This window comes from Notechis scutatus, unplaced genomic scaffold, assembly GCF_049901735.1.
Source record: "Notechis scutatus isolate UNSWTSFEM ecotype Mainland unplaced genomic scaffold, rNotScu1.2 NSCUCTG74, whole genome shotgun sequence".
Lineage (NCBI taxonomy): Eukaryota > Metazoa > Chordata > Lepidosauria > Squamata > Elapidae > Notechis > Notechis scutatus.
In genome coordinates this window covers 44,941-113,117 of record NW_028263123.1, presented here as the reverse complement: position 1 = coordinate 113,117, position 68,177 = coordinate 44,941, and the positions used below count along the sequence as shown (strand labels likewise).

General features: G+C 41.0%; 2 protein-coding genes across 2 annotated transcripts; both read left to right on the top strand.

Annotated features, from left to right (window-relative positions):
* Positions 1-10,949: 10,949 nt before the first annotated feature.
* LOC148128629 (vomeronasal type-2 receptor 26-like) lies at positions 10,950-12,730 on the top strand (the record flags this gene model as incomplete). The annotated part of the gene is made up of 2 exons (XM_087948693.1): positions 10,950-11,001; positions 11,683-12,730. Coding segments are annotated over 2 exons (957 nt in total), but the record flags the coding sequence as incomplete, so codon positions are not given.
* A 25,812-nt stretch (positions 12,731-38,542) lies between these two features.
* LOC148128628 (vomeronasal type-2 receptor 26-like) lies at positions 38,543-46,221 on the top strand. Its single transcript, XM_087948692.1, has 6 exons — positions 38,543-38,572; positions 38,677-38,687; positions 40,017-40,308; positions 43,828-44,046; positions 44,134-44,263; positions 45,317-46,221. Exons 1-6 carry the CDS (start codon positions 38,543-38,545, stop codon positions 46,219-46,221), a joined length of 1,587 nt encoding a protein of 528 aa, XP_087804818.1.
* Positions 46,222-68,177: the final 21,956 nt, after the last annotated feature.

Genomic DNA, 68,177 nt, shown 5'->3' with positions numbered 1-68,177 from the left:
GTGTGGATGTTTTGTTCCTTTGACTTATGATCTATCACAGCCAGGCAAAATAGGTCACCGATGTCTCTTCCTTAGAAGGGAGGAAGATGAAGCTTTTCACTCACAATGAGTAAATCTGACTGGTGGGGCAAGAAATCACACAATGGGGGCCCTTAAAGTCACCATTAAAGTGTACATTGTGTCAGGGTTCTGACCAATTCCATAATAAAATTAGCAGTCTCAAGCCAATTAGAAAGAAAAATCCAGTGGTTTATTAGGAGCACCATGTTGGCTCTACCTATGGGAAGCCAGCTCTCACTTCACTCAATTTGCACCTTGGCTCTGACCCTCTTTCCCCTCCCCCCAAAGTGTGTTACCAGTCACATTATCCAATGAAGCAATGTTGTGGGTCGTATAAGTCACTCCCTCCAGCCATTGTGGGTCTCCATGGAGATGGCTTTGACTTTGGCTGGCAAGGCTGTGTCCTGTTTTGACTGAGGTGCGAATTCCTTGGTGCAGCTGCAAGGCCCATCCCCCAGCCTATGGAAACTCGGGAGCAGGTCAGGGAAGCTTTGCAAGTCAACACTTTGTCTCTAAAAGAGGATTTTCATTTTCTCCAGCTTGGTGTTGGCTTTGAGTTTTCTGAGGGAGAGAGAAGAGTTCATCCTTCCTTCTTCCGGATCAATCCCAAGGAATTTGCTCAGTATGTGGGTTTAGTCCAGCTGCTCCTGTATTTCCAGTGGAACTGGGTTGGGCTGGTGGCCCCTGAAAATGATGATGGAGAACTTTTCACCTCATCTCTGGTGCCAATGCTCAAGGAGAAGGAGATCTGCCTTGTTTTTGCTGAAGTGATGAAATCTGACTTTTCTGCTACTTCAGATTCAAAATTACAACATATTTTCAACACTTGGTCTAAAGGGGAAGTGATTATTCTGTTTGGAGACTCTAATACTATTGCAAATGTACACGCAGTTGTGTATGCTTATGGCATACTTAGAAAAGCATCATTTCTGAAAGTTTGGATCTTTACATCCAAATGGAAACTTAATGTGCTGAAATCTCAATATCTGTTGAAAAATATAAAGCCCTTCCATGGGGCTTTGAATTTTAGGCACCACACTGGGGATGTCTCAGAATTCAGCCGTTTTCTCCTGTCTTTAGACCCTTTGAACGCACAAGAAGATGTCTTTCTCCCACTATGGTGGGAATGGGTCTTTGACTGCAACATCCACAAGCCTGGAAAGACCCCTCCAAAGGGGAAAAAACCATGTACAGGAAAGGAGAATGTACAGAATCTGTCATCCTATCTGTTTGAAACAAGCATGACTGGAGAAAGCTACAATATCTACAATGCCATTTATGCTCTGGCACACGCATTACATGCAATGCATGGATCCAGAGGGCGACCAGCCATGCTGAGACTTGGAGAGAGGATCTCAAATGTCCAGTCCTGGCAGGTAATCTCTGGGTGTCAGATCTGCCACCTCACTTCTTCTTTTGTGTTACTTGAGTGCCAGCCTGCCATAGATGCTGGAGTGGAGGGAAGCTTTTTGGGAAGGGGAATGGAGCACCTCTGATGTACTTTGGGCCAGCAGGAGAAAACATCTGAAGGACAACCAGCCAGAGAGAAAAGTGCAGCTGTTTTCCAAGAACTGCCAAAAACTTCCCTTTTGATTATAATTGGGCATGAGGGGCCAATGGGAGGACAAGCCTGGGAAAAAGAGGGAGCTTATGAGGGAATTGACATGGGATTCTCAAACTTGGCTTTGCCTTACTGTACTTCCTTTGACTTTGGCAAAACTATACCTTGCCCTCAAAACTGAAGTCAATGGACTGTTTCTGCCTTCTTAGTTGATGTGGTGATTATCCGACAGCAGGTGCAGATGGCTGAGGAGAGCGAGGACTCAGATGAGGGGCCAGGACCATTAGGAAGTGGACTGCTGCCTTCAGAGATTGTGGGCGCTGGCAGGAGCAATGAGGAGGTTCCCGAGGAGCCTGTGCCAAGTGCACGCATGAACGCAGGGTTGCTCGCAGGAAAGAGCAGCTACAACAGCACGGGCGACTCGGGAATAAGGCTGCAAGGTAATGGCCCCTCCTTCAAGAAGATAAAAGGCAGCTGTGCAGAGAACATTATTTGTAGGAAGCAAAGACATTTTGAAACTCAGCCTTGTGGACATTACAGTTGGTATTTTAAGACTGTTGTACTGATAAGAAACTATTTCTTATCTGTTGTTTTTTGGCAGCGTTGCAAAAATTTGGCAAGGCTCTTTCTTGTCAGAGCTGATTAGTTGGAAGCAGCCTTTTATCTGTGAAGAAATAGAATTCTTAGCTGAACCAATAAAAGGTTGTGCTGCTGCCTTTGTCTTGTGTTTGCTCTCTTGGAACTAGGTTGGGTCAGGACAGTTCAAGTCAAGACAGATCTTATTCAGGCCACAGATCTTTAGAGAGGAAGCTCCCTGTCAGTCTCAAGATATCTTCTACATCTTTTCTGCATCTTCTCTGCTGCTATGCTCACTGCTTTCTTTAGGCTGTCATTAGCAACGGGGAGGGGGAACTTGGAGGGAAGAGAGCTGGAGGTGTCACATTCTTGTGCTGTGGGTAGAAAGAGGAGGGGTGTATAAATTCTTGTCTTTAACTTTCTATTTCCTTGCTAGCTTTCTTTCCCTTTGTGCAGCTGCGAGGTTTTATCAAAATATGTCAAGGTCAGCGGACAGAGGCCTCATCACCACCTGAAGATGCCCACATGATCATATTCAGAACTTTTAATTGGAAGAGTCATTTGGACTTTGGGGGTGGGAACAATTCCATTCCTTTGTATGTGTGACCTGCGCGCCAAATCCTTTAGATTCAGAATTCAATCTGTAGCTTCCACTTTGATTTCCAGTAAAAGGAGAACTTTGCTCTAATTCATGGAGTCTGAGTATTTCTTTCTTGGATCTCGAAGGGAGCACACACTGACACTCCCCATGTCAATTTCTTGAGTTAAATATCTTTATGGCATCATATCCCTGCATCAAATCTGCATAAAACCAGTGTCAGGGTTCTAGAGATTGCCCTAATTAAATCATGAGCCTCGAGCCAAGCTTCAAAAGGATCCAAAAGATTTATTAGGAGCAACATGTTGGCATTGACCATTATGAAGCCCATTCTGCCAGGGATGGGATTCAAATTTTTTAACAACTGGTTCTGTGGGCATGGCTTAGGTGCTTTTAACCAAAGATCCATATACAAATACCCGCGAAAACCTCAGAAAACAAATATGTATGTATGTATGTATGTATGTATGTATGTATGTATGTTGTGGCTCCGGGTCTGGATTCTGCTCCTGTGGCTGATATGAGTTCAAGTGAGGAGGACATGGCAGAAAAATATGAGCCGGCATGGCTCAGTGATTTGAATAGTAACCAGGATGAGGAGAAGGATGTAACAAAGGAAGACAGACCTGAAGTATTAGAATTGTCAGGACCTTTGACCTCCTCTGGTTCTTTATCTGATCAGCAGCCGGGAATGGCTGACAGGGAAGGCATGAGAGAATCTTCTAGTGGAGATGAGAATTTGGAAAACTTGTGGTTAAACGTAAGGAACAGAAGGAGACTAAGGAGACAAATCCAGTTAGAAAGAAGGAGGAGAGCAAGCCAATAATTAGGGAAATTAGCACGTTGCCTAAGGGAATAAAAGGACACAGCTGGGCTGGTAGAATTCACCAGAAGCAAAGTGACTAATTGAGTGTGAAGACGTTACAGCAGAAACTCTGAGGCTTGAGATTTATTGCCACGACAGGTTTGCCGGACAGAGTAAAGATTTATGCTGTGGATTGGGATTTATGCCAGCCGTTATCTTGTGGGACTTTGTTTTGGTTTGAATTACTCTGAAACGGCTGCTTTTTGTTTTGCTTGCTTGAATTTGAAGGGGAGTCATAACATATATATATATTTGATTTTAGTCATTTAAATCCAATAGCCAAAAATCCAAAAATCACCAACTAATCCAAATAATCCAAAACTGTTTCTTCTTTTTCCACTTTCTCTTCCTGGGGTTCTATTATTTTGTTGCAAAGTTTCAGTTAGAATGTATCTTTTAGGAATGTTGTTAAGGTTTCACTATAAGTTCCTTTTAGTTCCAGGCAGTCTCCTCCATTTTTCCTTTCCTGCTTTTAAAGGTTTTTGAGTATCCAAAAGTCTTTATTATCCCTTGGACATTTTGTCTTGTGTTTGCTTTCTTGGAACTAGGTTGGGTCAGGACAGTTCAGGTCAAGACAGATCTTATTCAGGCCACAGATCTTTAGAGAGGAAGCTCCCCATGTCAATTTCTTGAGTTAAATATCTTTATGGCATCATATCCCTGCATCAAATCTGCATAAAACCAGTGTTGGGGTTCCAGAGATTGCCCTAATTAAATCATGAGCCTTGAGCCAAGCTTCAAAAGGATCCAAAAGATTTATTAGGAGCAACATGTTGGCATTGACCCATATGAAGCCCACTCTGCCAGGGATGGGATTCAAATTTTTTAACAACCAGTTCTGTGGGCATGGCTTAGGTGCTTTTAATATATATATATATATGGCATACAGCTTTGTTCGGGTATTTTCCCACGTCATTGTAGTTGTGCTTTTAAAGTTGTACTTTAAAAGCACAACTTTAAAAGCACAACTACAATAACGTGGGAAAATACCCAAACAAACCTGAATGCCATACATGTAAGTACCCGCAAAAACTTAAGAAAACATATATATGTATGTATGTATGTATGTATGTATGTATGTATGTATGTATGTTGTGGCTCCGGGTTTGGATTCTGCTCCTGTGGCAGATATGAGTTCAAGTGATGAGGATATGGCAGCAAAATATGAGCCGGCATTGCTTAGTGATTTGGATAGTAACCAGGATGAGGAGATGGATGTAACAAGGGAAGATAGACCTGAATTAATAGAGTTGTCAGGACCTTCAACCTCCTCTGGTTCTTTATCTGTTCAGCAGCCGGGAATGGCTGACAGGGAAGTCATGAGAGAGTTTTCCAGTGGAGATGAAAATTTGGAGAACTTATGGCTAGACGTCAGAAACAGAAGGAGGCTGAGACGACAAACTCAGTTAGAAAGGAAGCGTCGAGCTAGTAATTAATTAGGGAAATTAGCACGCTCCATAAGTGAATAAAAGGACACGGCTGGGCTGGTGGAATTTGCCAGAAGCAAAGTGACTAATTGGGAGTGAAGACATGCAGCAAACTCTCTGAGGCTTGTGATTTACTGCCACGCCAGGATTGCCGGACAGAGTGTGGATTTATTGCTGTGTATTGGAATTTACTCCAGCCGTTCTCTTGTGAGGGTTTGTTTTAGATTTGAATTAATTCTGAAACGGCTGCTTTTTGTTTTGCTCACCTGCAATTAAAGGGGAGACATGACATATATATATATATATATATATATATATATATATATATATATATATATATATATATATATATATATATATATATATATGGTGTTCGGCTTGGTTCGGGTATTTTCCCGTCATTGTAGTTCTTTTAAAGTTGTAGCAACGTTTCAGCAGAATCTCATCTGCCATCATCAGGCTTCTGTATTGTGTCCGTCTGTGAGTCAGACTTTTACAGTGGTTTCAGATTTGAATTTGGGGCAGCCTATTGCTGTGCCAGAATGGTTTTTCTTCATCCTGATTGGTTGGGAGTCTTGGTCTGTGTTTATTGGTCTCGGAGTTTGCTGTGTTCTGCTTGATTGGTGTCTCTAATATCTTCTGTCTGTTTTTTGGCTCTTTTTGTATCTTGATTGGCTGGCAGCATTGTGTTACTTTAATGGAGGTCTTTAGTGCAGCTTGGCTTCGGGTAAATGGGCGGCTATCATTAGTTAGGAAGCTGGGTTTCATCTGGGTGCCTGGTTGGGATGTGTTTGAGCTGGAGGTATCAGGGGGATCTGTTTGTGCCCAGGTGTTTGCCTGGCTTGTGGTGTGGAGATTTTTTTGTTTGTGAGTGCAGGCTTCCAAATGATTGACAGCCTGGTGGAATCATCTCTTCTATTCATGCTTTCTGGTCTTTTTTCAATCTCTATGGCTTCTCTGATGATTCTGTGATTCGGGTTTTCTATAGTGGCCAGGGTTTTGGTGCCATTGAAGTTGATGCTATGACCTGTGGCTTCCATGTGTTGGACTAGTGAGGAAGTGTGTTCCAGCTTTTTGACTGCATTTTTGTGTTCATCCAGGCGGGTGCTTATTCTTCTATTGGTCTGTCCAATGTATGTGGCCGGGCATGATGCACAGGGGACTTCGTATATGCCTTGGTTTTCCAGGTCAATTTTATCTTTGGGGTTGCTAAGGATGGCTGCTATTTTTTTGTCTGTTTTGAAGGCAGTCCTGATGTCTAAGGTACTACACAGACATCACATCAGGACTGCCTTCAAAACAGACAAAAAAATAGCAGACAGGCTGTCAATCATTTGGAAGCCTGCACTCACAAACAAAAAATCTCCACACCACAAGCCAGGCAAACACCTGGGCACAAACAGATCCCCCTGATACCTCCAGCTCAAACACATCCCAACCAGGCACCCAGATGAAACCCAGCTTCCTAACTAATGATAGCCGTCCATTTACCCGAAGCCAAGCTGCACTAAAGACCTCCATTAAAGTAACACAATGCTGCCAGCCAATCAAGATACAAAAGAGCCAAAAAACAGACAGAAGATATTAGAGACACCAATCAAGCAGAACACAGCAAACTCCGAGACCAATAAACACAGACCAAGACTCCCAACCAATCAGGATGAAGAAAAACCATTCTGGCACAGCAATAGGCTGCCCCAAATTCAAATCTGAAACCACTGTAAAAGTCTGACTCACAGACGGACACAATACAGAAGCCTGATGATGGCAGATGAGATTCTGCTGAAACGTTGCTACAACTTTAAAAGAACTACAATGACGTGGGAAAATACCGAACCAAGCCGAACACCATACATGTAAGTACCATGAAAACTTAAGAAAACATATATATATATATATATATATATATATATATATATATATATATATATATATATATATATATATATATATATATATATATATATATTTCTGAGGTTCTCATGGTATTTGTATGTGATCTTTGGTTATTCGGGTTCTCTCTCGCGTAGATTCAAAGTATCTAGGCAGCGTTTGGCGAGGTCCCACTCGCCATCTTCAGGCTGGTGCTTTCGGCTGAAAGCACCAGCCTGAAGATGGCAGTGGGACCTCGCCAAACGCTGCCTGAGATACTTTGAATCTTACGCGGGAGAGAACCCAATAACCAAAGATCCATATATATATATATATATATATATATATATATATATATATATATGCAGCAAACTCTCTGAGGCTTGTGATTTACTGCCACGCCAGGATTGCCGGACAGAGTGTGGATTTATTGCTGTGTAGTGGAATTTACTCCAGCCGTTCTCTTGTGAGGGTTTGTTTTAGATTTGAATTAATTCTGAAACGGCTGCTTTTTGTTTATATATATATATATATATAATCTTAGTCATTTAAACCCAGTAGCCAAAAATCCAAAAATCACCAAGTAATCCAAATAATCCAAAAGTGTTTCTTCTTGCTTCTTTTTTCCACTTTCTCTTCCTGGGGTTCTATTATTTTGTTGCAAAGTTTCAGTTAGAATGTATCTTTTAGGAATGTTGTTAAGGTTTCACTATAAGTTCATTTTAGTTCCAGGCAGTCTCCTCCATTTTTACCAGATCCTGCCCTTTTATGCTTTCCGTTTCTCTCCTTTCCTGCTTTTAAAGTTTTTTGAGTATCAAAAAGTCTTTATTACCCCTTTGACATTTTATTTTCAGCTTAAATGCCTATTGATGTCAAAGTGGATATTTGTCAATTTCTTACTTAAATCTCTTAGCTGTCAGTATAAGGAAGGGAAGAAAAAAAAGCCAAATCCTTTCCCTTCCCTCTCTCCTTTGCTGCCTCAAAGTCTTCTTTGGGAACAATGTTATTTTTTACAGTTCAAATTCCAGGGTAACTTAAGTTGTTGTTTTTTCAGTTGAACTCAGTCAACCAAAACTATCTCTTCTTATCTCCCTCCTGCACATTCTTTTCCGGTCGAGTTCTTCTTTGAGGTGGCCATTTCTGACCACCGCTGCAATTGCCTTTGGGAAAGGGAGTAATGGCCAGCTGAGGAGGAGAGATGCGGCTCTCCTCGACCCTGCTGGTGGTCTCCCCCCTCTTCACCACCTCTATGGGATGGCTTAGCCCCAAATCCAGCCAGCTTGGGGCACTCCGGTGGCGAGCACGGATCGAAACCGTGCATGATCGTGGATTTTGGTTTGTCGCCGAAGAAGCTCAAACTGGAAGTCCATGCTTACTTAGATTGTTACATGTGTATGAATTAAAATATCATTTTCTCCTCTTTTCTGAAATGCATAAATATAATAAGTTCATCCTTTTTTCTGCAGGCGTACCTCCCATTATTTCTGGAGAAAATTCCTCCAAGGTGCATCTTAAAGACAAATTAAGTAGTGAGCCTTGATTATTTGTTCGGGTCCTGCATTTTGGTCCCACAACAATTTCTAAATGAGTTATCAGTTGCTCTTTCATTCTAGTTTCTATTTTTTTTTTTTGGCCAGGAAGGCAGCATAACCTCCTTTCCTTGGCAGCTTTCACTTTTAAGGATTGGGAATTCTGGTCCATTTTCCAGGGTTTAACTCCCCTTTACCCAACACTTCACCCTATAGCGTCCTCTCCCTTCCAGCCTTGATTCTTGTGTTATAACCATGCAATTTTCCATTTGACTGAGTTTCTTCTCCATCACACATTCCTTGGGAGGAAAGAATTTCTTGTGGCCAGATTTCTATAACTGGTCTGCATCTTAGGAAGGCTCATAAGGCTGAAAGGCTCAGCTCCACTTTGCTCAGCCGTGGCAGTTTCAGAGCCCCCTTGCTCACTCCACCAAATACCCCTCCTTCTTTTAATTCTCCACCTCAATGTCCTTCCACTCTTACACCCATCTCCTATGCCCCTCAGTGCTTCCTTGCTGTGGAGTTTGGTTTTCATGGTTTTGTAAGTTGCAAGAACTAGGTACCTGATGAATTAGTAAGATTAGGGGTGACATGATGGCTGTCTTCCAACATCTGAGGGGCTGTCACAGAGAAGAAGGGGTTGACTTCTAATCCAAAGCACTTTAGGGCAGGACAAGAAGTAAGAGATGAAAGATTAAGAGAGAATTAAAGAAACGTTTTCTGACATTCTTAATTAGAAACAAAGAAACTGTCAACTCTGAAGCTGGCCTGTCTGAGGCCATTTTGAGACTTTTATGCTGACACACCGAAGGAGAGCGACAGGGAGGGGAGAATGGAGATAATTGGGGTGTTGTAACCTAAACAAAATACTTTCTCTTGGGAACCAAGGACATTCCTGCATATGCTCGGAAGGAGGGGAGAGGAGTTACCCAGCAACTGGATAGTAACATGATTGGACCATGTGACTAATTGTTTTGGGAAAGTGAAAAACATTTACTTTTAATTAGGTGGAAACTTCAGGAATAGTCAGAGTCGGTTTTCACCAGCCTGTGCCAATATGATATATCCAAAAAAATTGTTCTTTGAGGAAATTGCCTTCCTTGGAGTTTTGTTTGCTGTGGGTGTGTTACTTGGAACACTGACAGAAACATAGAAAATGGACAGCAGAAAAAAACCTAATGGTCCATCAAGTCTGCCCTTTGAGTTTAACTTTTTTATTTCTCTTTAATTTATTTTTTTATTATTCTTTACAAATTATTTTTATTTCATTTTAATTTGTTGTTGGATGACGGATATGTGTTTATCTCAAGCATGTTTAAACTCAGATACTGATGATTGACCCACAACCTACACTGGGAGTTGGTTCCAAGCTTCCTCTACTCTTTCTGTGAAGGAATCCTTTCTAACATTATTTCTGAACATCCCTCCTGTCATTTTGAGGCCATGTCTCCCATGCTCCTCATTCTTGCTTAGGATCGAAAATAATGCCTTCTAGAACCCTATTCATACCCTTCATCTATTCAAAGGTTTTAATCATGTCGTTGTCCCCCTTTCCCTTCTGTCCTCCAGTTGTCCATATTCAGGAAAATCTCCTAAGACGGTGACCAGCCCAGAATGATAGCAGCCATTATGTCTCATTTGGGGCTTTCAGCCAATGACTCCAATTTCTGAAGATCTCTTTTCTTTCAGCTTCTTCCCTATTTGAGGAATGTCCAGTTCAACAACAGTGCTGGTGATGAAATCTCCTTCTCAGAAAATGGACTGGGATCTGCTGGTTATGATCTTCTGAACTGGGTTTTCCTCCCCAATTTATCGTTTGTCCCTGTGAAAGTTGGACAAATAGATCCTGGGGCTCCCCCAGGCCAGGATTTCACCATCAACTCCAATGCAATTGTCTGGTCAAGAAAGGTGAGCTGGAAGGTCAAATAAATTCAGCAAAAGACTCTTTCTCTTCTGGGGATTCAAAACTTCCTCCTTACTGGAAAACAGGTCACTGAATCACAAATTTGGCGACCATCTGTTTACAAAAACATGGTTTGCATGTAAAATATTTGACGTTCTGCTTGAAATCCAGGATGCATTTAGAGCAGCCAACACCTGTTTCCATAGACGATTCCCATTCAATTAGATTCCCATGACTGTTCGTTTTAGGAAAGCTGTAGCTCAATTCCCAAGTCTTCTTTTATGTGCCAAGTCCCAGTTCCAATCTCTAGAATCTATCGGTGGTGTGGAGTGTCACTGGCTTTAATCCCCCTATAGTATTTCCTGGGTTCCAATAGACCCTTTGTAAACATGTTGACAATGGAAACAAAAATGTACAAATGAATACATGAAACATATTAATTGCTTAGGCCACTTATAGCATTTCTCTTTTCTCTTCTAGAAGGTGCCCTTTGCCAGGTGTGGCATCAAGAGGTGCCAGGCAGGAGAGAGAAAGAGAGTTCCAGAAGGCAAGGAAGTTTGCTGCTACCAATGTGCCCCTTGTCCAGAAGGGACTATATCTAATCAGACAGGTAGAGCACACTTTCAGTGTAGATCTTCCAAGATGAAGGAAACCATTCAGTAGAAACAACTATGAAGTTTGTTTAATGGATTTGACATTTTTCAAAATATTCATCCTTTGCAGCAGAATCTTGGAGTTGATGGATCTAAATTATCCGCCTAGCCACCATTCCTGCTCCACAGCAATTTAATGCAGGATAGTTTCAGGGCAGAATTCATGGGTTCCCTTTCTAGATTTTCTAGTCCTTCTCTTGCAACCCATCAAGAAAACCAGCAATCAAACTTTCCATGAAGGAGTGGGTTGTTGAGGGTCAAGTTTTAATTTTTATTATTTAAGATGAGCATCTTCTGTCGGCGCTTTCAGTCTCCCAGGAGGTTGATAGACCTTTTGGAGAAAGGGGAGATCCACCTAACTTTGTCTTCCTGCCCTTCCCTATAGAAGCAAATAGTCAGAATGAGTCAATCCAAAATCCAACGTAGAGAACCTATTTGTCCCAAAGGTGCTTTTTCAAGAGGAAACGGGACTTTCTGGTTTTTCTTTAAACTTCTTGGATGAGAATTGAAGTCTTCAGAAAAAAACAAAAATTCTAATTGCCTCTTGAAAAATCACCTTCAATATTGAATAAATCAATATTGAAGGATGATTTGCCCCTTTTTTATATACCACCAAATGTAAAGTGAGTTTATTTCAGATGCAGCTTCCTGTGATCCCTGCCCAGAAGACCAGTATCCCAACAAGGACTACGTCCAATGCATTGCCAAGAAGCTCCACTTTCTCTCTTATCAAGACACCCTGGGATATGCTTTAGTTTCTCTCACTCTTTCTCTCTCCATGATCACATTGGGAGTCCTGGCAGTTTTCCTTAAACATCGTGACACACCAATCGTCAAGGCCAATAACAGAGATCTTACCTACCTCCTCCTGGTCTCCCTCCTGCTTTGCTTCCTCTCCTCCTTCCTCTTCATTGGTCGACCCAGGAAGCTCACCTGTCTCTTCCGACAAACTGCCTTTGCCATTCTCTTTTCTCTTGCAGTTTCCTCTGTCTTGGCAAAAACTGTCATGGTGGTTCTGGCCTTCATGGCCACCGAGCCAGGGAACAGGTCAAGGAAACTCTTAGGAAAATCACTGACAAATTCCATTGTCATAGTATGTCCCCTGATCCAAGCCGTTCTTTGTGTCACCTGGCTGGTAACCTCCCCTCCATTTCCCAACTTGGACTTCCACTCCTTGACTGGTGAGATCATTTCTGAATGTCAGGAAGGCTCAGCTTCAATGTTTTATGCTGTCCTTGCCTACCTGGGTTTCCTGGCCCTCATCAGTTTCACCGTGGCCTTTCTGGCTAGGAAATTGCCTGACAGTTTTAATGAAGCCAAGTTTATTACTTTCAACATGCTGGTCTTTTGCAGTGTTTGGATCACCTTCCTCCCCAGTTACCTGAGCACCAAAGGGAAGTCCATGGTGGCTGTGGAGATCTTCTCCATCTTGGCCTCTGGGGCTGGTCTCTTGGCTTGCATCTTTCTCCCCAAATGCTACATTATCCTACTGAGGCCTGATCTGAATCAGAGAGAAAATATAATGAGGCATAAGAATGTCTGATTTATATGGAAAGTAATAACTTTTACTTTAAAACTTTTATAATATTGAATAAGTTAACAACACCAATCTAAATTCCTTTTTCTGGGAGGGGGATAAAATTCAACATGGAAACACCCAAGTCCTTCTTTTTGTGTAGAAAAAATCAAAGGCACATATTTAGAATTGTAGAGAGCGTCCTGGGCAGCAGCACATGTGAAAAGAATATCTCTCTCTTCATGAATCACAAGCTCAACATGAGCCAACATGAGCAGCTTGTTGCTGATATTCTTTGTCTGATGCAGGTGAAAAATGCACAGAGTCTGTGCAGAATCAGCAGGCATGAAGTGTGAAAAATAAGAGGGAATCATGGTTCCTCCATATTCTACATTGGTTAGACCACATCTGAATATTGCATACAGCCTCAGAGACAGACCAGAACGTAGTGGCAGAGTGTAAGATTCAGGCAGGGACAGCATGCACTGAATGGTACCAAAAAGTAGCTGATGTTCTGTACAGGAACATATGCACAGTGTATGGACTGGACCTTCCCAAGCCCAGTTGTGATATTTCACACAAAGTTGTGGAGAACAACAGGGCTAAGATCCACTGAGACTTCCAAATCAAGGCAGACATGCAGGTCCTTGCCAATGAACCAGATAAAGAGGTCATAGAGAAGAAGACAGAGGTGGGGATAGATTCAGCCCTGTCAAATAACAGCAACAGGAATAATAGCAGATAGCCAGAAGAGTGAAGTGGAAGGAACTACTGTCATGCCCCTGGTGGAGACTGACTCTGAAGGAGAGGAGAGGGAGTGGAAGTATGGCTCCGGAGGTTGTGGAGGAGGCTGGGGAAGGGCAGAGGCTGGCTGAACAATCAGAGGAGGACCCAGACCCATCCCCTATCCATCCTAGGGCATGCAGGGAGGAGAGGAAGGGAGAGACATGGTCTACCAGGAGGAGAGGACCTTGGTCCTTTTTATGGGCTGCAGCTGTGACAACTGAATAAGAGGACGGACATGCGTATGGGCGAGTGCTGGAAACAAAGCATGGAAATATCTCTAGTTTATGGTTCCGCTCTGAGTTTGGCGTCCTTCCCAGTGTGTGTTATCTGTTGATGTCCTCCAGCCCTTATCTTGCCTGCTTTTTGTTGCTTTTTTCTTTCTTCTTGTAACTGTGTGGGAGTTTTTTGTCTTCCATCAAAGATATTCAGAGCTTGGAAGCAAAATGAAGGAATAAAAGGGGCTTCACCTGTTTTCTGTGACTGTGTTTGTTTTGTATCCCACCCTGGGTCATCACACTAAGATACTGTGTCCGTCCTTGTCTTATTTGACTCAGTGGTGACTGGGTAGGAGAGACCCCACCCTGGACCTTCTTTATGTGAGGTACCACAGGGGTCAGTGCTGTCCCCTCTCCTATTCCACATCTACACAAGACCCCAGAGTAAGCTCATCCATTGTCAGGAGGTGAGAGAAATCAGAATTATTCCTTTAAAGAACAGAGCAAATGTAACTCCGTGTATAGCCTCTGTGTAATCTAAGAAACTATAACAAGATATTAAGTAAGACATTGTGTAAGGACATTATCTGTAAGGAAATAACAAGGTTATAAATCTCTTAGCACATTCTGGTCAGAAAGCTGGTTGGCAGGTCAAAGAAGATAGTTCGCAGGTCAAGAAATCAGTTGTCATACTAAAATTAATAATGCTGACAATAGTTGGAAGAAGCAACTGCTAAGGGGAAGGAGATTACTGGAAATGAATAACTACTGGGATGGAATGCTGGGAAGAGGAAGTTTGTCCACCCAGAAATCAACCAATAAAAATAAGGGACATTAATGGGCTGGAGTTTTGAAACCTTATTTAACCATCATGTATCCCTATGTAAAATGTCTCCTGTGTGTCTACCCACATGAGAGTAAGAGTCCAGCCTTGGCAAAAATTTCAATAAAGAAGGTCTTATATTGTTCCTGTTGATTTCAACCTGAGAAGTTGATTTTTTCACATGAGATGAGGTATCCTTGATATGCTGATGATACTCAATTGTACAACTTTGCTTCTGGTAAATTAAGCAGCACTCTATATGTACTGTCCTGCTGGACACCCTGGTAACCTCCTGCTTGGACTATTACTATTGGGCTGTCCTTGAAGGGTAGCCAGAAACTTCAGCTGCTACAAATTGAAGCAGCAACAAAAGTTATGCATGATTCTGGTAGGGCACATTATCGCTCTGCTTGCTAGTCGCATTGATTGGTCTCATCACAGCAGAGTTGGGGACTCTCTTATTATTTTATAAAGGTTTTAAGCAATGATTGCCTTCTTTATTTACAATTTACAAAATGGGGAGGTGATAAGTAACCTGGGAAAGCCAAGGGAAATCATCAAAACCATAAAAAGTGAAAGTTAGAATATTTTGGATATGTGGCCTTCCAGTAAGGCTCCCTTGAGGAGGGACTAAATCCACGACCATCCATGGTTTCAGTTTGTGCTCGCCGCTGGAGGGCCACGATCTACCTGATTTGGGGCTGAAGCCACCCCATAGAGGTGGCGGAGAAAGGGGAGAATGCCAGCTGAGTTGAGGGGAGCCACATTCCCCCTCCTTGGCGAGGCATAAAACTCCTCTCCGAAGGCGGATGCAGAGATGGCCAAAATGGCCCAAAGAGCCCAAAAGGGACAAAAGAGGAAGATCTTACCAGACAAGATCATGCAGGAGCAGAGAGAAGAAGAGGACAGCTTGGGTGACTGGGTTAAACAGGATTAACATCTGAATATAAGGAGCCCTGGAGCTAAAATACTTAAGAACTCTAGGAAAATATTTTTAAAGCTGCAGTACAGAAGAGAAGGAAACAAAATATCTGAAAAAAGGGGGTGAAATTTGGACATACTAAAGAGTGCCACCTGATGCTGAAATAAACTAATGTGAACTTTTAAAAGACTTTTAAAGAAAAATAAAGAAAAAAATGTTGCTACAATCAAATAGAACCCCTGGAAGGTGAAAGTGCAGTTTGGAACTTTGTAACAAAGAAGCAAGAAAAAAGTGTTCTGGAATTTTTTGATGATTTTGGAAACTTTGAACATTGGATTATTCCTGGATACAATTGAATTTTATTCTGGGAAGCAATCATAGAATTTGGTTGTCTAAAAGTACTGGGAAGTGTTGAAAGATGGCAGAACTTTACTTGGAACTGAAAATGGTACTAAAAATATAAAGGAACAATTGCAAGTGAAAGGAGAATTGTTTGGCTTTGTTCTGCAATCTCTGGAAATGGCGGTCTTGGGCTATGAGGATCAGCAAAAAGCTGATATATGCACACGGTTGCAGAGGCTGACAACTCCAAGATTCTTGACAGAGTTTGGATCATCAACAAGGTCTTGGCTATTCAGCCTGTATTTTATTTTCTGATTATTTATTTGTTGAGCATTTATTTGTTGAGATTTGAAGTTGCCATTTGTTTGACCATTCTGATACATAGACAAGGTCTTTTTGAAGGGTAGCTGTTAGGTATAACATTGATACCAAATATGGTTTGGGTGAATAAATATATAAAACTTAGATATCATGGTTTAAGTGCTTATCACTTTAAGCACAATGCAGCAGGCAATTAGCCGATTAAGGGTGCGGTTAGAAGTTACAATATAAGGAAGCATTAGAAGCTGGAAAGCTTACTGTCTGTTACTGTAACTGACTGTTACTGTGTGCTGCTGCGACTAACTGTGATTACTGACTGTGAGTGCCTGTGACTGAACTGTTATTGTTTGCTACTGTTTGCTGATTTACTGCGTAATTCTACTGAATATCCAGCGTTTGTTTCTCTGGAGAGTGAAACCGGAGGAGGAGAAGATATCTTTATCGGCTGATAAAGATATTGCAAGGACTCTTAACTTGGACTATACTAGTGAGTCTTACTGGATGGAAATACTGTGAATGACTTAATGGACTGAATGACAATGCTTAAACTCTAACTGGATTAAAAACTATTTAAACTACAAACAGTGTTTGTGTTCAGTGTGTGTATACTCTGGGGCCCTTCCTGGCTTGACTACTGCTGCAATACTCTTCTAGGGGTTAATCCCCAAACCCTAACATTGGTTATGGGCCCAGCAGCATAGTCTAACTAACCAGGATATAGCAGAGAGAGTTGGAGTGAGTTGCACATTACTGTAAAAACAAACTGTTTTAATTAGTTTAAAATAGTCAAAATATCTGAAGAGTAATGGCACAAGTAAATTTGTCACAACTGTCCATGATATCCAGGCTGGATGGAACAAACTATGTTTCATGGTCAATGAAATGTAGTTTACTTCTACGTAAAGAAGGTTTGTGGGACATTATAGCAAACCCACCAGATGTGAGTAGATGGGATCCTGCTGATGATGATGATAACGAAAAGTTACAAGACTTTAAACTGAAAAATGAGCAGGCTTTATGCATCATAGGACTGACTCTCTGTGATCAGCAGCTTGTCCATATTCGTGGAGAAGAAAATGCTGCAAACTGCTGGGAGAACCTCAGGAAGATTTATGTTCGGGACAGTGTAGGAGCACATATAAATCTTACACGGAAGCTTTTTCGAACGCATCTTCAAAGGAATGGAGATATGTTAGTTCATTTAAACTGTATGAAGAGCATTTTTCAAGATTTGCAAGAAAAAGAGCTTATATTTAATGAACTGCAACAAGTCTACATAATATTATCTTCATTAGATCAAAGCTATGATGATTATGTGACTTCGTTAGAGGTATTGCCAAAAGAAAGCCTCTCATTAACCGAGATTACAGGCAGGCTACTAGAAGAAGCCAGAAGAAGGCGTGGCGTGACGAGCTGAGAGAAGATAAGAAAGAAGAGAAATTATCTTCAAAGCTTGAAAGAAACCAGCAAAGCAAAGTAAAGCACCTGGAAGAAGAGAATTTATCTTCAACAGCATACACAATTAAAAAGTGTTTTAATTGTGGAGACAGAGACATTTGGCAAGATTCTGCAAAAGAGAAAAAGCCAGAATGTAAAAAAGCCAAAAGAAAGCATTTGAACTAGCCACGTTTAACAACTCTGATGTGAAGAATAATTTATGGGTGGTTGACAGTGGCGCATCCCACTGCATCACAAGAGATAAGACAAAATTTATAAAAATGTCTACAAGTTCTCAACATATATCACTTGCCAATGGCTGGAACCTGAAAGCGAAAGGTCAAGGTTTTGCACGTTGTCCGTACATAAACCAGGATATAAAAATGTTGTATGTACCGCAACTAAAGTTTAATTTGCTTTCAGTAAGGGTATTAGATAAATTAGGTTATGTAATTACTTTTAAAGATAATAATTGCATAATTGAAAAAGATAACAAAAGGATAACTGCAGCTTTAAATGGAACATTATATGTATTAGATAATAGTAAGAAAGGGGAGGCTCAAACTGTATTTAATAATATAAAGCCTCATGATGAATGTATCCATTTATTGCATAGGCGTTTGGGGCATGTAAATTTTAAAATGCTAAAGCATTACAGTTGAGTTATCTGAAGGAATAAGGTTAAAATCTTGTGATAAATATTTGCGTTGTAATGTTTGCTGTGAAGATAAGAGCAAGGTATTGCCTGCAAATAGGCTAAATGGTTTCAAAACAAAAGAACCTTTAGAAGTAGTATTTGCAGACATAATAGGTCCAAAGAAACCCAGTATGGGGGGTGCTAGATATATACTGAGCATTATGGACCATTATTCTAGATATGGGTTTTGCTATTTAATGAAAAGCAAAACTGAAACATATCAACATTTTTCAATTGGCTTAGGTTTGCTGAAAGAAAGTCTAAACGACAATTGATAACCCTGGTGACAGATAATGGTACGGAATTTATTAATAACAAATTCCAGAACAGCCTTAAGGTAGCTGGAATAGAGCATAAGAAGTCTGCTCCATACAGGCCAGAACATAACGCTTTTATTGAAAGAAGAGGCCAAACACTACAGGCAATGGTTAGAACAATGTTAAATGATTCTGGGTTACCTGATTATTTGTGGGGGAGCTACAATGTGTGCTAATAACATATTGAACAACGTTGTTAATACAACAACAGGTGAAATACCATTTACCAGGTGGCATGGCAGGAAACCTGACCTAAGTTACCTGCACACATTTGGTGCACCAGCATGGGTGCATATTCCTGCACAAATCAGAAAAAAGGGCAACATAGAGCTAAAGATTTTTCTTCGTTGGTTATCAGGCAAACCATAGGGCATATAGATTTTGGGAGAAAGGCACATCTAAAGTGTTATGTAGTGCTAGTGCCCAATTTCTAGAACATGAAGGATGGGAGAAATTAGAACAGGATGCCAATAAAGATGTAATTATTGAATCCTATAGAAATCCCATTAGTTATCCCTGTAACTTTAAAAATAAAGTAAAGAGACAAATACAGGATGAAATAGTGCCCATAAAGGAAGAAACAGATTCAATAGCTGAACAGGATGAGGAAGATGAACAGGTAGTAGTTCAACAAAGTCCTCCTGTAAGCCCTGTAATTCCCAGAAGAACTACACGTATATCTAGACCGCCTGATAGGTACCAGGCTAACACAGTGTGCCAGATTAATCAAGTTCCTAATTCTGTTGAAGAAATTAAAAAGTATCCTAATAAGGAAAAAGAAAAATGGTATGCAGCAATGAATAAGGAACTGAATTCATTAAGAGATATGAAGGTGTATGAAAATGCCAAATTACCTGTAGGAAAGAAATCCATTGGCTGCAAATGGATATTTAAGGTAAAAATAGATAAGGATGGTAATTTAATCCATAAGGCAAGGTTAGTAGCCCAAGGTTTTAGGCAGAATGCTAATGACTATGATGAGGTGTTTGCACCTAGTCTTAAGGCAGCAACCTTGAGAGCAGCTTTAGTGTGGGCAGCTAGTAAAAACTATATAGTTAACCATTTAGATGTGGAAACTGCTTCACTTGCACGCCCCATTAAAACATACTATTTATATGAAAAAACCTGTTGGTATTAAAAGTGAAAATAAGGATAATAATGATTGTTGGTTGTTAAAGAAAAGCCTCTATGGTCTAAAACAATCAGGCTATGAATGGAACCAGTATATTGTAAAGGAACTAGACAATATAGGATTTAAAGCTGGTTTAGCCGATCCATGTCTGTTTAAGAGGGAGACAAATGGGAAAGTATCATTATTATTACTATTCACAGATGACATTGCTTTGATTACTGAAACTAATGATGAAGCAAATAAAATAATAGCATCATTAGGAAAGAGAATAAAGATCAAGCAATTAGGGGAGATAAAGAAGTATCTCGGTTTGAATATAAAGAAAACACGGAAAGGTTTTAAGATATCTCAGGAAGATAAGATAAGCAAATTGCTAAAAGATTACAAGATGGAGTTTTGTAAGCCAGCTAAGACTCCAATGAGTCAGGAGTTTAGCAACACTGATGAACAAAGCCCTGAGTTTGATAAGGTGATTTATCAATCTTTAATTGGTAGTTTGAGTTATATTAGTAATTGGTCTAGACCAGATATTTCGTACTGCGTGAATCAGTTGGCTAGATTCAATTCTGCACCATGTGAAAGACACTGGAATGCAGCTAAGAGGATATTAAGATATCTTAAAAAGACAATGAATAATTCATTGTCTTTTAGAACCAAAGGGTGATTTAATTTTGAGTGCTTATGCAGATGCTAGCTTTGCATCAGAAAGAGACACTAGAAAGTCGACTTCAGGAACAGCCATAATGCTGGGTAAGACATTAATAGGCTGGAAGTCAATAAGACAACAGCATATAAGTTTGTCTACTATGGAGGCAGAATTCTCCTGTTTATCATTGTTATGTACAGAATTAATAATGTATAAACAAATGTTAATTGATATAGGTATAACAGTAGATTATCCTATAATTATACATGAAGATAATCAGGCAGCAATTCAAATGGCCACAAATATTGGAGTAAAAACAAGGAGCAAGCATACAGATCTAAGATACCTAAACGTGAGACAATCTGTAAGAAGTAAGATGATTCAGCTAGAGTACTGTATGTCGGAGGACAATTTAGCTGATAATTTTACTAAAGCCCAAGGTGCCAGTAAGCACCAGGAGAGTTGTGAAAAATATGGGGTTAGATTGTAAAAGGTATTATATATTTATTTCACCCAAAAGGGGAGTATGTTAGGTATAACATTGATACCAAATATGGTTTGGGTGAATAAATATATAAAACTTAGATATCATGGTTTAAGTGCTTATCACTTTAAGCACAATGCAGCAGGCAATTAGCCGATTAAGGGTGCGGTTAGAAGTTACAATATAAGGAAGCATTAGAAGCTGGAAAGCTTACTGTCTGTTACTGTTACTGACTGTTACTGTGTGCTGCTGCGACTAACTGTGATTACTGACTGTGAGTGCCTGTGACTGAACTGTTATTGTTTGCTACTGTTTGCTGATTTACTGCGTAATTCTACTGAATATCCAGCGTTTGTTTCTCTGGAGAGTGAAACCGGAGGAGGAGAAGATATCTTTATCGGCTGATAAAGATATTGCAAGGACTCTTAACTTGGACTATACTAGTGAGTCTTACTGGATGGAAATACTGTGAATGACTTAATGGACTGAATGACAATGCTTAAACTCTAACTGGATTAAAAACTATTTAAACTACAAACAGTGTTTGTGTTCAGTGTGTGTATACTCTGGGGCCCTTCCTGGCTTGACTACTGCTGCAATACTCTTCTAGGGGTTAATCCCCAAACCCTAACATTAGCAGTATTGGTTGTGGTATTGAATAGCTTTACATCATCAGCGAAGAGAATGCAGTTGCTTTTAATATGATCACAGAGGTCATTTATGTAGAGTATGAAGAGAGTTGGTCCTAGAACACTGCCTTGGGGGACACCTCTATTGACAGGTACAGAATTTGATAGGACGCTCCCAATTTTGACCATTTGTTGTCTGTTTGACAGGAATGCTTCTATCCACTTATGCAGTTGTCCAGAGATACTGTAAGATTTTAGTTTTAGTAGTAGTTTGTCATGTACCACTGAAACAAAGGCTTTACAGAAGTCTATGTAGATTGCATCCATTGCTTTGCCCTGATCGAGTTGTGTAGTCCATATGTTTTTACAGTGTAAGAGTTGCAGATTACAGGATAGTTTTTTTTTAAACCAAATTGTTTATTAGAGAGTAGGTTGTTTGTCTCTAAGTGGAAGATAATGGATTGGTTAATAATTGATTCCATGACTTTACAGGTGACGCAGCATAAGGAGATTGGTCTGTAATTTTCAACTAGGCTGGGGTCTCCCTTTTTGAAGATGGGGATGACTGTGGCTTGTGACCATAGGTTAGGCAAGGAGCTGGTCCTGAAAGATTTTTCAAAGATTATGCTTAGAAGTTCTGCTATGGCAGTGGATAGCTTTTTTAAGAAGTAGGCACATATTCCATCCGGTCCAATAGATAGAGATGGTTTTAGATTGCGTAGTGCTTTTTCAACATTGTCTTCTGTAAAATCGATATGTATTCGATCATTGTAGTTTTCTGTGGTTCAGCTAGGAAATACTGGGCATGATCCATTGCTGTTTACAAATACTGATCTGAAGAATGTGTTAAAGATGTTGGCTTTAATGGTGTCGTCGTTGCAGTCTTTACCATTAGGTCCTATCAGGGATGGGGTGGACCTTGAGTCTTTTAGTTTGTTGTTTATAAAATTGTAAAAAGTGCTGGTGGAATTGGTGCCTAGAATGTTTTCCTCTTGTTTAATGTGATAATTGGTGCATTCAGTCTTTATCTGGTGGCATAAAGTATTGTATTGGCTTTTGAAATTGGCAACGTGACCAGATTTCTTTTTCCGCCAGAGTGATCCCTTTTTGGATTGAAGTTTCCTTATTGTTAGGGGTAATCTGTTTTTGTTTTGTTTTGGGAGTTGTTATTGGTACATATAGTTTGATGATTCTTTGACTTCAAGTAAAAATATGTTGTAATGGTCTTCAACAGTATTGCATCCAGTGAGTAGAGATTGCCAATCAAGGGATGAGAGATCATTGTCTATAAGATCATAGTTGCCTATTTGGAAGTTATAATTGGGGATCACATCTTTGTGTTGATTTTTGTGTGGGCGTATGTTAAGACAAAAGTCAATCATATGGTGGTCACTGTTGGAAAAGGGTTCTTTATTTTGTATTCCATAAATTAAATTCAAACTATTGCAGAAGATAAGATTGAGGCAGTTGTTAAGTCAGTCTAGTATTGTTGGTTATTAGTTGTTCCAGTCCTAGATTTGTAACAGCATTGTAGAAGGTTGCATGTGTGGGTTCAGTTGTACATTCGTTAAGAGTCCAGTTTATAAGAGGTAGATTGAAGTCACCAAGAAAGATAAAAGTGTGTGGTCAGGATGTTGCCCATGTTAGTAGTGAATTTAGCTTGTTTACATGTTCGATGTCATAATCAGGGGCTCTGTAACATAGTAAGAACCAAAATGTGATATTTAAGGACAGTTCACAGATGATGGTCTCAGGAATAGCAAGCTCCTGGGTAACTTGGATGTTTTTTAGATGTAACAACTTTTTATAGACAATAGCAACACCACCTGCTTTACGAATTTCACGATCTGATCGGTAAACATGATAGTCTCTTACTGAGGTAATGGAGTCAGGGAGAGATGATTGAGCCATGTTTCACAGACAAATATGATGTCGAATTTAGCCATATTTAGTAAGAGGAGAAATTCAGGTATTTTATTCACAAGGCTTCTTGCATTGAGTAGCTTGCATTTAAGGCCAGCTGTAGTTGGAATTGAGGTAGTCAGGGGCCTGCGTGCCTATTCTTGGGTGATGGTGGATTGGTTGAAGTAGGATTGTGGTTGAAGGTTAAAGCTGAGTTGTGGGTTGTGTGACTTACTTTTGATACAGTCAGCACAGTAGTCAAGGTACAGATCCTTCTCTCCATTGTCTAGACGTTTTTTTAGTTCTGTGTGGAGTACACGGTAGCGGGCATGTTGCTGTATGGTTAGGTCAGGGCGAGAAAGTAGGTTCTTATGATTGGTGTTGCTTTTGGCAAGTGAATTTATAGTATAAATGAATTTACATTTACTTGATTCATTTTTGCAAATGACCCTGCAGAAGTGTGGGGCCACAGAGCCGTCTCTGTTTTTGAGCTCTCAGCCAATGCGAGAAATGTCAAGTATTTCATCAGGGGAGATGGTTGATGCTTGATAATCACTGATGATGTTTCGGACAATTGTGATGTCATCATTGTCATTGATGTCCTCTAGACCGAATAAGATGGCGTTGGGACCTTTCCGTTCGCGTTCAACAGCTGATGAGGATTGGAATACCATTATTTGTCTGATTTATGTTTTTTTGTGGATTGGGTTGTGGATTGGGTTGTGGTTGTTGGGTAGAGATGTGGTTTGTAGCTATTGGATGTTCAGATTTTTGCGTTGTTTCTTTTTTTTTCAAGGTTGGATAATCTTTCTTTTAAAGCGTCCAGGGATGCTACTATGGTGTCAAGGGATGTTATTCATGTTTCTATGGTATCAACTCTTTCAAACAGATCCAGTTTGGGTCTGCATGATTTGCAGAGATATGGAAACTCATTGGAGGATTCTAGGTATTGAATCATTTGCTCGGGTAATCCCAAGCAGTCATGATGAGCGTATTTGTTACATAGAGAACATTTGATGGAACTTTCATTACCCTTTAGAGTTTTATAGCATTTAAGGCATGTGCAGGAGTCTTGTGGTTCATTGGTGGGGATAACACATTCTTGTCCTTCAGGAAAGCAAGCAAAATCAAGTGCTAAGTGGGTAGGACAATGGTTTCTCCTTGCAATTATCAGAATAGTAATTCTCAATGTGTTTCTCTTGGGCATTTCGATCAACAAAAACCTTCCAAGTTAAAACCTGCTTTAAACAGGATGCTCTGAGTTTTCCCAGAAGGGGCAGGAAACATAGATGAACTCTTGTCCTAGAGAGCTTTAAACCTTCTGAAGTCAACAGAGATCACATTTCCTGCAACACCCTCCTTTGGCTTGTTCTGGGAAAAAAGTCTCTGTTACCAATGATTTCACTGTTAGTGTTGCTTTGGATGCTGCCTGAAGCCATCCAGGTGGACCCGAGGCCAAACTGCTTCTGGAGGAGACCTTTAGAAGAGCAAAAAGACTATTACAGACCTGGAGATCTCATCATCGGTGGAAACCTGCCTCTCTCCATGTCTATAGTTCTACAGCTTCCTTTCCAAGAGCCTCCTGCTGAGTGGGATGTCATATCTGTGTAAGTGGTTCCTTGATTGTCTTTTTTCTCAGGGCAATGTGGGAAGGGCAGTCTTGAACATGGGGCAGATTTACAATCCCACCCAGCCTCTGTTGATGTAGAGCAAGGGTCTTCAACCTTGGCAAGTTTTAGACTTGTGGATTTCAACTCTGAGAATTCCTGAGCTAACATGACTGGAGGAGGAATTCTGGGAGTTGAAGTCCACAAGTCTTAAAGCTGTCAAGTTTGAAGACTCCTGATGTAGAGCCTTCCTAATTAGGACACACTGGTTCTCTTTGATGAATCAATCTGCCTGTAATCCCCTCCCGAAGCCCTCTGACTCTTCCATGGTGAAGAAAAGCTTGTCACACTGAATAGGGAGTCAACCTTTTCTCCATGTTCCCGAAGGCAAGCTACACATTGTAGAGAAACCAGTTTGGGCTGAACTTGGGGAGAAATGATGCCAGGGTCCTCTATCTTATGCCTGGACTGAATTCATCTTCCCATCTCATTATTCTGATGATTTGAAACATCATGCTTCATGTAGAGAAGATCTGTCCTTTGTCCCATCACATATGGCTTCCCACCAATCTCCTGTTAATCCTGGGCAGATCTAGGTCAGTGGAGCACATTTTTTTTTGCAGAAGATTGTATGAGAATCCCCAATGGAAAGAGTTCCACATTCTGACACACCAAAAGGGCTTTTTCTCACTGGGGGCCCATCCAGATAAATTGGCATAATCATTTCTGGCCAGCAAAAATCAACCTGCTCAGAAACTCCATTGAATCCAATTTAATCTAACTTTAATAGATTTAAAAAGCCACCTAATTCAAAATGACTATGATGACATGATAGGAGAGAGGTGCCAGATTGGGAAAAAGTGCTTGAGAAGGTAGGGCAGAAGTTCTCAGCCTGTAAAGAGTCCCATGACTGGGTTGAATAAAGTATTAAGATAACAAGCGACATTTTCTTATCTATACTGAAAACTTCATTTTGGAAAAGTCAACATTGACATGAATTGAGCTCTTGCTATAAATTATAACTTCAACATCAATTCACAGAAATGTGCTGGGGAGAGATGGAGAGGAAGTTTTACTTTTGACAATAGTAACAGAATCAACCAATTGACACTAAGCCTGTTTTCTAACAGCACTAAAGCAACTAATTCGTATTAATCTGTTTATGATCAACTCTTACAATTTTGGCAATGAAATAACAGAATAAACATCTCCCTCCTGTCTGCTGTCTAATTTATGTCTTCTAACACTTGCAAAAAAGACCAATTCCCAAGAACTACCAACACATCCTGGCCTTGGCATTTGCCATCTGGGAGGTCAGCAGAGACCCACAGCTTCTCCCCAACATCACCCTGGGCTTCTGCATCTACGAAGAGAACCATTATGCAAGCATGACTCCAGATGTCAGCCTGTCTCTGCTCTCCAGCCAGGGAAAAGTGTTTCCTAACTATAAGTGCGACACAGAGGACAACCTTCTGTCTGTCCTTGGGGGTCTCAACTCCAGAACCTCATACCGTATGGCAGCCATATTTGGCAATTTCAAGATTTCTCAGGTATTTGGACATACAGCATGATGAAAAGGGGAATGCAGATGTAATGCTGTAGGTTCTACCTTGTGTGGCTACTGCTATCTTCAATTCTGGGACCAAAAAAGACATCATGAGGGAGCAAAGTCATGAGGATGGGGGCCTAGTCTAGATGATCTGAGGTTAGTAATAAAAAATACAGGTACCATTTTCCTCATTTAACCTCTTCCTTTTCTTCCATCTCCAACCTCCTCTCAGCTAGGTTATCGCTTCTCTGACCCTGTTTTGAGGGATAAGAGCCAGTTCCTCACCTTCTACCAGATCGATCCCAAGTATCACCTGCAGAATGCAGCCATTGTCCGGCTCCTTCTCTATTTCTAGTGGAACTGGATCGGGGTGATTGTTCAGAGGTCAGAGAGCAGTGACCATTTCATCTGGATTTTTGATGCCACCCTTGCCCAGAATGACATTTGCATACAATTTGTAAAGCAAATCTTGCCCCAAATCTCAATATTCAAAATATTGCACAGAGATCAAATAGATGTGCTTTGGACCATTTTGAACAGTGATGCTCAGGTTGTGATTATCTCTGGGGATTCAAATTCTCTGCAAAGCCTTTTAATATCCCTCTCCTTTTATGAAGAAGAGAACCAAGCTACTTCTGGGAAGGTCTGGATCCTGACCACCCAGTGGGAATTTTCAGCTATTGGCTATCATGACGATTGGATTAAATTGAAAACCCTCCATGGCGCTTTGTCTTTCACGGTCCATACAAACCTAGTGCCAGGATTCAAATACTATCTCTGGGCTCTGAATCCACACGAACCCCATGGAGATGTCTTTCTCTCCAGCTGGTGAGAAGTTGTATTTGACTGTGAGGTTTTGAAGGCAGGTGTGGGCTCACCTGATGGCTGAAGGGTTTGCACAGGGGAGGAGAACCTGGACACCCTCCCGGCCTCTGTCTTTGATGGAAAGATGACCAGTTTCAGCTACAGCATCTACAATGCCTCCTATTCTTTGGCACATGCATTACATGCTGTGTATATAGGGAATCACAATGGGCATTGAAGAGGGGCAGAGAGAAGCCACACCTTCACCTCTCTGTGAAGCCCTGGCAGGTAACTCTCATCTTCAGGTCTTCCCTTCTGGTCCATGAAACAGATTTACACTCTTTTAAGATTCATCAACTTTGGCTTATGATCTCCAATGTCTCATCATTTCCCTAATATTTTCCTCCTCTATTTTAAAGTTATATAAATCTTGAAATTTTTAACGCCATTTCAATTTTAGCAATCGTAGCTGGAAGAGGAAAAAAAGAGTCTTACACTGTTCTCCCCTAATTATGCCAATTGGTGGTGCTGTGACCGAGTTATCCACTGAATTTCCATTGCTCTATTTCGATAGTTCAATCCACATCGTGCAGCCAGTGAATCATTCAGTCTTTACCTTGGTCAGATTCTCAATCATTTTTCCCAGCAATTTATAAATGTGGATCCTACTACATAGACTCTTGGGGACGCCATGGCTCCGTGGCTAAGAAGCTGAGCTTGTCAATCAGAAAGGTTGGCAGTTCAGCAGTTTGAATCCCTAGCACCACATAATGGAGTGAGGTCCTGTTCCTTGTCCCAGCTTCTGCCAACCTAGCAGTTCAAAAGCATGTAAAAAATGCAAGTAGGAAAATAGGGACCCGTTTGGTTGGAAGGGAACAGCATGCGCCTTCAGCATTTAGTCATGACAGCCACATGACTACAGAGATGTCTTCGGACAGCGCTGGCTCTTAAGCTTTGTAATGGAGATGAACACTGCCCCTTAGAGCCAGAAGCAAATAGCACATATGTGCGAGGGGAACATTTACCTTTTTACATAGACTCTTACATATCTTGATACATACCGATATCATGTATATCTTGAGCCAAGGGTGGGAGTAGAAGACCTCTAAAGACCCTTCCAACTCTGTTATTCTTCCATTATAAATTTTTGGGTTCTCTTGAGGCTCACATGTGTCCTCCATGCTTCTCCATGTTTGCACATTGTGTAATGCTTTCCCACAAAGGTTGAAATCAGTGAAGAGCTTGTTCCATTTTGAAGTCACCTTTCCATTTGGAAACGTCTCGCCAATGACAGAACAGCCCTGATGTGTTCTGGAATATAGAATCATAAGGCTGGCAGGGACCTTGGAGGTCTTCTAGTCCAACCCTCACTCAGGGAAGAACTTGTGTCATCCCAGACAAATGGCTGTCCAGTCTATTTCTGAAAATAGAATAGAATAGAATACTTTATTGGCCAAGTGTGATTGGACACACAAGGAATTTGTCTTGGTGTAAATACTCTCAGTATACATAAAGAAAAGGTACATTCAGTAAGAATCAAGCATCATAATGAACAACACTTAATGATAGTCATAGGGTACAATCAACAATCAAATCATACTATTTTTATTTATTTGATTTATTTATTTATTTGATTTGCCAATTGTTTACAAGATAATAAGTATAAGTGTATACATAGTTGTGAATACATGAAATGGGTACATATAAGAAAAATAAAAGAATAAGAGAAACAATAGGACAGGGACGGTAGGCACGTTGGTGCGCTTATGCACGCCCCCTACAGACCTCTTAGGAAAGGGGTGAGGTCAATAGTAGACAGTCTAAGGTTAAATTTTTTGGGGTTTGGGGAAGAGACTACAGAGTCGGGTAGAGTATTCCAGACATTGACCACTCTATTGCTGAAGTCGTATTTCCTGCAATCAAGTTTGGTGCGGTTTACTTTGAGTTTGTATCTATTGTGTGCTCTTGTGTTGTTATGGTTGAAGCTGAAGTATTCATTGACAGGTAGGACATTGCAATGTATGATTTTATATACCATGCTTAAGTCAGACCGAAGACGGCATAATTCAAGGTTTTCTAGTTCTAGAATTTCAAGTCTGGTGGCATAAGGTATTCTACAACGAGTAGAGGAGTGGAGAACTCTTCTTGTGAAATATTTCTGGACTTTCTCAATTGTACTAATATCAGATACGTAATGAGGGTTCCAGACTGATGAACTGTATTCGAGTATTGGTCTAGCAAATGTTTTGTATGCTCTGGTTAGTAGTGTGATATTACCAGAGAAAAAGCTACGTAGGATTAGGTTAACAACTCTTAATGCCTTTTTGGCTATGTAGTTGCAGTGGGCTCTAGCACTTAGATCATTAGAGGTGAGTATTCCAAGGTCCTTTACAGAGCTATACTAGGAAACAGTCAATATAAATCGTAAGGATACAAGCAACAAAGTTACAGTCCTACAATCACAAGTGGGGGGGGGATGGGTGATAAGGAGTGATGAGAAGATTAACAGTAATAGTAGTGTACACTTTGTAAATAGTTGAACAGTGTTGAGGGAAATATTTCTTTAGCAGAGTGATGGCTTTCGGGAAAAAACCGTTCTTGTGTCTAGTTGTTCTGGTGTGCAGTGCTCTATAGGGTCATTTTGAGGGAAGGAGTTGAAACAGTTTATGTCTGGGATGTGAGGAGTCTGTAACTATTTTCAGAGCCCACTTTTTGACTTGTGCAGGATGCAGGTCCTCCATGGAAGGCAGGTTGGTAGTAATTGTTTTTTCTGCAGTTCTAATTACTTTCTGGTGTCTGTGTCTGTCTTGTTGGGTTGCAGAACCAAACCATACAGTTATAGAGGTGCAGATGACAGACTCAGTAATTCCTCTGTAGAACTGTATCAGCTGCTCCTTGGGCAGTTTGAGCTTTCTGAGTTGGTGCAGAAAGAACAGTGTTTGTTGTACTTTTTTGATAACGTTTTTGATGTTAGGTGTCCATTTTAGGTCATGTGATATAGTGTAACCTAGAAATTTGAAGGTCTCTACTGTTGATACCGTATTGTCTAGTATTGTAAGAGGTGGTAGTATGGGAGGGTTTCTTCTAAAGTCTACCACCATTTCTATGGTTTTGAGCATGTTCAGTTCCAGATTGTTCTGGTTACACCACAAGGCAAGTTGTATAACCTCCTATCTGTATGCAGATTCAAGTGTGTTCAGGTACCGCTAGTTGGATTAATTTAATTAGAAGAGTGTCTGGAATGATGGTATTGAATGCTGAACTGAAGTCTACAAAGAGGACCCTTGCGTAGGTATTTGGAGATTCAAGGTGTTGTAGGATGTAATGCAGAGCCATGTTAACAGCATCATCTGTCGATCTGTTTGCTCGGTATGCAAACTGCATGGGATCTAACAGCAGATCTGTGATGGTTTTCAGGTGGGACAGCACAAGCCTTTCAAAGATTTTCATAACTACAGATGTTAGAGCAACTGGTCTGTAATCATTCAGTTCCTTGATGGAGGGCTTCTTTGGCACTGGGATGATGGTAGAACATTTGAAGCAGGAAGGTACATAGCACATCTCTAGTGATCTATTAAAGATTCGGGTGAAGATGGGGGCCAATTGGTCAGCACAGACTTTTAAGCAAGAAGGAGTTATCTTGTCTGGCCCTTGTGCTTTTCCTGGCTTCTATCTGTGTAATAGATCTTGCACTTCTTTTTCTGGGATCACCAGAGGTTGTGAGCCCAATGGGTTGGGGCCAGTTGTAGAGGCTTGGCTGTTGTTGGTGTGTTTGAGATGTGGGTTGTGGAGATAAGTAGCTGTAGTTTCTTTTCAAACCTGCAGTAAAACACATGCAGGTCATCTGCTAGTTGTTGATTTCCTTCTGCCTGGGAAGGAGGTTTGCTGAAGCCAGTGATGTTTTTAAGAGTTTTCATGTTTGCTGGTTCATTTGTTGGGAATTGATTCTTTAACTTTTCAGAGTAGCTTCTTTTTGCTGCTCTGATCTCTCTTGTTAATATGTTTCTGGCCTGGTTGTATAGCATTCTGTCACCTTTTCTGTAGGCTTCCTCTTTGGAACGATGTAGCTGCTTAAGTTTAGCTGTGAACCAAGGTTTACTGTTACTATGTATTTGCAGGTTCCTTGTTGGTACACATAAGTCTTCACAAAAGCTGACATATGATGTTACAGTATCTGTGAGCTCATCTAGGTCTGCAGAGGCATCTTCAAAAACATTCCAATCAGTGCAATCAAGGCAGGCCTGGAGTTTCAGCTTTGCCTCATCCGACCAAGTCCTCAATGATTTAATTGTTGGTTTAATGGTTTTAAGTCTTTGTCTGTAGGCAGGTACAAGGTGAATCATGCAGTGGTCAGAGAGTGCCACAGCTGCTCATGGTAAAGACCTATAAGCATCTTTTACCATTGTGTAGCAGTGATCTCAAGTACTTTTTGCCTCTGGTGGGACAATTGACATGCTGGAAATATTTTGGGAGTTCTTTCCTTAAATTTGCTTGACCGAAATCTCCTAAAATGATGGGAAGGGAACCTGGGTGTTTGGCTTCAGCCTCCATAATGTGATCAGCAAGAGTTCATAATGCCTTGAAGTTTGCCAATACCTCAATACTTTCTATTCCTCTTCAACTTTTGCAACTGGGATCATACGAAGAGAGAACCAGAAGACACTGGGAAGTGAGTGTGAATTTCAGAAGCAACATTAGTCAAAGACTGTAGTTGATCTAAAATTTTCACAGGCTTCAAGGCACTCAAAGATTAATAGAATCAGGACCCACTTTAGTCAATAGGCTGAAGTGTGTATAAAATGCACCCTTAATTTCTGCTACATTTGTGATGAGTACATGACAAGAGAAGACTCGACTTGTTAAGAAAGCATCTGAACTGAAATAGCCAATGTGAACAAATAAACAGTCTGTACTTTATTTGTAAGATTGGTGATCAAGACAAGGGTCAGGAGTTAGGGTTAGGGGCAAGAAAATCCATTCGGTATCCATGAAGAGGGTACAGAGGTACCCATCAATGCCTCTTGCCAGAATTGAAGCAACTTGCAAAATCAGTGCATCTCCTTCATTACTTTGGTTAAGAAGCTTAACCAAAAGTATTCTGCGGAGAATCATTTGGAACTAGAGTTTTACATGTCTTTACACGTTTTACACAGAGTTTTATATGTCCAAGCACCTAGTTTTCCTTGGGAATAATGTGTAGTTTCAGTCCTTGAAGCTGAATATCTACAGCTTCAGAGATTGAACTTTGCCTCAGTTTACAGCCTGGTTGTAACTTTAATATAACCAGATATCATATTTTACAAAGTTACTTCAATTTCCTTTCAGCAACATTTTTTTCTCTCCCTTTGAACTTCCATTTACAGGGGAGATCAATGTAGTTCTTTTAATGTTTGCCATTTATTCATCAAAGGTGATTCTCGCCATCAGCTGACAGCACACTTGCAATTGTGGCTCTGCAGCAGTGCATAATAACCTCACAATGTCATTGTGGTGGAGAAAATAGCAGGGAATAATAAGGAATGTTACCTATGTTCACCACATTGTTGTCATCACCTTGTTGATGATCCAAACTCTGTCAAGAATCTTGGAGTACTCATCTCTAATGATGTAAGTGCTAGAGCCCACTGTAACTACATAGCCAAAAAGGTGTTAAGAGTTGTTAACCTAATCCTATGTAGCCTTTTCTCTGGTAATATTACACTACTAACTAGAGCATACAAAACATTTGCTAGACCAATACAGCTCAAATACAGCTCATCAGTCTGGAACCCACATTACGTATCTGATATTAGCAGAGTTGAGAAAGTCCAGAAATATTTTACAAGAAGAGTTCTCCACTCCTCTACTCGTTACAGAATACCTTATGCCACCAGACTCGAAATTCTAGACCTAGAAAACTGAGAACTACGCCGCCTTCAGTCCGATCTAAGTATAGTATATAAAATCATACATTGCAATGTCCTACCTGTCAATGAATACTTCAGCTTCAACCATAACAACCATAACAATACAAGAGCAAACAATAGATACAAACTCAAGGTTAACCACACCAAACTTGATTGCAGGAAATACGACTTCAGCAACAGAGTGGTCAATGTCTGGAATACTCTACCTGACTCTGTGGTTTCTTCCCCAAAGCCCAAAAACTTTAACCTTAGACTGTCTACTATTGACTCACCCCTTTCCTAAGGGTTTTGTTGGGGGCGTGCATAAGCACACCGACGTGCCTACCTTCCCTGTCTTATTTTTCATTTATTTTTTTATTTTTCTTGTATGTATCCATGTATTCATAACTATGTTTTTACTTATACCTATTATCTTGTAAACAATTGACAAAAATAAATAAATAAAAAATAAAAACATTGAATTACCTATAAAGTAATAAATACCAGATAAAAATGTAATAACTACATGAAAGAAATGAAGAGATTGCATGTAAAAACCTATTGGGGGAAATGCTGGGTTCATCAACTTCAAAAATGGCTAATTCCATCTGTTGTTTTTTTTAAAATCTCTGGGATACAGAAAACATTTATTATGCATTTTGCAATTTAAAATCTCTTTATATAAACGCTCTTCTCTTTCATTGACTTTTTGGTTGTTTGTTGTTTGTTTTGCAATTCCAGATGCACAACTTCTTGAGAAACATCATTTTCAACAACACCGCTAGGGAGGAAGTCTCCTTTTCAGAAACTGGGATGAAATATGCAGGATTTGACCTCCTCAACTGGGTCGTCTTTGCAAATATGACGATCCTTCGAGAGAAAGTCGGGTGGGTCAATCTGGAGGCTCCTTCAGCTGAAGGTTTCAGCATCAACCCTGATGCCATCATGTGGATCAACCAGGTGGGGAGTAGATGGTGCTTCCAGGTTGTTGTGATGGAAAATCTACTCAGTGGAAGGAAGGGCTGCTTTTACGTAGACCCCAAAGCCAAGCTGAACATTTCTAAGCTCTCTCTCACTCTCCTTTCAGACAAAGCCTTTCTCCCATTGTGTGAAGTGCTGCCTTCCAGGACAAGCCAGGAACGTTGAAGAGGGGAGGCCCAGTTGTTGCTACGGATGTGCTTCTTGCCTAGAAGGGACCATCTCTAATCAAACAGGCAAGTTGCTCAAGGAGACCTTCCAACAGGAATGAGGAGGTCTGGCATGGCTTCCTGGGGAGGAGTGAGAGAGAACATGAGGTGGCAAATCAGTTGAGCAAATCAACATGAAAGTCTTTCAGAACTTTTAAGGATGGAACATTCAGTGCATCCTTCTTTAAGTTGTTAGCAACAGTTTTAACTTTTATACACTGTTTATATGTTTTAATATTTTATTGAACACTGCCAAGAGTCCCTCAGCGTGGGAGATGGGAATTTCAAAATGTAAGAATAAAATAAAACAAATCAATTCATTCATTAAATAATTACTCTCAAGAGATTTTTAGCTGCTATGACATCTTCTGAGATTGATTCCATTGGATCCTACTATGTCGTGTGTAGCAGAAAAAAAGAGATGAAGCATATGGGGCCTTTCACGAGGAAAGCAATTCCTTTCAAAGAGAATCCCTGGTTCTCTTTCAAATATCAACTGTTCTCCCAGATGCAGCTCAGTGCATCCCCTGCCCAGAAGACCAACACCCGAACAAGAACCACATCCTGTGCATTCCCAAGACCATGAACTTTCTCTCCTATGAGGATACACTCAGCTTCATTTTAGTCTCTCTAGCTCTTGTCTTCTCTTCAGTCACGATCCTCGTGTTGGCAGCCTTCACTGAACACCGCAACACACCCAAGGCCAACAACCGTGAGAGACACAACTTTAAGACTGTGCGACCCTAGAGAAGAAGCTGACCTATAATATTAATAAGGACAGAAAATAGTAAAAAAGCTGAAAGAAATGTTCAAACTTTTTCCTGTGTGATTAGGCAGGAAGAGAAGCAATTGGGGGGGATTTCAGCCACTGAAGGAAAGTGAAGGAGGGGGAGAGAATAGAGGGCTATAAAATGATCTGGGATAAGGACAGACTGGGTTTTCTCCATTCTCAGAAATCCATCCAAGTTGAATCAAAGAACATCCTTAAAAAAGCCCAAACAGCCCAATGGAACTTCTCACTTACTGCTCCAAGGACACACAAAAAAGGCAAGGCCAACTCCACCAGCACACAAGATCTTTCCTATAATGTTCCCCAATCTTTTCTCCACTATAGACCCCTACTCATAAACTACCAGCAGTTCCTGGCCTTCACATTTGCTCTCATTCAGGTGAACAGGGAGCAGCTTCTCCTGCCCAGCATCACCCTTGGATTCCATATCCATGACAATCACAAGTTGGAGAGGGGGATTTTCTTATTCAGCCTCTTCCTCTTCTCCACATGAGGCCGAATAGTTCCAGGTTACAAATGTGACAGAAAGGACCCCCTGCTCTATGTCACTGGAGGTCTCAACTCCAGATCCTCAAGGCAGATGGCCTCCATCTTCAGCATCTTCAAGGTCCCACAAGTAAGGGGGCTCCATAGGATGCAGTATGGATTACATAAAGAATTGAAACACACACAGAAGGCAAGGGAACTGGTGGCTCTTCCTAAGAAGGGAGGCAGGTGAAGCCTGACACTCAAAGTGGATGAACCTGATTGGTGGGGTAATAAACCACACAACGGGGACCCTTAATGTTAGCATTAAAATGCAATTTGTCCTTTAAAGAGGATTCTTGCTTTCTCCAGCTCAGTTTTGGCTTTGAGTTCTCTCAGGGAGACAGAAGAGTTTATCCTTCCTTCCTCCGGATTAATCCCAGTGAATTTCCCCAGTATGTGGGTTTAGTGCAACTGTTCCTGCATTTCCAGTGGAACTGGGTTGGGCTGGTGGCCCCTGATGATGAGAATGGAGAACATTTCCTCTCATCTCTGGTGCCAATCCTGAAGGAGGAGATCTGCCTGGCCTTCACTAAAATGATGAAATTTGTTTTTTCTGCTGTTCCAAAGTCAAAATTACACCGTATTTTCAACACTTGGTCTAAAGGTGAAGTGATTATTATGTTTGGAGACTTCAATATTATTGTAAATCTATGGGAAATTATTGATGCAATTGAAACGCTTAGAAATGCATCATTTCTGAAAGTTTGGATCTTTACATCCAGTTGGAAACTTAATGTGCTGAACACTCAATATATTTTGCACATTGTAAAGCCCTTCCATGGGGCTTTGCATTTTTGGGACCACACCAGGGATGTCTCAGAATTCAGCCATGTTCTCCTGTCTTTAGACCCATTGGACACAAAAAGGGATTTCTTTCTCCCACTGTGGTGGGAATTGGTCTTTGGCTGCAAGATCCACAAAGTTGATAATCAGACTGGTATTTTCAAATAATGGTAGTCTCTTATTTTTTTCCCATACTGTTAATAAAGCATCTCTAATATAATGTCTCCTAAAATATCCATGTGCCTTATTTTCTTTATACCATAAAAATACATCCAACCCAATTGTAAATCATGCCCTTCTAACATTAGTAATCTGGCATTTTTCAATACAATCCATTCCTTCATCCACATCAATATTGTTGCCTAATAATATCATTCCCATTGGGTAATCCAAAACCCCCTCTCAACCTTGCATCCTGTAGTAATTTTATCTTGGTTCTTGCCTCCCCCCACTGCCAAATAAATTTCATCATCATTTTATTTAAGTCTTCAAAATAATTTTTTTTTCAGTTTTATTGGAATCGTTTGGAATAGATACAGTATTTTTAGCAGTATGTTCATTTTAATTGTCGCTATTCTACCTATTAAAGATAGTTGTAGATTTTCCCATTTTTCTAGATCTATTGCAATCTGTTGTAATAATCTGTCGTAGTTATTTTCTTTAAATGTTCCACATCTAGCTGTCATTAGTATCCCTAAGTATTTCACTTTTTTTGTAATTTGAATATTTCATTTGTTCATTAGTCTTTTCTTTTGTTTTTCTGTCATATTTTTCACCAAAATTTTTGTTTTTTCTTTATTTATTTTCAGTCCTGCTACTTTGCCAAACTCCTCTATTTCTCTAATCAACTTTGGGCCTATTTCCAATGGTTCTTCCAATATAAAAATCAAATCATCTGCGAATGCTTGTAATTTATACTCTTCATTTTTTATTTTCATTCCCTTTATTTCTCCATTTTTTCTAATATTTCTATTCAAGAATTCCAATGTCAATACAAATAATAGTGGGGATAATGGACAGCCTTGTCTAGTTCCTTTTAAAATGTTGAAGTTTTCTGTCAATTTTCCATTTATCATTACTCTTGCTGTTTGCTTATTATATATCGCTTTTAATGCATTTGTATACCTGTCTCCAAAACCCATCTCCTCCAATTGCATCAAAATAAACTGCCAATTCACATTGTCAAACACTTTCTGTGCATCTAAAAATCACTAATGCCATTCGTTTCTCTGAGTGGGTTTCATAATATTCCAAAGTGTTCAATATTATCCTCATATTGTTTTCTATTTGTCTCTTGGGCAGAAATCCATTTTGATCTGAATGTATAAAATAGTTTAAATATCTTTTTAGTCTTTCTGCCATTATTGAAGCAAATATTTTATAATCAGCATTTAGCAGAGATATTGGTCTATTTGTTGTGGGTCAGTATCTTCTTTTGGTATAAGTGTAACATATGCCTCTGTCCGCGAATCGGGTACTTTATTGATTGTCAAAACCTCATTCAATACTTCCAACATTGTAGTAGAGATTGTTTCCTGGCCATATTCCTTAATCATCCTAATGGTTTGAACTCCTTCTCTTCCCCATAACCAGCACTGGCTGGAATCAGCTCCAGAGAAAGGAGAGAAGACCATAGCACCATGCACCCATTCTTGTTACTCCACCCAGCCCAGAGGTTTACCAGGGGAGATGGTATCCCTTCATACCAACTGACAATTCTGATGTCATATTTCATAAGGTAAACACAGTAAACAAACTTTTCTGGCTCCAAGTAGTTGTTAGACAACACTCCTATAGAGTTTAAATTAGCCTAATACCTTTGACATCTATGTTTTTAAGATCTGTGGCAGAAGTTGGTTTCTTATTTCATCCCCTACCACAGGGTTTAAATAAACCAGTGAATTAATACAAATGTTGGTATGATTTTTCACACTTTGTAGGGTACAACCGATTGTCATGTGCCACAATGCTTCATTCATACTATACAAACAAACTATGTGTCAGACTCCATCTTGGGTTCAGGTGCTCAGTTTCAGGTAGGCCAAATTCCACCTGAACTTTGACTCACAAGTCCATCTGCTCCTTAGATGAACAACAAGAGTTTTCTGGTGCATGAAGAGAAGCTATTGCTAAATGGGTTAGATATTAGTCTTCCCTACAATTATCGGAATAACAGTAATTCTAAATGTAGCCACCATGGATTTCAACCCAGAAAAATATTCTGAGGTAAAATAATCTTTTGAAAATATACTCTGAGTTACCTCCTCCTGAAAAGGTAACTCCTGGATTTGGTGAGGCTCAGCTGGTCTTGGTTTTCTGTTTGGTCACAGCCCAAGCATAGGTAAGGGGAAGCATGGATGATATAAATTTGTCCTGGGACCATTCAGGTGGTATTCTCTCTCTCTCTTGATGAAATTCAGGTGTGATTTCAAGTGCTACCTGCAGTTCAACTGCTGCACAAGCCTTGATTTCTAATCTAGGAGTGAAGGTGTCAAAAATGACCAGGGGGCCTCACCTCCTCCTCCTCCTGCTGCTGTTCTTCTGGCTCCTGCCTCCAATTTCTGCTAAGAGGAGGCCAATCAAATGTGTGTTCAAAAATCCTTTCCAGAATAAAAAAAAATTGGGTTATTGCAAGTCTGGTGACCTCATTATTGGTGGAAATTTGCTCTTGGTAACTATTATTTCATCCAGTATCCCAGACTTTCAAAAAAACCCGTATCTGCTTTCTTTCCGGATTTCGTAAGTTTCTGCTGGGGGAAAGATGTAAAGAATTCTTTGGTTTGATTTGGATTCAAGCCTGCTTTTTGAAATATTTGTTCTAGTGATACTTGCAATCTCCTACTTTTTGCTTTTCTCAAGGAAAAGGCCAGCTTCTCAGTGTTTCCACAGCTCTTCATCAGGAAGATGATTAAAAAAACCATAAAATATAATTAGGGAAAACACCTTAGAAATTGAAGGGTCCTTGATGCTCTCTGAGCTTGGTTGTTTCCTTGCAAATGTTTCATTACCAAAACTAGGTAACACCCTGATGATATGAACTCGTTTGGGTAATGAAACATCTGCAAGAAAACAACCAACCTTAGAGAGCATCAAGGACCCTTCATTTCAACCCTAAGCTACAAATATTCTCCTGGAAACTGCGATGGCCTCGTGAAAAAGTTGATTTATACATTAATTTGAACAGAAACTTATAGTGGAAAACTCAGATAAAAGGTCTATCCCTTTCCAGTATGGGGCACTGAAAAAAGCAAAAACACAACTCAGTTTTGGAATCAGTGGTGCTCATGACTATACGGCCTTCAGGAAATGAATATGGGATGCTCACTTGAGTCTCGTGCTAAGTGATATTTAGCAGAGCTGAACAAGAAGCTTCAAGAGAGGTTGAAATTAATTTGGGTGCTGGAGGAGAAGTTGGGAAGGATTATATTCACTTGGACAAAGAGAAGAAGGAAGGAACAATAGAAAGGTATACAATGGTCCCTGATATGAAGACAGAGGCTTTTCTCCTTTCTGACAAAGGTATCAGCCAACTTAAAGGGACAACTTAAAAAAAACCTCATTTCTATTTTGGACTTGCTGCTCCAAATGAAATATTAAAAAGGGAGGCAAGGCAAACCCCATTTACACCCCATCTTTGCTGTAATGATCCCCAATGTTTTTCTCCCTATAGACCCATACCCAAGAATTACCAGCAGTTCCGGGCCTTGGTGTTTGCAGTTAAAGAGGTCAACAAGGATGTGGAACTCCTGCCCAACATCACCCTGGGCTTCCATATCAAGGACAATCACCAGATTGAGTTGCAGATTTCCATAAACTGCCTCTCCCTGCTCTCCAGAAAAGATTCAATGGTTCCAGGTTATAAATGTGACAGGCAGGACCCTCTGCTCTCTGTCATTGGGGGTGACAACCCCAAATCCTCAAGACAGATGGCCTCCACCTTCAGCCTCTTCAAGGTTCCACAGGTAAGTGGGCTTCACTGGACAGTTATGGAGTAAAAATAACAGAAGCACATCTGAAGCCAAAAATGAAACCAGAGGTGTCTTGGGGTGTGGCTGGGGTTACATCAGAAGTTTGTGATTTAAAGAATTCATAGTGTGGTTGAATTCATTTTTATATTTTATGTTTTAATTTATATAGCTCCAGAGAGATAATGAGATAATTCTGAAATGCTTTAGCTGCCAAGAGGAATTCCTTCCTAATTTAGTCTTCATTAAAGTCTAGCAACCCTTTTAGTGCAGTTGATTCTCTGTATCAGGTTGACAGTTTGTTCCCTTGGCATCTCACCTCTTACAACCAGGCAAAATATGAAATTATGGCTCCTCCTAAGAAGGGAAGAAACTTAAGTTTAAAGTGAGTCAGCTGGCTGCCAGGGCAATCAACTGCACATTGGTGACCCCTAAAGTCACCATAACACTTTACTTTGTCTTTGAAAGAAGATTCTCACTTTCTCCAGCTCGGTGTTGGCTTTGAGTTCACTCAAGGAGACAGAAGACTTTATCCTTCCTTCTTCCGGATTGATCCCAAGGAATTTGTTCAGTATGAGGGTTTGGTCCAACTCCTTCTACATTTTCAATGGGACTGGGTTGGGCTGATGGCCCCTGAAGATGATGATGGAGAACATTTCATCTCATCTATGTTGCCAATGCTCAAGGAGAAGGAGATCTGCCTGGCCTTCACTGACAAGTACAAACTTGAGTTTGATGATTTAACACTCTCAAAAATGCTTCAGCTTTTAAAAACTTTCTCTAGTGTTGAAGTGATTATTCTATTTGGGGACTCCCATAGTATTGCAAATGTACTGGTGGCATTGTATTGTCATGAAGAATTGACAAAGAAACCAGTTTTGAAAGTTTGGATCTTAACTTCTCATTGGAGAGTTAATGGGATAGGATATCAGGGGATACTGAAGGATATAAAGCGCTTCCATGGGGCTCTGCATTTTAGGGACCACACAGCTGTTGTCCCAGAATTCAGCCATTTTCTCCTGTCATTAGACCCATTGAATCCCCAAGGGGACACCTTTCTCCCTCTATGGTGGGAATGGGTCTTCAACTGCAGGTTCCATCCAATACTTCGTAATGGGAATGTACAGGGAAAACAATGTACAGGAAAGGAAAATGTACAGAATGTGCCAATTTCCCTGTTTGAAACAAGCATGACAGGTGCAAGTTACAACATCCACAATGCCGTTTATGCTGTGGCACACTCGTTACATGCAAAGTTTGGATCAGAAGGGCGGTCAACTAAGTCAAGGCTTGGAAAGAAAATCTCCAATGTCCAATCATGGCAGGTAATCTCTATGACTTTTTAACCCAATCCACGGATTCTTAGAGAGGAAGCTTCCCATATGTATTTCCTGAATTACTGATTTGTAATTGTAATATGTTTGCTACTATAAAAATGCATTTTGGAACAGATGAAAAGAGCAGTTATTAAAACAATAGTATCAATGAAATGTAAGGTTTTGTTGAAAAGGAGTAGAAGAGGGGAAGGGAGAACAAAATGTATATATTTAAAATGTATGTCATGTTATGCAGCAAAACAACACAATGAAATTCTAAATGTGGAATTAAAATATTTGCATGTAGGAATCATTTGGTAAAGCTGGACTTGAGGAAGCCATGATAGAAATGCCCAATGATAAGGAGAATCATTTGTGATATTGGGAAATGAATGAAATATTTGGTGTTATCTATAATTCTTCGGAACTCTACCAAGGGAAATTCTCTTGCTTCTCAGGCATATAACCATCTACTATGATGATGGCCATCACAGAATGAGAGAAGCCCATGATGTTTCTTTTTTTTAACTTTTAAAAATAAACTTTATTAAACATTAAAAAATATATACATAGTACAAAACATTTCATAAAATATGAAACCAAAAAGCTATACATAACCAATAAACATAACAATATAAACATTTCTAATTGCTTAGATGGTGTGTTCTTATCAAACATTTTTTCAATACTTACTTCCTATATCTGGTAAATACTCCTATCATAACCTCTTTATATTTTCCCTTCCCTTACTCGCTGGTTTCAATCCTTTATCCAATTATACCAGTTTTCCCAAACTGTAAAATATTTTGAGTCTTCCTTATCTTTTAACGTTTAAAATTTCAGCCTTGAGTTCTAATTGAATGTTTGTGATTTCTCTTATCCATATTTGTATTTTTTCCCAATACTTTTTACTCTTCGGGCAAAGCCACCAAGCGTGGAAGAAGGTACTCCTTGTTTGTTTCCATTTCCAACAGAGTGCGCTTAAATTTGAATATATATTGGCCAATCTCAAAGGTGCCAGATACCACCGATAGCACATTTTATATTGGTTCTCTTTATAGACCGCCAATTTCTTTAATTTATAATTTTGCTTCCAAATTCTTTCCCAGTCTTCCAAATTGATATTATATATCCAATGATATCATGCTATCATTGGGCCCTTAACTATTTCCTCTGCACTTCCAATTCTAATAAGTAGTTGTACATTTTTGAAATTGCTTTTTCATCTGTTCCCTCTAACAGTTTATCTAATTGATTCGGCTTTATATCTATTCCATGTTCCTCTACATCTTTTTTATACCTTGTTTTAAGTTGTAAATATGGCCACCAATCCATCTGTACCCCTTGGTCTCTGAGTTCTTGGTTTGTTTTTAACATTCGTTTGGAATCTAAAACATCATAATACTTAGTCCTACTTCCAATTACTAGTGCATTGGGGTGTATCAATGCCTCCATGGCGGATACCCACCCTGGAATTTTCATATAATGTCTGTGCTTAATTTCTCGCCAGATTCTCAATAATGAATTTCACATTGCATGTCTATTAAAATGAGTATAAGTCTTGTTTCCTGGGTTCCACATGAAGGCATGCCACCCCGCCTGCAAATCATGTCCTTCTAAAGTTAATATTCTTCTGTTCCTCAAATTAACCCAATCTTTAACTCACATTAAGGCTGCTGCTTTATAATATAATTCCCATGCAGGGAGTCCAAATCCACCTCTACATCTACTATCTTGTAATGCACTGAACTTTATCCTCAGTCTTTTTCCTGCCCACAAAAATTTTGTAGTCATTTTGGTTAATTCGTCAAAAAAAATTATCCAATTTTACAGGAATTGTTTGAAAGATAAATAATAATCTTGGTGAGATGTACATTTTAATAGTCGCAATTTTCCCTAACATTGATAACTGTATCTTTCCCCATTTTTCTAAATCTCTTTTGATTTGTTGTACTAACTTTATATAATTATCCTCTTTTATCATTGAGCATCTTGCTGTAAGCCAAATTCCTAAGTACTTGATTTTTTTTAACAATTTGTAAGGCCATTACTCCCTCTAATTCCTTTTTTTGACTCTCTGTTAAGTTTTTTGTTATCTTACTCTGGTTTCTCTTCAGATCGTATAAATCTTTCACCCATGATGTTTCATTTGTGGCTTCCAGCCAAGTATTCCAATGTCTGAAGATGTTGTTTCTTTCAGATTCTTCCCTATTTGAGAAAAGTCCAATTCAACAACAGTGCTGGAAATGAAATCTCTTTCTCAGAAAATGGACTGGAATCTGGTGGCTGTGATCTTCTCAACTGGGTTCTCCTGCCCAATGGATCTTTCGTCCCTGTGAAAGTTGGGCAGCTAGATCCTGGGGCTCCTCCAGGCCAAGAATTGACCATTAACTCTGATGCAATCATCTGGGCCACAAAGGTGAGTTGGGAAGAAATCTTGTAAATTCAGAGAAAGATCCATTCTCTCCTGGGGATAGCCACCTCAAGCATTTATTTTCTCTTCTAGAAGGTGCCCTTTGCCAGGTGTGGCATGAAAAGGTGCCAGGCAGGAGAGAGGAGAAGAGTTCCAGAGGGCGAGCAGGTTTGCTGCTACCAATGTGACCCTTGTCCAGAAGGGACCATTTCTAATCAGACAGGTAGAGCAATGTAGATCTTCCAGGATCAAGAAAGACATTAAGTAGGAACAAATATCAATTCTGTGGCATTCTGGTAGATTGACATCTTTCAAAATATTCATGATTTCCATCTGAGCTGAAGGATCTAAACTGTGCTCCCCCACACTCCTGGCCACCTTTCTTGCTCCTCAGCAATTGAATGCAAGGCAGTTTCAGTGCAGAATTCATGGGTGGCCCACTGGACATTCTAATCCTTCTCTTACAAGCCACCAAAAAATCCAGCTACCAATCTTTCCATGAAGGAGAGGAGTGTGAGGTTCAAGCTTTAATTTCCATTATTTCAGGTGTGCTTCTTCTGTCAGCACTATCAGTGTCCCAGGAAATTGATAGACCCAGTGGTGGGCTGCAAATTTTTTAACAACTGGTTCTCTGGCTGGGTAGGCATGGGAGGTTGGTCATGTGACTAGGTGGGTGACATCACTCACCTCACCCAGCCCCGCCCTCCCAGCCACTAACCTCAAAGGCACAAGTAGGATTCAGCCGGTTGGGGCTAATTCCACCACTGGCGGGCCCCACCCACCCCTGTTTTTTGCCCTGTTTTCCGTTCCATTTTCAGTCTGTTTTTGGGCAGTTTCCCAGCCATCTTCAGGCCCCAAAAATGGACTGAAAACAGCCAAAAAAAACCTGGCCAACAACCAGGCCATTTTTGTGCCATTTTCAGGCTGTTTTCAGGCCAGAATACAAGTGGGGACAGGGTCAGCCAGTGTTGGGATTTGCCAATTTGCCAAACTGTGCAGAATCTTAACTACTGGTTTACTCAAACTGGTGCAAATCAGCAGCAGCCCACCTCTGGATAGACCCCCATTGGAGAAAGAGAAGATTGATCTAGCTGTGTCTACCTGGCCTTCTCTGCAAAAAAAAAAAAAAAAAAAAAGGCTGAATAAGTAGATGCAACATGTAAAGCAGAGAAATTGAGCCAAAGAGCTGAAAACATCTTTGTACTGGTTTATCAGTATTAAAAGATGATTAGCCGTTCCTACACATCATGAAATGAAAAGTGACTCTTGATTTCAGATGCAGCTTCCTGTGATCCCTGCCCAGAAGACCAATATCCCAACAAGGAGAAGGACCACTGCATTGCCAAGAAGCTCCACTTCCTTGCCTATCAAGACCCACTGGGATACACTTTAGCATCTCTCACTCTTTCTCTATCTACGATCACGCTGGCAGTCCTGGTAATTTTCCTTATGCATCGTGACACACCAATCGTCAAGGCCAACAACCGAGATCTCACCTACGTTCTCCTCATTTGCCTCCTGCTCTGCTTCCTCTGCTCCTTCCTCTTCATTGGTCGACCCAGGAAGCTCACCTGTCTCTTCCGACAAACTGTTTTTGCCATTCTCTTTTCCATTGTGGTTTCCTCTGTCTTGGCAAAAACGGTCATGGTGGTTCTGGCCTTCCTGGCCACCAAGCCAGGGAATAGTGCAAGGAAACTTTTAGGAAAACCACTGACCAACTCCATCGTCATAGCCTGTCCCCTGGTCCAAGCAACTATTTGTGCCATCTGGCTGGCAACCTTTCCTCCATTTCCCAACATGGACTTCCACTCTTTGGTAGGAGAGGCCATTTTGGAATGTCAGGAAGGCTCAGCTTCAATGTTTTATACTCTCCTTGCCTACCTGGGTTTCCTGGCCCTCATGAGTTTCATGGTGGCCTTTTTTGCTAGGAAATTGCCTGACAGCTTTAATGAAGCCAAGTTCATTACTTTCAGCATGCTGGTCTTTTGCAGTGTTTGGATCACCTTCCTCCCCACCTACCTGAGCACCAAAGGGAAGTCCATGGTGGCTGTGGAGATCTTCTCCATCTTAGCCTCTGGGGCTGGACTCTTGGCTTGCATCTTTTTCCCTAAATGCTACATTATCCTACTGAGGCCCCATCTGAATTGTCGGGAAAATATAATGAGGCACAAGAATCTCTGATTTATATGAGAATTGGAAACTTGCAATTTCAACCAGTATAAAGTTGGGAGGGACCTTGGAGCTCAAGACCCTATATCATTTCCGACAAGTGACTGTCCAGTGTTTTCTTAAAACCCTCCAGCAATGAAGCACCCACAACTTCTGAAGGCTAGCAAGCTGTTCCACTGGTTAATTGTGCTCACTGTTGGGAAGTTTCAACTTAATTCCAAGTTGCCTTGCTTCTTTATTAGTTTCCATCCATTGTTTCTTATCCTGCCCTCTGGTGCTTTAGAAAATAAATTGACCCCCTCCTAAATTAGTAGACCAGCAAAATGCTGTGAATATAGTATGCTTATATTTAAGTAAGGCATTTGAGGAAGTAGATGACAACCTACTTCTTGGTAAAGCTGAAAAAAATGTGGACCCGACAACATCACCAACAGATGGATTTGTAGTTGGCTGACAAAACATACTCAATGAGTAGTCCTCATGGTACTACATCCACATGGAGTGAAGTAAGCAATGGAGGTACACAGTGGATAGTCTATTCTGAGGAATGAATTTTGATGGAAAACCCAACATGGTAAGAGGGAGGCTGTGAAAATTGTGGGTGGAGGGAGATAAGGAGAATCTCTCATAAAAAATCTGAAATAAGGAAAGGCAATTATTTTGTGTTGAGTGAATTTGGTGGAAGCCCTCACAGTCTTTAAGGAGGAAAAACTGTGGAGATTTATACTGAACTTTAGCCCGATTTCTTTTGTTTATCTGTAATGCAAAACAGTCTGCAGTTAATATATAAAGAACTATAGAGTATATAAAATTGAAAGTAAGATTTCAAATACCAAATGCATTCTAGAATAAGTCTGCATTTGATAGCTTGTGAACATGGGAGAAAATCTTATTTCCTTGCTGTGGTTATTCCAGAGCACATAAACAAAGAAAAGCAAAGTCTGTACACTTTCACACTCTTCAGTGGTGACCAAAAGAATTTGGGCAAAATGTTGGTGCTTTTGTGAAAACCATTTGAGATTTCAAAAACTTTTCATGTATTTGGGAACTTGTATTTGCAGTATAAAGAAATTTGAGACTTCAGTCCTTTCTCTGTTTTGAAAATCCCCTCAAGAGTTGGGAGATTGACATGCTCTCATGTCAGTTTTGCCACCAAATGTTTTTTTTTCCTAAAGTAACGCTAACCATAGACCCACAACTCTTCCATGGATGCAGCCATTGGCCCACCAGGAATCAAGAGGTGCAGAAGCAGCTCAGTTAAAGGGAAAATTTCAAGGCTGATTCAAAGCTGAGTGGAAACTACTGAAGGATCCAAACTGGAAGGACAATATAGGATTAAGTGTAAGTTAAAAGGAGGTTAAGCCCTGGGAAAAGGACTAGAATTCCCAATGCTTCAGCGTGAAACAAGAGGAAATAAGAGTGGCAATGCAACTTTCATGGTTAAAAAAATTGGGCAGTTGAAAGAACTCAGAGTGTAAGGGCAATTTATTTGGTTCGGTGTTGTCACTTATAACTTTGTCATTTATAAATATATTATTAGGCACAGATAAATAGAAAAGTTTTATGTATTAGCACATTAAATGAGCATATTTTGTAGAATAAACCATGTTCTTTGTACACAGCAAAAGAAAAGAATTCAGCTGCCTGAATTTGTACTATGATGTAATAGGAAGCCTCACACTCTACTCAAAATGGATAGGTCTGAGTAGCAGGGCAAAAAGTCACTAGATGGTGATCCTTAAACTCAGCATAAAATACGACCTTGACTTGAAACATTAATTTCTAAAAGAAGATTCCCCTTCTGCAGCTCAGTTTTTGAGTTCCTCAAATACAGTCAGGGAGATAGAAGGGTTTCTCCTTCCTTCTTCCGGATCAACCTCAATGAATTTCCTCAGTATGAGGGTTTAGTCCAGCTGATCCTGCATTTTCAGTGGAACTGGGTTGGGCTGGTGGCCCCTGAAAATGACAATGAAGAACATTTCACATCAACTCTCATGCCAATGCTCAAGGAGAAGGGGATCTGCCTGGCTTTCACTCAGCTGTTGAAAACTGGATCCATTGCTGTTTCAGCATCAAAACTTGTTCCTTTAATCAAAGCTTGGTTTAAAGCTGAGGTGATCATTGTGTTTGGAGAATCCAAGTATATTAAAACTGTATATATGTGTCTGTATCATTTGGAATGATTGACTAAGACTGCATTTAGAAATGTTGGGATCCTGACTTCCCATTGGGAAATCAGTGCAACTCATAATATTTTGAAATATCTAAAGCCCTTCCATGGTGCTTTGTGTTGTGTATTAAGAACCTGCCTGAAGTTCCCCTTCTGGTCCGCCATCCGAGCGGGAGCGCCGATCGCTCCCATTGGCTGATGCCGTTTGACAGCCGCTATAAAAGGGAGCTGTCAAACGGCATCAGCTGTCGCCGCCAGCTGGCTGTCAGATTGCCTCTGAAGCCGCGGCGACCCTTTATTCACTGAATAAAGTATTGTTAGCCTAGCCCTGGCTTTGTCTCCTTCTGTAACCGCCGCTCCACAACACTGGCGACGAGGGCGGGACGCAGTAAAGACATCCAGGCGAAACAATTGAGCCGAAGTCACACAGAGAAAGAGCTGAAGCCGCTAAGTGCCGAGTGAAGTCACCGCCGCCGGCGCTCTCCAAAAGAGCGCGAACTTCAAAGCTCCGCAGCTGAGGAGCCGAACGCCGCTGTCAGGCGCTACTGAAACGCTTTTCTAAAAGCGACTGCTAACCTTTTTCCTCACCTAGCAGACCCACTGTTGTCGCTCAAATGGCATCTACGCCGACCTTCCCACATTTCCAGCCCGGAACAGAGACTTGGGAATCCTACATTAATAGATTTGAATGTTTTTTAAACGCTATAGACTTGTCTAGGGCTACAGACCTGAGGAAAAGGTCATATTTTTTAAGCTTCTGTGGGGCTACAGTTTTCGACACTGCCTCAGCATTAGTGTCACCACGACCCATTAAGTCTATTCCCTGGGAAGAGCTTAAAGAGATTTTAGCCAACCACTATTCCCCCAAACCCTCTCAGATAGCTAGGAGGCTAGCTTTTAGGAGAAGGGTTCAAGCTGAGGGAGAAACCGTGAGCCAATATGTGGCAGCCCTAAGATCTGCTGCCATACACTGCGGTTTCAGGGATTACCTGGAGGACATGCTATTGGACCAGATAGTGGGTGGTATTAGGGATTTAAAACTCCAGAGAAGACTGTTAGCAAAGAAAGATCTAACTTTATCCATAGCCATTGAAGAAGCTCAAGCTGCTGAATTATCTGAAATATCTGCAGCTGAGATTCAGGGAGCTACCCCAAAACAAGGACAGGCCACAGTCCATTATGATGAGGTATCCCAGGAGGAAATAGAAGAACCATTAGAAGTAAATCGCCTCACACACCCCAGAACTCCTTTAGCTCCACCAAGAAGAAACAACAACCAGTTCACCAAACAACAGCCCCCTTATGCAGGCTGTGGAGGTAACCACCTTAGATCCAATTGCAGATTCAGGACTGCTATTTGCCTAAACTGCCAGAAAAAAGGGCATATAGCCAGAGTTTGTCAAGCTGAGCAGGCCCCCTTTCAAAGATCGCGAGTCTCTGCCTCATCCCAAAGGCAAGTAAAAAGCTGCTATACCTGCCACCATGCGGGCAGTTTCTCCACGAACCCTAACAAAATAAGCGTTTCTCTTCTCTTAGAAGATAAGCCCTGCCACATGGAGGTGGACACCGGGTCAACCCTCTCCATCATCGCTTGGTCCACGCTGAGGAAGATTCTACCTTCGTTCCCAAGGAGGAAGCTGACTGCCTGCCACCTGAACCTTCGGGACTACCAGGGAAAGACCATTCCGGTCCTGGGTAAGGGAAAATTCCTTATTCAATTCCAAAACTTTAGAGGTTACTTGCCACTGGTAGTTGTTGATGGTGCCCTACCTAGCTTGCTAGGACTGGATTGGTTCCCTGCCCTAGGTCTAAACATCACAGGGATTCACTCTGTCAAAAACTCTGATGTTGATGCCCTTTTTAATGACTACGCTGATGTTTTCAGCAATGACCTGGGCTGTTATACGGGCACCCCCATATCCTTCAATGTGGGTCCACAAGCCACCCCTATCCGTTTGAAACCTCGAAGGGTTCCCTTCGCCATTAGGCCCAAATTAGACGCTGAGCTAGACAAACTCATTAGTCAAGGAGTTTTGGAACAGGTAGATTTTGCCAAGTGGGAAACGCCCATTGTCACCCCTTTAAAAAAGGATGGTAGCGTGAGAATTTGCGCGGACTATAAGACGTCCATCAACCGTTTCCTTCAAGTTAGCACATACCCAGTACCTGTTATTCAGCACCTGCTTCACACATTCGAGCCAGGCGTAGTTTTTGCAAAATTGGATATGTCCCAGGCATACCAACAATTCCCTGTAGACCAGCACACTGCTGATCTCCAAACCATAGTAACACACAGGGGCGCCTTCAGATGTAAACGTTTACAGTTTGGGGTCAGCGTAGCCCCAGGAATTTTTCAATCACTCATGGAAAGAATCCTCCAGGGCCTACCCGGGGTGGTTCCATACTTTGATGACATTTTAGTTTCGGCCCCTACCAAGGCACAACTGCTACTCAGAGTAAGGTCTGTTCTTGACAGATTTAGACTAAATGGGCTCAAATTAAAAAAAGATAAATGCACCATAGCTACCAACCAAGTAGACTTCCTGGGTTATCGAATTGATGCCTCAGGGATTCACCCCATAGAAAGTAAAGTCAGGGCCATTCACGAGGCACCCACTCCCTCTAACAAAACTGAATTACAGGCTTTTTTAGGGCTCCTGAATTTCTATGCATCCTTCCTACCCCACAAAGCCTCTGTAGCTGAGCCCCTGCATAGGCTCCTGGACAAGGAGGTCTCCTGGCACTGGGGACATAAAGAAGCCAACGCCTTCCAGGCAGTAAAGTCGCTGTTAACCTCAAACGCAGTGTTAGTTCAATTTAACAAGGACTTGCCCCTAGTACTCGCCGCTGATGCCTCACCTTTTGGGATAGGAGCAGTTTTAAGCCACAGGCTTTCAAATGGATCTGAGGCACCCATTGCCTACTTTTCAAGAACATTCTCTGCTGCTGAGAGAAATTACAGCCAGATCGATAAGGAGGCTTTGGCAGCTGTAGCTGCTGTAAAAAAGTTCCATGAGTTTCTCTATGGCCATTTTTTTGAACTGGTAACTGACCACAAACCTTTGTTAGGGCTGTTAGCTGGAGACAAACAAACCCCACAGGTGCTGTCCCCGAGAATGACCAGGTGGACACTTTTTTTGGCCGCTTATTCATACACCTTGATTCACCGTCCTGGAATTAACCTGAGCCACGCAGATGCCCTCAGCAGGTGCCCCCTGCCTACACCAGTCGAGGACCCAGCTCCCATCCACTCAATCTTCGAGTGCACGGGACTGGACCTCCCACTTTCAGCCGGGGATGTTGCTGCGCACTCAAAAAAAGACCCATTGATTTCCCAGGTCCTGGACTGGGTGGGGAGGGGGTGGCCAGATATACATTTTACCCCTGATTTAATTCCCTTTAAGATTCGCAAGCAGGAGTTGTCTGCAATACAGGGCTGTCTGTTATGGGGGACAAGGGTGGTCATTCCTGCCTCCTTGCAAGAGCCAGTTCTAAAAACACTGCACGAGGGTCATCCGGGCATGGTACGGATGAAGGCCTTGGCCCGCAGCTACGTTTGGTGGCCTGGACTAGATGCCCAAATTGCCAGTTGGGTCAACGCATGCCAGGCCTGCCAGGCGACAAGAGCAGCTCCACCCATAGCTACACCCACCAGGTGGGAAGATGCAGGGGCACCCTGGGCCAGGCTACATATTGACCTAGCTGGCCCTATGATGGGGAAAACATTCTTGGTGGTAGTGGACTCGTTTTCAAAATGGACTGAAGTAGCTGTGCTGTCTTCCACCACAACTCAAGCCATCACTAGGGTTTTGACCAGACTGTTTGCTACTCATGGACTGCCAGACACCTTGGTGTCAGATAACGGGCCTCAATTCAGCTCAAACGAATTTGCCATCTTCGCTGCCAACCTGGGCATCAGGCATGCCCTTACAGCCCCTTTTCACCCCGCCAGTAATGGAATGGCAGAGAGGGCTGTTAGGTCAGCCAAGGAAGTTTTGGCCAAACTGAGGCAGGCAGACTGGCACTCCAAGCTGTCCACTTACCTACTCACGCAACACGCCACACCATGCCCTACAACCAACAAGTCACCTGCTGAACTTTTAATGGGCAGGCGACTCCGAACCACCCTGGACAGGTTGCACCCCCACTACTCACCCAGCACACCCCTGGCATCTGACAGCCATGCCAGGGGCTTTGCCCTGCAAGACCTGGTCTATGCCAGGAACTATGCAGGGCACCCGTTATGGCTGCCAGGGCGGATAGTTTTTGTTACAGGGCCAAGATCGTACAGAGTCCTCCTGGAAGATGGAAGAACCTGGAGAAGGCATATCGACCAGCTCAGGAGACGCTGGACTTCGCCTGCCGCCGGAAGCCTGGACAACCCGCTGCCGAGCCACCCGGTCTACTCGCCGCCTGCCGCAGCCGTCCCGCAGAACTACCCGGTCTACCAGAGGCCCGACTTCCCAGCCAGCCGACCGACGCAGGAAGACTCACCAGAGCCGCCTCCAGAGAACAGGTCCGGATCGGCCGTCGACCCTCCGCAGACGCCTGGCACCGCCGGAGAAGACAGAGACTGTGTTGCAGCCCCCAAGCCTCCAGAACCGCGGAGGACAAGCCGCGAACGAAGACCGCCATTGTGGCTACAGGACTACACATGCGCGCGGCCAGGGGGAAGGAGTGTTGTGTATTAAGAACCTGCCTGAAGTTCCCCTTCTGGTCCGCCATCCGAGCGGGAGCGCCGATCGCTCCCATTGGCTGATGCCGTTTGACAGCCGCTATAAAAGGGAGCTGTCAAACGGCATCAGCTGTCGCTGCCAGCTGGCTGTCAGATTGCCTCTGAAGCCGCGGCGACCCTTTATTCACTGAATAAAGTATTGTTAGCCTAGCCCTGGCTTTGTCTCCTTCTGTAACCGCCGCTCCACAACACTTTGCATTTCAGGGACCATAGATGACAGATTCTATCGATATAAGAAAAGGAACAAGACAAGGGTGCCCACTATCACCTCTGTTGTTTGTGTTAACTTTGGAAGTGCTAAATAGAAATATTAGAGATGAAAAGAATATAAAAGGGATGAAAATTAAAAAGGAAGAATTTAAGTTTATTTATTTATTTATTTATTTATTTATTTATTTATTTGATTTGCCAATTGTTTACAAGATAATAAGTATAAATGTATACATAGTTGTGAATACATGAAATGGTTACATATAAGAAAAATAAAAGAATAGGAGAAACAATAGGACAGGGACGGTAGGCACGTTGGTGCGCTTATGCAAATGCTTATGCAAATGCTTATGCAAGCATTTGCAGATGATCTGGTTTTTATCTTAGAAGACCCACTAGAAACAGCATCAAAATTGATAGAAAAGATAGAGACATATGGAAAGGTGGCTGGTTTGAAAATAAATAAAGACAAAGATCTTGACAAAGAATATGCTATCAAGACAAAAGGAAGAACTGGCAGACCTATTGAAAATTCAGGTCACGAATAAGATCAAGTACTTGGGGATACACTTGACAGCAAGATGCAGTACACTAAAAGAGAATAATTATATCAAACTTAAACAGCAGATAGCGCTAGATTTGGCAAAATGGGAAAATTTACAACTGTCATTAATAGGGAGAATATCAACAATCAAGATGAATATATTACCCAGAATTTTATATTTGTTTCAAACAATTCCAATTAGGCTTGGAAAAGACTACTTTGAAGATTTAAATAAAATTGTCTTGAAATATATATGGCAAGGTAAGAAAGCGAGAATAAAGTTAAAACTTTTGCAAGATGCTAGAATAAGAGGAGGATTTGGTTTGCCTAATTGGGAGTTGTATTACCAAGCTACAGATGTGATGTGAGTTAAGGAATGGATAACATTAAGAAATACTAGATTGTTAACATTAGAAGGACATGATCTCTTGTTGGGGTGGCATGCTTTTTTATGGTATAAAGGAACTAAAACACAGGGGTACTTTAGAAGACATTATATATGGGAGTCTCTGTGGTTAAACTGGGAGAAGATTAAAAGACAATGTTATTTGAAAATTCCAGTCTGGCTATCGATTATTGAAGCATGAACTTAAATCTATACAAAAACTAGAGGAACAAGGTATAAAGATGAATTGGTTTTCATATGCGCAAATACATTCAAGGTATGATAAAGATTCTAAAACAGAAGGTTTCTATGATAAATTGACTGACTTAGATAAGATTTTGACAGGTACTGATGAAAAGGTGATTAAAAAATTGTATGGATATTTATTAGAAATTAAACTAGAAGAAGAACAAGTTAAAGAAACTATGATTGCTTGGGGGAAGAATTTTGGATATGGGATTGATCTAGAGAAATGGCAAAAATTCTAAAATGACAATGTCGACAGCATATAAAGAAAATTTGTATAAGATGTTTTACAGGTGGCATTTTTCCCTCGACAAGAATAGCAAAAATGTTCAAGAACAAATCTGGAAAATGTTGGAAATGTCATCAGACACCTGGCTCATATTACCATATGTGGTGGACTTGTACGTATGCTAAAAAATACTGGACTAAAATCCACATGTGGTTGGAAAAAATGACAAAAAAACATATGGATTTGAAACCAGAGATATTTTTATTGGGAATTTTACCTGAAATATATAGTAAAGACATGAAATACCTGATTGTAAATGTATTAACAGCGGTTAGGATTGTATTTGCTAAAAACTGGAAAAATGAGAAAAAATGAGTAGATTGACATTTGAAATTAGAAATTAGAGAACAAGATGATAAACAATTTTATAAAATTTGGGATCTATTCTATCAATGGTTAGACAATAAAATATAGTAATGAAATATGTAGACTTTTAGAAAATTATATATTATATTATAATATATTTATATTATTATATATTATATTATATTATAATATATTTTATATATATATATATATATATATATATATATATATATATATATATATATATATATATATATATATATATATATATATATATGTTGTGATTCCGGCATCTGCTACAGGTTTTTTGAATGACAGCTCCAGCGAGGAGGACTTATATGAATCAGCAAGTTCTAACGATGAGGAGGAGATGAATGCATTTGATTTGCAAGATCGGCTTGAACCTTCAAACTCCTCCACCCTTCAATTAGGTGGTCAGCCGGGAACGGGTGATAATGAGGAACAAATGTTATCTTCAGGTGAAGAAGATGATAATTTGGATGATTGCTGGGTAGATGTCAGGACAAGACGTCTCCTGACAAGGAGGAACCAACGAGGTTACAGTAGGAGAGCAGACCAGCAATTAGACTAATTAGTTACTCTATAAAGGGAGAGATATGACTTTGCACTTTGTCCGGAACAAAGTGTCTATTTGCAAGAGAGAACTGAAGAGCACAGTTTGGAGGATTTTGATCTGAAATATCTTGTTGGGATTTGGATTTAATTCGTTGGAACTTCTACTTATTGGAATTATTTTGTGAAGGATTTTGATCTGAAGAATCTTGTTGAGTCTTGGATTTAGTTCGTGGGAACTTTTACTTATTGGAGCTATCTGTGAAAATTCCTGTTTGCTGCCTTTCTTTACAAGGACTGCTGCTTTCAGCCTTAACTGTTTATTTTTAGAAGGTGGGACATAACATTTTTGTTCCGGACCTACAGACCATCTTTGCAACGATGGATTCAACTCAAATGCAACAATTGGTGGATCAGCAACAGATGCAAATAAATCAATTACTCCAGAGCAACGTATCCCTTCAAAATCAGGTAACACAATTATTATCGTTTGTTGCCAATTCTCAAACTGTTTCGGCTGCAGCTGGAGTTCCCCCTGCACCCCTGTGAGAAAATTCCGATAGCTATGCCAGATAAATTTTCTGGGCAAACGGACATGTTTTCAACATTTTTGGGTCAGTGCCAATTGTATTTTTCTGTGAGGCCGGAGGATTTTCCAACCGATCGAGTTAAAATTGGCTTTATTATTAGTTTGTTAACCGGGCAGGCTGCCAAATGGGCTACTCCCTTATTAGTACAAGATAGTCCATTACTGGACGATTTCCAGGGGTTTATTCAACAGATGAACGTTATGTTTGAGAATCCAATTAAATCTCAAACTGTGGACAGAAAATTGAGGGATATTATTCAAGGTAAACACTCATTGCAAGAATACGTTGCAGAATTTCGCTTGTTGTGTATGGACTCCACCTGGAATGAACCAGCTCACATGGCAGCATTCCAAGAGGGTTTGTCCGACATTATCAAGGATGAACTAATTCATGCAGAGCGTGCTTCAACTTTGGACACATTGATTACTCAATGCTTACGTATTGAAGCTCGCCTACAACATCGTGGGTGTAAACGGACCGTTGCAGAGCCACCTGTGTTTCCTCGTTCACGCACCCCGTCTATGAGGGTTTTCCAATCCAGAATTCCAGCAGAGGAGCCGATGGAGATAGGCACACTCCGCTCTCGTTTAACAGTTCAGGAACGATCGAGAAGATTTCAGGAAGGTTTGTGCCTTTATTGCGGGGGTTCGGGACATTTTGCAAATTCCTGCACTCGGAAGGGGACTCGTGGACCTGTATCAAAACCCATTGCTGGTCCGTCGGGAAACGGGGTAGGCCCGACCTCAGGGAAAACACTAGGTCGGGCACAGTATTCACTTTCATCTCAAATTGCTGAAGTTAATTCTGGCCCTCCTCGACATTTACTTTTGGACACTCGCATATTCTTGCAATCTCGGAAGGAGGGAATCCCTGCCGTGGCACTGGTGGATTCAGGGGCTACGACTAGCTTTATGGATTATGATTTCGTAAAACATTTCAAAGTTCCTTTAGTGCCTGTGAATCCCCCCATGCAGGTGGAAACCGTAGATGGGCGCGAACTCAAGTCGGGACCTATTCGCTTTGCCACCCAACCACTGCGTATGCGTATTGGGGATCACGAGGAGGCGATAAGTTTTTATATCACTTCGAACCTCCATCTTCCTTTGGTGCTCGGAGTATCCTGGCTGCGTCTACACGATCTGTTGGTGGCTTGGGCGCAGAACGCTGTTTCTTTTCCAAGCTTGCAATGTGTAGACCACCTGAGACATGTCTGTGCAGGCCAACATATTGTCGCTTCTGCTGCCTCGATTCCTTCAGAGCTCTCGGATTTCCCCGATGTTTTCAGTGAACAGGAGGCAGATCAATTACCACCACATCGTGTTTATGACTGTCCCGTGGATTTGATACCGGACGCTCCATTACCAAAGGGGAGGTTGTATTCTTTGTCTGAGCCTGAACTAGTTGCACTTCGAGAATTTTTGAATAAAAATCTAGCTCGGGGATTTATTCGACCTTCGTCATCCCCTCTTTCAGCACCCGTTCTCTTTGTCAAGAAGAAGTCGGGAGAACTTCGTCTTTGTTGTGACTATAGACGCTTAAATGCTATCACTGTGAGAAATAGCTATCCTTTACCGCTCATCTCCGAATTGTTGGAGCGGTTACAGGAAGCTACAATTTTCACGAAACTTGACTTACGTGGAGCTTACAATTTGGTTCGGATGCGTAAGGGAGACGAGTGGAAGACGGCTTTTGGCACTCGTTATGGTCATTTCGAGTACACCGTTATGCCATTTGGTTTGACCAACGCTCCTGCTGTATTTCAACATTTAATGAACGATATCTTTCGAGACATGTTGGATAAGTTTGTTGTCATATATTTGGACGACATTTTGATTTATTCAAAATCTAAAGAGCAACATCTTCAGCAGGTGCGTCAAGTGCTTCAGCGTCTTCGGGAACATAAACTTTATGCTAAATTAGAAAAATGTTTCTTTTTTCAGTCGTCTATCGAATTCTTGGGACACATTATTTCTCCTGTGGGCATTGCTATGGACCCCAAAAAGGTTGAGGCGTTGTGTAGTTGGGAAGCTCCTCGTCGGGTTAAAGATGTGCAACCACTTTTAGGATTTGCCAACTATTATCGGACTTTCATTCCAGGTTTTGCGAAGATAATGGATCCCATAACCCAGCTTCTTTGTAAGAAGGTTCCATTTGTGTGGGGGCCTCCACAACAACAGGCTTTTGACACTTTGAAAAAAGCATTTATAACTGAACCCATATTGAAGCATCCTGATCCGGATCGCCCATTTGTGGTCGAGACAGATGCTTCTAATGTCGCTATCGGAGCAGTGCTGTTACAAGCTTCGGAGGATGGCGCTCTTTTGTTTCCTTGCGCTTATTATTCTAGGAAGCTTACAGCTTCGGAACGCAACTATACCATTTGGGAAAAAGAGTTGTTAGCTATTAAGGTTGCTTTTGAGACTTGGAGACATCATTTGGAGGGAGCTCGACACAAGGTGGAGGTTTGGACAGATCATAGGAACCTGGAACATTTGACCACGGCTAGGAAATTGAATCAAAGGCAGATTCGTTGGTCGTTATTTTTTTGCCAGATTTAATTTCTCGGTTACTTACGTTCCAAGTGGTCAGAACCGGAGGGCGGATGCATTATCTCGGAAACCGGAGTATACTTATGCCGAAGATCCTCTTCCTTTACGGACAGTGTTACCACCGGAATCTCTAGCCGTACTGCAGGAACCGGTAGATTTACGGGCCCAACTACGAGAGGCGCAACGTTTGGATGTGTGGACGCAGCAGAGACGGGAGGACATTGGCCCAACTTCTCCATGGTCTTTTGAAGACGATCTGCTTCGATATCGGGGTTTATTATATGTGCCTACCAGACCGTTGAGGGCTCTCATCATGACACAATGTCATGATAACCCAGCCGCTGGTCATTTTGGATTACACAAGACCTTGCATTTGGTCACTCGGACTTTTTGGTGGCCTCGAGTTCGTCATGATGTGTCTTCTTACGTCGCTTCTTGCGTTCAATGTAGGCAAGCGAAAGCAGCATCCGGTGCACCTCCTGGACTTTTGCAACCCTTGCCGACTCCAAGTAGACCATGGGGAGCGATCTCTATGGACTTTCTGACACATTTACCGTCTTCATCGGGGTTCACAACAGTGCTTGTGGTAGTGGATATGTTGACTAAAATGGCCCATTTCATTCCCTGTCGGAAATTACCATCGTCCCGCACTACGGCTCAGTTATTTTTGCAACATATCTTCCGTCTACATGGACTGCCTGATAGAGTGGTTTCTGATCGTGGGGTCCAGTTTACGGCAGAATTTTGGAAACAGTTAATGGCGGCTTTGCAAGTGAAAGTATGTTTAGCGTCAGCGCACCATCCGGAAACTGATGGCGGGACGGAGAAGGTGATTGGGATTCTTACTCAATATTTGAGATGTTTTGTTAATTTGCGACAAAACGATTGGGTGAAATACCTCCCGTTAGCAGAATTCGCGTTTAACAACTCGCAGCATACCTCCACCCGTGTCACGCCATTTTTGCAAATATGGGTTATCATCCGCGTTTCTTCCCATTAACTATGATGGATTCCCGGTTCCTGAGACCCGAGAGTTTTTGGAAGAACTACACGCAGTTCGCCGTCTACTGATACAACAATTGAACAAGGCAAAAGAAGATTATAAGTGGTTTGCAGATCGGTCACGTCGAGATACACCTCCGTTAGTTGTGGGTGATAAAGTGTGGCTATCTACAAAACATCTGAAGGTCGATCGCCCTATTAGAAAACTTGATCATCGGTTTATTGGTCCGTCCCGATTGAGGCAGTTATTAATCCCGTGGCATACCGCCTCACTTTGCCACGCTCCATGCGTATTCACCCGTCTTTCATCGATCTCTTTTGATTCCTGATTCTTCTGTTTGTCGATTACGTGATTCTACTGAACCGGGTCCGTTATCATTGCCTTCTGAGGAGCCTGCTGTTGACGATACGGTGGTCGACGTCCTTGATTCCCGTTGGCTCAAAGGTCGCTTCCAGTATTTGGTCAGGAGGAGGGTAGATGACTCGGAGGTTTGTTCCTGGACGGATGCGTCTACACTTCATGCTTCGGATCTGCTTCGAGACTTTCATGCACGCTTCCCTTCGAAACCGCATCCGGATCGCCAGACCCGGGGAAGGGCCTGCGGTGAGGATAGTGTTGTGATTCCGGCATCTGCTACAGGTTTTTTGAATGACAGCTCCAGCGAGGAGGACTTATATGAATCAGCAAGTTCTAACGATGAGGAGGAGATGAATGCATTTGATTTGCAAGATCGGCTTGAACCTTCAAACTCCTCCACCCTTCAATTAGGTGGTCAGCCAGGAACGGGTGATAATGAGGAACAAATGTTATCTTCAGGTGAAGAAGATGATAATTTGGATGATTGCTGGGTAGATGTCAGGACAAGACGTCTCCTGACAAGGAGGAACCAACGAGGTTACAGTAGGAGAGCAGACCAGCAATTAGACTAATTAGTTACTCTATAAAGGGAGAGATATGACTTTGCACTTTGTCCGGAACAAAGTGTCTATTTGCAAGAGAGAACTGAAGAGCACAGTTTGGAGGATTTTGATCTGAAATATCTTGTTGGGATTTGGATTTAATTCGTTGGAACTTCTACTTATTGGAATTATTTTGTGAAGGATTTTGATCTGAAGAATCTTGTTGAGTCTTGGATTTAGTTCGTGGGAACTTTTACTTATTGGAGCTATCTGTGAAAATTCCTGTTTGCTGCCTTTCTTTACAAGGACTGCTGCTTTCAGCCTTAACTGTTTATTTTTAGAAGGTGGGACATAACATATATATATATATATATATATATATATATATATATATATATATATATATATATATATATATATATATATATGTTTTCTGAGGTTCTCGCGGGTATTTGTATGTGGATCTTTGGTTATTCGGGTTTTTTCCCGCGTAAGATTCAAAGTATCTAGGCAACGTTTCGGCGAGGTCCCACTCGCCATCTTCAGGCTGGTGCTTTCAGCTTAGTGCCAGTGCAAGCAGTGTGTGACCGGAGCTGCCATCTCTCTATATATACAAGTGGTGGGGGATGGTGTGCTGGGCTGGTTGGCTGTGCTGCAGCCTCTTGATTGGTTGATGGAGTTGATGTTGGTATAATGGGCTGTGTAATGGCCTTTTGTTGTAGAGATATCCTGGATCTTGTGCTGTCATCTCCTGGGTCGTTAGCCTCTTGTGTTTTAACGGCTTGGGTAATGGGTTGTGTGATGGGCTTGTGAGTTCTTTTGTTGTGGTATCCTGGGTCTTGCGTTGTAGTCTCCTGGGTCATTTGTGTTTTGATCTCTTTTTGATTAGCCTCCTGTGTAGTAAAACGATAGAAAAACGCCCACACAGCATGAATAAAAGAGATGACACCTCCCGCTTACCAGCCATTTGGAAACCCACCCTCATGAACAGACGAGTACCCAACATGATAAATGACACCAAACCCACACCCATGAGGGCCACACAAGATGCCACCACCACACTTCCACGTAAAAATCAGACTCACACCCACACAGAAGATGAGACACGACCACAGACCAGAAGCCGCACTGCAGCTGCATCACTACCCACTTCAAACTCCTCTGAACCATACATGAAGCGAACTGACCCCCACCATGAAGATGTGGCACGACCACGAACTCAAGCCAAACGAACACAGACCCAGACCCCAAACTCAAAGCCATATTAAAAACCCAAAATGCTACATCACAGCCACCCGCTCAGGACATCACATCAGAAAACTCAAGAAATTACACCTCAAGAACTCAAGAAGTCACAACACAGCAAATGACCCAGGATATCACAGCACAAGACCAAGGATACCACAGCAATAAATCTCACAAGGTCATCACACAACCCATTACCCAAGCTGTTACTACACAGGAGGCTAATCGAAAAGAGATCAAAACACAAACGACCCAGGAGATTACAATGCAAGACCCAGGATACCACAACAAAAGAACTCACAAGCCCATCACACAACCCATTACCCAAGCCGTTAAAACACAAGAGGCTAACGACCCAGGAGATGACAGCACAAGATCCAGGATATCTCTACAACAAAAGGCCATTACACAGCCCATTATACCAACATCAACTCCATCAACCAATCAAGAGGCTGCAGCACAGCCAACCAGCCCAGCACACCATCCCCCACCACTTGTATATATAGAGATGGCAGCTCCGGTCACACACTGCTTGCACTGGCACTAAGCTGAAAGCACCAGCCTGAAGATGGCGAGTGGGACCTCGCCAAACGTTGCCTAGATACTTTGAATCTTACGCGGGAGAAAACCCGAATAACCAAAGATCCATATATATATATATATATATATATATATATATATATATATATATATATATATATATATATATATATATATATATATATATATGTATTCTTTTCTTATTATATCTACAAAATGATTCTAGAATAGATCTGGGATGATAATATGAATTGTCATAAAACAAATTAAGTAAAATATGATCATTTTGTAAAACATGAATGAATAAAAGTATAGTCAAATGATTGATTAATAATGATATTAATGTATTTCATATTTGATTGAAAATACGAGATTATATACAATGTAATTATAATTGAAGACTATGAAATGGAAGCACAAGACAATTTGTAAACCAACCGGCACACTGTATGTACATATATGGAAGATGACTTGATGTTTTTATGTTTTGTTTGTTTATGTTTGTTTTAAAAACCAATAAAAATTTAATTTTAAAAAAAAGTAATGTTGGGATCCTGACTTCCTATTGGGAAATCAGTGCAATTCATAATATTTTGAAATATCTAAAGCCCTTCCATGGTGCTTTGCATTTCAGGGACCATAGCCACGATGTCCCAGAATTCAGGCAATTATTCCTGTCTTTAGACCCCTTGAACCCCCAAGGATATGTCTTTCTCCCTATATGGTGGGAAAAGGTCTTTGGCTGCAAGATCCACAAAGCAGGAGAGATCCCTCAAACGGGGGAAAAAACCTGTGTGGGAAAGGAGAATTTACAGAATCTCAGATGTTTTCAGATAATCAGAGTTGGAAGGGACCTTGAAGATCATCTAGTCCAACCCTCCGCCCAAGCGGGAGACCCTATACCATTTCTGACAAATGGCTGTCCAATCTCTTCTTAAAAGTCTCAATATGCCATCTTACATGTTTGAAACCAGCATGACAGGTGAAAGTTGCAATATCTACACTGCTGTTTATGCTGTGGCACATGCCTTACATGCAATGCATGGATCTGGAGTGTGACCAATCATGATGAGGCTTGGAAAGAGGATCTCAAATATACAGTCATGGGAGGTAATCTCTGTGGTTTTTAACCCAGTCCACAGATCCTTAGATTCCCCATGGGGATTTTTTTGGTTAATGTAGCATCCTGTGTGAACACAGAGCATTTATTTAGCAAAGCGTTCGTTGTACTGCTCAGCTTGCTATGGGAATGGAGCCTCTGTGAATCTTCACATTCACAGAAGGGCTCCAGTGAAAATATTAAATATTTCCATGCCACCCATCTAACTACATCTGAAAACAAATGAAATAAGCAAGTTATTAAAAGACAAAAATAATAATTTGTTTAAAAAAACATAAAGAAAATGAAACCAGTTGTCAATAAGGTGGGAAAAGCACACATTGTTTTTACAGAAATTGTAGAAGAACATACTAATCCTTGAAAAGAATACACTGCGTATGTTTCTGCGCTTCTCTAATCTCACAAATGTTGCTAAAGTATGAAACTGCTTGTAGGAACAAAGAAATTGGACCAAAACTGGATTTAAGTAGAATTTACTGATATGGTGGTTAGCTCAGAGAAAACCTCCAGGAACTAATAGCTATAAAAGGTAAATTGTAGATAAGGATAGGGGAAGATAAAATTTGGGGAATGTGAGATGTAATAAGGGGCAGGGAAAAATGTATTCACTTCAGATAGATTGCAACAGCCTGAGTATTTAGCCAACAAGGAAAAGGTGGGAGGTAAACTGTGATAACAATAGGGAATATAAAGAAAGTATCTTGATGATTTAAGGTGTGTCCACTATACCTGCATGTACGTGATCTTTGCAAAGTAGTAAGAATAAAATACCATTTGTCTTCTCTTGGGAGTTTTGGCTTGTAATCATTTCAAAACTAGACAACAAACCCCACAATAAGATCTATAAATGAATGTTCTTCCTATAAGGTCCTGGAATGTCTTCAATGGTTGCTTGAGTCCGAAGAAGTGAACCACCATTCCAGGGAACGGGTGTCAGAGCCAACTTGATAGCTTTATGCAAGATGCTTCAACTCTCGGAAGCTGCGATACAGCTGCTATCTCGGGGCTCTGAGATCGCAGCTGATATCCCCGCTCCTGGTCAGTCCCAACGGACCTAAACCATCCCGTAGAGACGGTGATAGTAAGGGGCGCGTTCTGTAGATCCCAGGGACATCGCAAGTCCCTGGTTGATCCAGAAGAAGCCCATTGGCGGGGAGGCAGCCATTAAGCTGCTGAAGCTGGGACAGCTCCGGAAGGAAGAGATCGTAAGAGAAAGTGTATCGGCTTGGTGAGGACTTTTTTTTTTAATATTAATATTGGGACTAAAGGACACTTCTCATTATTAATGAGAAGAAATCTGTAAGATTCTTGACAAAACTGACTTAGCGGCGATTTTTAAAGAGAAATGTCAAAGTGAGGCTTGGCTTTTTACTTTTACCTTTTTTTTTTTCTTTCATTGAACTTCTATGGTGATCTAGTTAAGCAGACTGGTTTTTTCTTTTATATTTACTAGTTCTTTTTTTTCCCTTTTGACTGTTTATATTTTATAAAATAGAGGCCCCCTTTAGTTTTTTTTTTCTTTAAATTAAATATATATATATATATATATATATATATATATATATATATATATATATATATATATATATATATATATATATATATATATATATATATATATGTTTTCTGAGGTTCTCGCAGGTATTTGTATGTGGATCTTTGGTTATTCGGGTTTCTCCCGCGTAAGATTGGAAGTATCTGAGCAACGTTTCGATGAAGTCTCATTCATCATCTTCAGGCTTCTGTCTTCAGCTCTGTGCTTCTCAGAGTGAATGCTTCTCTGTGCTTATCAGAGTGAGAAGCACAGAGCTGAAGACAGAAGCCTGAAGATGATGAATGAGACTTCATCAAACGTTGCCTAGATACTTCCAATCTTACGCGGAGAAAACCCACACAACCAAAGATCCACATATATATATATATATATATATATATATATATATATATATATATATATATATATATATATATGTTGTATGTCCCACCTTCTAAAATAAACAGTTAAGGCTGAAAGCAGCAGTCCTTGTAAAGAAAGGCAGCAAACAGGAAAATGTTATGTCCCACCTTTTAAAGTAAACAGATAAGGCTGAAAGCAACAGTCCTTGTAAAGAAAGGCAGCAAACAGGAATTTTCACAGATAGCTCCAATAAGTAAAAGTTCCAACGAACTAAATCCAAGACTCAACAAGATTCTTCAGATCAAAATCCTTCACAAAATAATTCCAATAAGTAGAAGTTCCAACGAATTAAATCCAAATCCCAACAAGATATTTCAGATCAAAATCCTCCAAACTGTGCTCTTCAGTTCTCTCTTGCAAATAGACACTTTGTTCCGGACAAAGTGCAAAGTCATATCTCTCCCTTTATAGAGTAACTAATTAGTCTAATTGCTGGTCTGCTCTCCTACTGTATCCTCGTTGGTTCCTCCTTGTCAGGAGACGTCTTGTCCTGACATCTACCCAGCAATCATCCAAATTATCATCTTCTTCACCTGAAGATAACATTTGTTCCTCATTATCACCCGTTCCCGGCTGACCACCTAATTGAAGGGTGGAGGAGTTTGAAGGTTCAAGCCGACCTTGCAAATCAAATGCATTCATCTCCTCCTCATCGTTAGAACTTGCTGATTCATATAAGTCCTCCTCGCTGGAGCTGCTGTCATTCAAAATATATATATATATATATATATATATATATATATATATATATTTTTTTGAGTTCTGTTTGTAGCAGATGTAGATTCTCTTGCAATCACAACATATATATATATATATATATATATATATATATATATATATATATATATATATATATGTGTGTGTGTGTGTGTGTGTGTGTGTGTGTGTGTGTGTTTTCTGAGGTTCTCGCGGGTATTTGTATGTGGATCTTTGGTTATTCGGGTTTTCTCCCGCGTAAGATTGGAAGTATCTAGGCAACGTTTCGATGAAGTCTCATTCATCATCTTCAGGCTTCTGTCTTCAGCTCTGTGCTTCTCAGAGTGATGTGAGCTTGCAGCTGCTTCTTCCTTTTAACTGCTAGTGGGGGTGTGACTTGATTGGGTGGGGGCTTGGCTGTGTTCTGATTCAATCAAAAAAGAAGAACCGACCTCTTCCCTGGTCCAACACCTCAAAGCCACAGGACATGAGATTGACTTTAAAAATACCAGAACTATCGCCAAAACCGAACACTTCAACAACAGAATAATCAGAGAAGCCATAGAGATAGAAAAACGCCCACACAGCATGAATAAAAGAGATGACACCTCCCGCTTACCAGCCATTTGGAAACCCGCCCTCATGAACAGACGAGTACCTAACATGATGAATGACACCAGACCCACACCCACGAGGGTCACACAAGATGCCACCACCACACTTCCACGTAAAAAGCAGACTCACACCCACACAGAAGATGAGACACGACCACAGACCAGAAGCCGCACTGCAGCTGCATCACTACCCACTTCAAAACCCTCTGAGCCATACATGAAGCAAACTGACCCCCACCATGAAGATGCAGCACGACCACGAACTCGAAGCCAAACAGCAAGATCACAGCTCACCAGCTCAAATCCCCCAGTAACTAAGACCAACCTGAGCACAACCAAGCCCCCACCTGAACAGAACACACCTCCAGCCAATCAGAACATGGCCAACCCCCCAACCAATCAGAACACAGCCAAACCCCCAACCAATCAGAATACACCCCCACCCAATCAGAACACAGCCAAGCCCCCACCCAATCAAGTCACACCCCCACTAGCAGTTAAAAGGAAGAAGCAGCTGCAAGCTCACATCACTCTGAGAAGCACAGAGCTGAAGACAGAAGCCTGAAGATGATGAATGAGACTTCATCGAAACGTTGCCTAGATACTTCCAATCTTACGCGGGAGAAAACCCGAATAACCAAAGATCCACATATATATATATATATATATATATATATATATATATATATATATATATATATATATATATATATATATATCGTTTTTTTAGGCTTTTTAAGGGGGAAGAAGGGGGAGTGGTTTTAAGAAATTTTGCAACACTGCCAACTAGAGGCTTGAAAATATCTTATTTGAAGTTGAAAGCTGGGAAAAAACTTCTTTTTCAAGGCTACTGGAAGTGATAAGATAAAGGGAAGATAGAGGGAAGAGCACTGGAGGATGTTTATACAGGTGCACTTCGGGACTTCTATTATTAATTGAATATCTGAAGCTTGGCTTTGAAATGTGTGGAGAAGCCAAATAAGAGCCTTGGATAAATAAAAGGCAGTGGGTGCTTTATATTCTTTATTTTTTATCAACTGTTCTATCCCTCCCCCCCAACCCCACAGCATTTTGTAATATTGGTATACTTATTTTTATTTTTTATTTTACCTCATTTTTAGTTTATTTTTAAAGGGGAAGCCTCAGAATATTTATTTTTTCCTTTTTATTCTTTTTTTTATTGGGATTTTTGCTTTTTTATTTCTACTTCTGACTTATTTTTATGGTTATTTTTTATTTTTGAGATCTCTCAATTGGATTAAGGTGGGAAGAACCTGAAGAACTTCTTCTTTTTGCT

Coding starts and splice junctions, on each gene's coding strand:
- LOC148128628 (XM_087948692.1), top strand. CDS start 38,543: ATGGATTTCAACCCAGAAAAATATTCTGAG. Junction 44,047..44,133: donor CAATCATCTGGGCCACAAAG/GTGAGTTGGGAA, acceptor TTTCTCTTCTAG/AAGGTGCCCTTTGCCAGGTG. Junction 44,264..45,316: donor GACCATTTCTAATCAGACAG/GTAGAGCAATGT, acceptor TCTTGATTTCAG/ATGCAGCTTCCTGTGATCCC.